At 37.7% G+C, this 65,768-nt stretch overlaps 2 protein-coding genes and 2 pseudogenes across 4 annotated transcripts; all 4 read right to left on the bottom strand.

The window, feature by feature from the left end:
• Positions 1-4,587: 4,587 nt before the first annotated feature.
• Positions 4,588-6,439, bottom strand: LOC117030468 (heat shock cognate 71 kDa protein-like; annotated as a pseudogene).
• Positions 6,440-10,120: 3,681 nt separating this feature from the next.
• LOC117029841 (caspase-13-like) lies at positions 10,121-28,612 on the bottom strand. Of its 2 annotated transcripts, none has more exons than XM_033119088.1 (9): positions 28,532-28,612; positions 23,163-23,417; positions 19,259-19,368; positions 18,253-18,426; positions 16,826-17,060; positions 15,834-15,977; positions 14,492-14,601; positions 11,893-12,015; positions 10,121-10,228 (listed from the first exon to the last, which is right to left on the bottom strand). In XM_033119088.1, exons 1-8 carry the CDS (start codon positions 28,608-28,610, stop codon positions 11,917-11,919), a joined length of 1,206 nt encoding a protein of 401 aa, XP_032974979.1. In that variant the 5' UTR covers positions 28,611-28,612; the 3' UTR covers positions 10,121-10,228; positions 11,893-11,916. The 2 variants fall into 2 exon arrangements, with proteins under 2 accessions (XP_032974979.1, XP_032974981.1); XM_033119090.1 differs by having other exon boundaries at positions 23,163-23,414; positions 28,532-28,576.
• On the bottom strand, positions 12,867-13,363 carry LOC117029842 (transcription factor BTF3-like; annotated as a pseudogene).
• A 1,306-nt stretch (positions 28,613-29,918) lies between the features above and the next one.
• CASP1 (caspase 1) lies at positions 29,919-42,405 on the bottom strand. Of its 2 annotated transcripts, none has more exons than XM_033118821.1 (10): positions 42,334-42,405; positions 41,444-41,710; positions 38,972-39,025; positions 35,781-35,896; positions 34,957-35,130; positions 34,327-34,561; positions 33,754-33,900; positions 31,348-31,457; positions 30,789-30,892; positions 29,919-30,017 (listed from the first exon to the last, which is right to left on the bottom strand). In XM_033118821.1, the coding sequence occupies exons 1-9, from the start codon at positions 42,338-42,340 to the stop codon at positions 30,794-30,796; spliced, it is 1,209 nt and encodes a 402-aa protein (XP_032974712.1). In that variant the 5' UTR covers positions 42,341-42,405; the 3' UTR covers positions 29,919-30,017; positions 30,789-30,793. The 2 variants fall into 2 exon arrangements, with proteins under 2 accessions (XP_032974712.1, XP_032974713.1); XM_033118822.1 differs by having other exon boundaries at positions 41,444-41,524; positions 42,334-42,386.
• Between the last annotated feature and the right edge of the window lie 23,363 nt (positions 42,406-65,768).

Genomic DNA, 65,768 nt, shown 5'->3' on the forward strand with positions numbered 1-65,768 from the left:
CCTTCTGTCCTCCTGGCAGGCAGTACTGTCGCACTGTAACCACACGCCGGGGTTGGTGTGGCAACACTTGAGGAGGGTGGTAAGCATGCCCGTGTGTCACCACTTTAACATCCCAGATCCGGAGATGGAACTCTCCAACCGACGTCTGTAAACTGAGGCCACATAGCACGTGTACTCCTAGAATATATTCCAAAACAGGGGAGACATACACCTTGTAGGTACGGGGGGAAGCCTTCCTACACCCAGTGGTAAGGAAACAACCTTTATAGTCACAGTCTTTCCCTCATAGCCATCAATGCAGATTGCTGGTCTGGGGAACAGTTCTGGGTTCCCATAAACATGACTGCAGTCTGCGCCAGGGTCAACTAGGGCCAAAACCCTCTGCACATTAGAAGGAGACCAATGCATGGACAGGTCCCCGATCGTCCCTTCTGACCACGTACCTTGGCCCCACCCCTAATCAAGCTGAAAGGAGTCGGCCGCAAGTGGCCGCATGAAGTCCTGGAGGGACACGGGTCACGTTTTCTCGGACTTCTCCTTTACATTTTGGCCGGAATTGCTATTCTGGATACAACTGTTTCCAGAGTTCCAACAAGAGTGCATTGGGTTGTCAGTCTATTTTTTCCCGATCAACCCCTGCTGCCACAAGATCATGCCACATCTGTGTGTGTGTTACTCTCTGAGGCCTACAACCTCGCCCCCTTACTTTTGACTTGGGCTTCCAGGTCTTAACTTCTTGGACCTCCTGTCTTACTTAACTTCCTTTCCCACCAGCTTTCAACATCACCTAGGGTAGTCATGGCAATGGGAACTTCATGGATCCGCCACCCCACATAAGGTGTAAGAATGACAACCAAGGATCCAAAAGCACTTGCAGGGGCAGTATTCAAAACCAGATCTCTCATGCTGGTTGTAAAACACTCGTCATCTGGGCCCCGCATATTAGGGTTGAACATAGCATGTTTCATACCCATTTCATGGATGATTTGAGTAAGGTCAGTATCCGATTGCCATTTACTCACAGTGTCTGGCAGCTCGCCAACCTCTCCCCATGCTGTGCATACCGCAGCAGTGAGCTACTCCATTAGAGTGTGGTTGCCCTGGTCTTGGGCCAACCTATGGCAGTTCTGTAACCTTTGTCTCAGGGACTGATGCATTGTCAGGAGGGCTAGCTTTTCCATTTCGCCTGGGGAGCAGAGAATGCTGTCTGCCCCCTCACCCCATAAACGTAGTAGCCAAGCCAAGATTGATTCTCCAGGGCACCTCCCCAGCTCCTGCAACTCAGTGGGAGTGTAAGGGGTGTAGGTTGTGAACTCAGTCACAGCTGGGTTACCGGTAGCAATGCCCCTGGGGCCCAACGGTTGCTCAGGTTTTACCTTTTGCTTCAAGATGGGCCAGACTTGAGGGTTGGGAGCTACATTGTCTCCACTCGCGTTGTTTTCCTCTGCCTCAGAGTCTCCACTGTGGGATTCCTCCTTTAACAGGTGAACCCGAGCTTCCAAGGACTCCCACTGGGACACCAGGTCCAGCACCTGGGTTATTCCAGCAAGCGCTTCCTCCGAGTTATGATGCACTGCTGTGAGAACCTCCTCCAACTGATGGTCCTGAACTTCCAGTGCTTCCCCCTGGGGCTGCTGGTCCTGCACCTGAGCTATTTCATTAAACGCGTCGTCCATGTTATGACACAACACGGTGAGGAACATCCATCCCACACAATTGGCTGTACCTTTTGCCTCCTCCGGCAACCACTCAGCTAGAACTTGCAGGCCCTCTCCACGCTGGCAGGAGAGCCATCCATGTCCTCCCACCCCTCCTTCTGAAAACAGTGACTACCAGGTACCACCCACTGTGTGGGGGCCACATGTCCTCCTGCCCAGAGTCAGACGCCATTTCTAGCTGGCCGGAATCCTGCTCACTGTGCCAGGCACCTGATTCGGTGGACGCCTCAGTGCAAGATGTCCACAACCCTTGGAGCCTACAGCAGCAGTAGATTACCAAAAGGAAGGCAAAGCCTTCTATAGCCAAGAGAGTGTTGTGCCATCTGGAGCCTGAGTTTCCCAGGCAGACCATCCTTCCTATTCCCAGAGCAGCTCCTCACAGGCCTTCTGAAACTGAGCTTTCATACTTATAAACTGCTCTATTACCTTATGGAGATTTTCGGCCGATACAAAACCCTGCTCACTGTGCCATGTATCATGCAGGGTGTCATGTGGAGTGTCAGCTCCCTCTCCCTACATGCGAACGCAGGACATGGTGAGGCCAAAAAGGAAAATCAGTGGAGCCATAGATAGGAGAGTCATACCACTATATTCTCTCTGGCAGCCCGGCGAGACACATGAAGTAGGATCCACATGATCTGGAAGCCGCTGTTCACTTTTCCTGCCTGTCAGCCAGCCAACCAACCAGTGCAGTCACAGCAGTTACATCAGCAGCCAATTGGCCAGCTGGCTGCAGCCAATGGCCATTCACCACCTGAGCCAGCACCCCACCACGCAAGGCTGAGAGCCTGGAAACTGCCCTCTGGGACTCTGTCCCCACAATCTCATAACCACAATCAAGGTCTACATGGTATATGGCACTCAAATTCTGTTAAATTTATTAATATTTTTTCTATGAAATATGCTTTCTGAATAGTGTTGAAAAATCCCCCAATCTGAATCTCATAAAGATATTTTCCTATGTTTTTTTCCTCCTAATAACTTCACTACATCTGGTATATTCTTTTGTGTATGGCTTGAGGTAGAAAAGTGTGTGTGTGTGTGTTAGAAAAAGTGTGTGTGTTTTTTAAAATAATTTCTTGAATCACTTATTATTTTACCTCTGCAACTTGCCATATTCTATATTGTTCATTTCTAGCTTTTGTATGCTTTTCTGTGTGTCTATTTGTCTACCTATGTATCAACTGATAGAGCTTTATTTTATGTCAGGATTTCATGAGATGTATTTAGGCAATCTCCCAATCCCTTTTAATTTTTTTTTCTTAGCTATTTTTACTACTTTATCTTCCAAACAAAGAGTATAAACAACCTGTCAACTTCAAGAAAATACCCTGTTAGGTTTTCTTTGGTATTCTGCTGTGTTTATAGATTAATTTGCATAGAAAATTAAAATCTTTACATTTATTTGTCTTCTCATCAATGATGGTGGCATATCCCTCATGCTACTTAAATCTTCTATGTCACTCATTAATTACTAAAAAAAAGTTTTCCGTGTATATACTGCAAATATTTGTTTAGAATTTTCTTTAAATATCTTATATCTGTTGCTATGCCAAGAGAGGATTAATAAAGCAAAAACATTTCCTACTTGGTTGTCTTTTGAATAGAAAATTCTATTAAATTTTGTATATTTATCTGAATTCTTGCAAATGTGGGGATTTTATTATTAATTCTAAGAGATTTTCAATGAGTAAAATCATATTTTCCAGGATAAGTGATAATTTTGTTTCTCATGCTTCAAACTTTTTTACTTTTTGTTTCATTTTGATAGAAATATGTTTGACTAGTATTTTATTTGAAGATAACACTTTAATATTTCTGCATAAAAAAGCTATAGATTTTCTCATATTAAGTGTTTTTACTCTATTTCTATTTTGCTGGTAGACTTTTATTAGATACACGTTGTTGGATTTAGTAATTGTTTTTCTTTCTGTTTTTTTCTAATCACAAATGAATTCTGATAATTATTAAATGCCTTTCTAAACCTCTTTAAAATATCACAGTTTCTTCTTTAATCTCTTATTTTGAGAAATGCTACCATAAATATTTCTATTATTAAAACTCTGACTGCATTCCCAGAGTAAATATCAGCTGGCTGAAAAATATTAATATTATATCATATGTGGTTAGATTTGCTTTGCTAACATCTTATTTAGAATGTTTATATCAATGTTTCTGAGAAATCAGTCTGTATTTTTCTAACTTTGCCTCTACTCTAGTTTTGTATCAGTTTTGTGTAGCCTCATGAAAGAATTTTAGGAGTTTGTTTCTCTTATTATCTGAAAGAGTTTAAATAAAGTTAAACTCATCAATTTCATAAAAGTTTTGTAAGACATCTCTTTGCAACCATTTGTGTCTATTGACTGTTTTGCAGGTAGGTATGATAAAGAAAATTAATCTGTTTAATGCTTATTAATACACTTAGCTTTTTATTTCTTCGTGTATTAATTTTGTTATTTTACTTTTCTAGAATTCCATCTATTTCATGTATGATAGTCTATCTTTCTTTTTTCTGTATTTATATTTATTTGTATTTATGGTACCTTTTTATCTTCAGTATTGTCTTTGTGCTCATTCTAATTTTTCATACTCATTTTATTAAATACCTGCCATTTAATGAGTCTTTTTTTTTTGGTGCCAATTTTAAATAATTTCATTTAAGACATTGTACTGTGCACTTAACAATATAGTGCTTATAAAGTGCATTGTTATTTCCTTTCCCTGTGCACATATTCCATATTCAAGTATCCAGAATGCCCAGATCTTTACTATTTAGCAACTCAACTTTAAAACTGCCATGGAATTACTACAAATTTGGGTTCTTCCACATTTTGTGTGGAAGAAGGCTAAATTTCTACTCAAGTTTGGCTCAATCAATCTCTTTGATGAGGGGTGCAGAAGAGGCACCACCGGAAGGAGGGGCTCTACAACAAGGGGAGGCTCCAGGCGTTCATCCTGGCATGCCTCCTGCAATCTGGTACAGCTTGGTAATGATGGGATTGCAGACTTTTTTCCAGCTCTTTCTGCTAATGTTCAAATTCTTCCTTCTCTGCAGTCTGATTCTTATCAAGCCAGATGATGATTTCATTGCACTTATCAAGAATCTTCTGTTTGTCCTCATCATTGATCTTGCCTTGGAGTTTTTCATCTTCAACAGTTGCTTTCATGTTTCATAGGGTTCAAGAGAATTCTTGGGAGACACCTTGTCTCTCTGCTTCTCGTCTTCAGCTTTGTACCTCTCAGCTTCCTGGACCTCAATGTCTTCCTTGCTGGGACCACTCTTATGATTAGTGATGGTAGTCTTGTTCTCTTTTCCTGCTCTCTTATCCACAGTAGAGACATTGAGGATGCCATTGGCATCAATATCAAGAGGGAATTTAATCTGCGGAATACGACGAGGTGCCTGTGACTTCAAACTTGTCAAGCAAATTGTTGTCCTTGGTCATGGCCTGCTCACCTGAATGAGCACACCAGACTGATGGTCAGAGTAGGTAGTGAAAGTCTGTGTCTGCTTGGTAAGAATGGTAGTATTGAGCTTGATGAGGATGTCATGGCTCCACCAGCAGCTTCATTGTCAAGGGAAAGAAGATTGACATCCAACAGCAACAAATCTTGAACATTTTCAAATTTGTCTCCAGATAGAATGGCTGCCTGGACAGCAGCACAATAAACAACAGCCTCATCAGGGTTGATGCTCTTATTCAATTCTTTTCCACTGAAGAAATCCTGTAGGAGTTTCTAAATCTTGAGGATATGGGTGGGGCCACCCACCAGGACAATATCATGGATCTGGGACTTGGCATCCTGAAGGGTTTTCTTTACAGCATCTAGGGTGCCACGGAAAAGGTCATCATTCAGTTCTTTGATTCAGGCATGGGTGATAAAACTATAGAAGTTTATTCCTTCATAGAGTGAATCAATCTCAATACTGGCCTGGGTGCTGGAAAAGAGAGTATGCTTAGCATGTAACTCTTGTTCTCACTGATGTCCTTCTTACGCTTGCACTTGAATTCTGCAATACAATGGTTGACCATTCGGTTGTCAAAATCTTCTCCACGTAAGTGGGTGTCTGTAGCTGTAGATTTGACCTCAGAGATATCATCTTCAATTGTGAGAATTGACACTTCAAAAATGTCACTTCCCAAGTCAAAGATCAGCTCCAATCTTTTCGTCTAAGCCACAAGCAGTAGCAGCAGCAGTTGGCTCATTGATGATTCTAAGTACATTGAGACAAGCAATTGTTCCAGGATCTTTGGTAGCCTGATCCTGAGACTCACTGAAGTAAGCAGGTACTGTGACGACAACATTGGTAACAGTCTTGCCACGGTAGGCTTCTGCAATTTCCTTCATCTTTGTCAAAACTATAGGTGACACTTCTTCTGGATACAAATTTTTTGACTCTTCTTTGTATTCTACTTGGACTTTGGGCCTGCCAGCATCATTCACCACCTGAAGGGCCAAGGCTTCATATCAGATTAAACAACAGCATCATCAAATCTATGTCCAATGAGGCATTTGACATCGAAAACTGTGTTAGTGGGGTTCATTGAAAATTGATTCTTTGTGGCATCATCCATCAATCGTTTGGTATCAGTAAAGGTGACATAACTTGGCATGGTTCAATTTCCCTGATCATTGGCAATTATTTCCACTCTTCCACGCTGGAAGATACCCACACACAAATAGGTGGTGCCAAGATCAATGCCAACTGCAGGTCCCTTAGATATGGTTGTTTAAGTGTAGGAACAGCTTGCGAAGCAGGGAGATCCCGACAGCTGCTCCTGCATTCAATCGATTAGTCTTTTCAAAGGACCAGTTTTTGCTTTTCATGATCTACTTAAATTTTTATTACCATCTCACTAAGTTTTTCTTTTAATATTTATTACTTGCTTTCTTCTGTTTTCTTATTGATTTAGTACTTTTTCCAACTGCTCAGAATGAATGCTTTGTTGATACTTTTCTTTCTTTCTTGTTTTTACATATGACTATGTGTATACTTACATGTTTGTATATATATATGTGAAATATGTGTGTGTGTGTGTGTGTGTGTGTGTATTTCCATCTATGTGGTGATGTGTGACAGTCTTGATATCATTGGGTTTATAATATCACCATAATTATATGATATGTAATAGAATGAGGTCTCTATAATATGTATTTTTGGATCTTTGTGATGTGTCTCATGTTTCCACTTGGACAAGCTAAGTCCAGAAATATAAACATCATGAATTTTTGTAGTGTTAGTTAACACTTACAATTCACAATTCAGCTAAACCTTACAATTCGGAACCCTTAGAGTTTTAGTCTCTCATTACTTTGGAGAGGCAATGCAGTACAGTGGTTAATAACTCAGATTCTAGATTAAATCAAATTGCATTCAAATCCTCGTGTGTCCACCTACTAACTGTATGATTTTGAGCAAGTTGTTTAAGCTCTATGTTCTTTTGTTTATTACCTATAAAATGGGGATATTGGTAATAAGTACTTTACAGATCTCCTATAAATTTTAGTTACTGATATATAAAAATTCCTTATAATAATCAAAATACTTACAATAATCCTTACATACAATTAATATACATAACTATTAACAATTATGGTTATATTTGACACCTAGAGCATCCTTTTATTTTATTTAATACAGTTCAGCTATGTACCAAAATATTTATTTGGCATTATATATGTATGTAACAGAAGTGATACATCTTACTAAGTAGCTCAGATGGCCATGTTGCCAAAATTCCTCTACCGATATTCACCCTTCCAGAAATGTTGACAATCTTTCTTCCGTTGCTGACACTCCTCATTCTCTTTGATGTCCTTGATTTGTTGACATTTCTATTTCGATACAAAAACACTAAGGTTATACTATCTTGAACTAAAAGCTTCATTTATTTTAGACAAGATCCAAGTACTTGTTAAAGAATAAAATTTTCCTGAAGTTTGGAAATATACACACATCTGGAAAGAAAAATAATCAATAAGAAAATGAATTAACGTATAGTAGGAATAAAGAAAAATCCATGGGAATAATTTGCTAAAATAATGGTTTACTGAAGAAAAAAAATATCTGAACCTATGATGTTGGTTAAGAAATAAATTAGAAACGGGGAGGAGCTGAATGGTCTGGCTTCAGGGCATAGACTGGCAGGGCGGCTCTGCCTGGGCAGATGCCACTTTGTTCCTTTGTTAAGCCCTGCCCCCACCCAGCCTGCACACACAGGCACAGGAGGACACCAAGTCTGAGTCTCCATCAACCTGGCTAAAACTGTTTGACCCACCCACATGATTCCCTGAGACTCCGCCCCACCCACTTTTGGCACGCTGTAGTCACTTTCAGCAGATTTTCCATACAAATGGCTTGTTTTGGCTCATGCTGCGGACTTTCCTAAAATCTCTCAAAGGTTCACAAACCTCAAACAAGCAGTGGTAGGCCTCAACATGCTCCGTACCTCTTGTTAAGCAGCCCCAAGCCAGGCACTAGTGGCAGCTGGCTTCAGTTTGCAGCTTAGTATCTTCCAGGTGTGTCCGAGCAAGTGGCAACCGTGTGCAGATCACTTTGTAGCTCCTACCAGGTGTTTCTAAGCTAGGCACAGGCAGCAGCTGATCTTGGCCTGCACCACAGCCCCTCCTAAATGGCTCCAGAACCAACACACCCAGTGGCCAGCTACAGACCACAACAGAGTAACACCCAACCACCACATCTTCACAAACAACACACCAAAGGGTGGATTTGGCAGGCACCAGAGCTCTACTAAAGCAAATCCTGCACCATGGGGTCAGCCCCTGCTCAACAGCTCCTCCACTGTAGTCATGGCTATTCCTCTTTGTTGGAGACAAAAAGAGAATCTTAAAAGCATTAAGGAAAAGCAGTTACTTACCTATAAGGGAGCCCCCATAAGACTACCAGCTGATTTCTCAACAGAAACTTTGCAGGGCAGAAAGGATTGGCAGAAAATATTCAGTGATGAAAAGAAAGGACGTATATCCAAGACTACTCTACCTACTAAAGCTGTCATTTAGAATTGAAGGACAGTAAAGAGCTTCCAAGAGAAGAGGAAGCTAAAGCAGTTCGTCACCACCAAACCAGTATTAAATGTTAAAGGGACATTTTTAAGAAGAATATGAGAAAAAAAATCAAAACTATGAATAAGAAAATGACAATAACTACATACCTATCAATAATTTAAATGTAAATGGATTAAATGTTCCTATCAAAAGACAGGGTGGCTGAGTAGATAAGAAAACAAGATCCTTACATGTGTTGCCTACAAGAGACCCATTTCAGTTCAAAAGACACACACACTGAATATAAGATGATGGAAAAGGATATTTCACAAAAATGAAAATGAAAAAAGAAGCTGGAGTAACAACAGTCATACCAGACAAAATAGACTTTAAAACAAAGACTATAATGAGAGACAAAGAAGGACTTAGCAATTGTACATCTGAGTATTTATCCAAAGAAATCCAAAACGCTCATTTGAAAAAAATATATGCATCCATATGTTCATTGCAGAATTATTTACAACAGCCAAGATATGGAGGCAACCTAAGTGTCCATAGATAGACCAATGGATAAAGAAGAGGTGGTACATATATAATATACAATAGAATATTAGTCAACCATAAAAAAGAATGAAAACTTGCAACTTGTGACATCATAGATGGGTCTAGAGAGTACTGTGCTAAGTGAAATAAGAAAGACAGAGCAAGATAAATACCATATGATTTCGCTTATATGTGGAATTTCAAAAACAAAATAAATGAACAAACAAAACAGAAACATATTCATAGATACAGAGAACATTTTGATGGTTGCCATATGGGAGGGACATTGGGGGATGGGTGAAAAAGGGAAGGAATTAAGAAGTAGAAATTGTCAGTTATAAAAACAGTCACAGGGATGTAAAATACAGTACAGGAATGCCGTCAATAATATTATGATAACTATGTAAGGTGTCAGTTGGGTACTAGTCTTATCAGGGTCATTACTTTGTAAGTTATATAAATGTTGACTCACTATGTTGTACACCTGAAACTAATATAATATTGTATGCCAACTAGAATTGAAAAATAAAAAAAAAATTTAAAAATAAATAAATAAATAAATAAATAAATAAATAAATAAATAAATAAGAAAACATCTCTGGACCATTCTAGATGCTGGGTTTGATGAGTATACAAATGAGGAGCTGACCATTTTACAGTTCTTCTCTTCCAGATAGGAGCCATCTTCTTGCATCCTATTGCTAGGGCAAGTCATGGCCAGTTCTCATCATTCAGTGAAGTGTAGATATTATATGAGTCATAAAACAAGAACATTCAGTTAGTTTCCTCCCTTCATTTCCATTCACCCACTATTTGAATTCAAATTCTATTCTTTATTAGGTGACCCGAAAGACACTTTGTTTTTATTTTTATTCAGATACAAAAGGTTAAATATACATGCTGTACTGGTAAAGGTGCTTTTCGAAGTTGGTAAAGAATGGCTGGATGCCTGTAATTTCCTGAAGGAGAGAAGAAGAACAGAAAGTCAAAATAGTAATTCCTAGAAGCCTTCAATCTATCCCTTATCATGATTCTTTTTTCATTCTCTTCCATGTGCTTTTGCCATGGCTTCTAACTGTGACTGTGACTCTTATAGTTTATTCATCAAAAAGTACTCAGGATCATCTTTGGGAAATCTGATTAGATTATCTCATTTCTCTGTTGAAAAACACTAGAAGGATTTCCTATCTCAGTCAGGACAAAAATTGTAAAGCATTTTTTATGTGATCACCAAGGCCCATGTGATGAGGCTTCTCATCACTTTTCTGAATTTGTCCCTGCCATTTTCCCCACTCTCATTCTCCAATCTACTGCCTTCCTGAAGTTCTTTAAACTCATTAAGCATATTTCTGCCTCAGGACATTTGTACTTGCTAGTCCTTGTGCTGGGACACTTTTACTGCAAAGAATCACAAGGTTCATTGCCCGACTCTTTCCATTCTCCATTATAATTTCATCACTTCTATGAAGCCTTTCCTAAATAATCTATAACAGCTCAACACCCATCTCTTTGAGTCTCTTTAGCCTCCTTTATTTTTCTTCTTAGCCCTCATCACTCTCTGATATATATTTTCTTGTTTGTGTATTTAGTCTGTCTCCACTCACTAGAGTTTGAACTTTTGGGGAGAGCAAGGGCTCCATTTATTTTGTTCACTGATATATTCCAAGATTCTAGAACAGAACTTGGAACATAGTAAGTGCTTGATAAATATTAGTCAAATAAACAGCTCAATCCCCAAATGTGGTTCTATTGGACCAGTAAGATAATAAAAGCTATTCTGATGAAGTACTTATGCAATTATGCAACCAGGGAGTCAGAAACCAGGGGTAGGAGATGGTGAGTGTATATTTAAAGTATGGACATAAATTTTAGTCTAAAATATAATTTTACTTATGCTTTTGAGAGGGAGATTAATGATATAATACAGTGTGATATATAGCTGTTGTGAGTGAGTAAAATAATTATTGGGTGTAAACTTGAAGGGCCCATTCTAAAATATTTTGACCAAAAATTTGTGTAAGCGTTAACATGGGTGCTGGAAGGTGGTTCTGAGCAGATTAAGGATCTGAGAGCAGACTCTGAGTGTTCTGTGATCTACACTATGAGAAAAGTCAGGGAACCAGAGTCTGCATCCACACAAACATTACAGTCCAGGATGTGTTTTATACTGTCTGGTAATGGGAGCTCAATGGTAGTAATGTGATACCTACACTCAAAGGAGCAATGCCCTGTTTTCCCCATAGTCAGCTTCTATGTTTTCTGTTTTATTTTAGGATCTGAGTCAATGTTTGGTAACTCATTGTGTGTGGGGAGGAGGGAGGATAACTAATAAAGGAAGCATGAGGAGCACATTTCTATTTTATTAATTGTCACCCTTCATTGTTTGTTACTTCCAGTCTTGGTCTGGTTTATCTCCTCGATTCACTGATTGATTGATTGATTGATTGATTGATTGATTGATTTACTGTGGAGATGGAGGGGGATCGAGATGCATATAAGTAGAGTGAAAAATAGCATCTAAGCACCAAACTACATCAACAAGGAACACAATCTGACCACCCAAACGACCGCTGTCATTGGTCATTGGCCTTCACCACTAATATTACTCTCCCATTTACTTCACCTGCCAACAATTCTTGATATTATTTTAATTGCCGGGAAAGAGGTAGAAATATCTTGTCATGGATTGTCGTTCAATGGTGGGCATCTGGGCTTTAACATCTGGTTTATCAAATGATCGTTGTACCTAAAAACAAAAAGAGGCTCTAAGTGAGACATAACTCTTATGCACTCTCAAAAACATTTTGTACAATGAGTCAGAAAATTCTGGGATTGAAAGTTTCTGCTCCCAAAGTTGATGGGATCAAGTTCACAGATATTCTAATTCCCTGCCACTGCCACCCTATCTCTTAGAAGTAACACCCCACATCAGAATATACTCTTTATCTCAAAATAAACACCTCATGCATAATCCAAAGCCTTTCAAACTGCATTTCCTCTATTTTCCATATCTGATCTACAGATCTGATGATCAATTTTCCCTTGGGGTCTGTTCATGTGAACTAGATCTCAAAGACCCTCCACCTTCAGCTTCCACCGAGTTAGCCCTTAAGTCAATTAAGGCCCCAAGCCAGGGTTTTGTCCTTAAGAGCTGAACACTGAACAACTTTCACATCCCCACCACCAAGCTGACCTCTGAAGTTTTTTGCCATGGACTGATCAATGAAATCCTATTTCTAGACTTTTTCCTAGCAATGCCCTTGAAAGTATAGTATCTAATTCCTATTAATCCAACAAGACTTAACTTTCTTTCCTTTTTCTATCTTTCTTTCTTTTTTAACTAGGCAAAGAACTTTATTAACCTTTGTTTCAGACTTTATTCCCTGGATTCTTCACCTTAATTAGCTGCAAAGAATGATTTGTGTATAAGCAAAAACTGAAAAGAGCTGCAGTGTCCAAGGGGCTTAAGCTTAAAAATATTAGAGATTGAGATTTTATCAGATCCATGAACAAAATTTTAAAAAAAGCACTCATAAAATAAAATAGAGGCTTCCAGCAACTTCTTCAAGTTTTATCTACTTCAGAAACTGACTCAATTCAGTTTGCTTCATTCTTGGAAGCCTCATCAACATTCTCCACCAGATCTGGAAGTTCAATATCATCATCCTCTCTGGTAGCAAGTGGTGCTTTTCCATCCCCAGATGCTTTGGGCAGAGCTTCAGCCAGTCTCCTTGAACTAGTCAGACTGTGTCCCACGCTGGTTTAAGATGCCGGGTGGCATTTCTGTCAGCTGCTTGGTCTCCGCGTGGCCTGTGATGGTGAAAGTGTTCGTTGCCAGAGAGGCTTGAACTTCAGGGTTGTTAAAGTGGATCACTGTTCCTTGGTTTATGAACATAGTCACCTCTTCAATACCAGAGATATTGTTTACCCCTAACTTCTTTAAGGATAACTGATTTTATTATTATTATTATTATTATTATTATTATTATTATCTGCTGTAGCTGTTCTGTGAACTACCTTCTTCTTTCTGCAAGCAGTTCCTTTCCCACCAATATGCACTGTGCCTGCAGTTTGGCAAGTTTCTCCTGGTTCATGATAGTTTCTTTTGTCTTGTTGGAGAGGAAAAGGGACCACACAGGGGACTAGGGTTGGAGCTCAGGAACTCTTGGGCAGACCAGCTGAGAATAAACGCACACACGGGGACACAAAATGACAGCGAGAGGCAGGACTTAACTTTCTAAGTTCCATTCACAGAGACCCTAATTCACTTTACAATGCAATCTTCTCCAACTTACTATGTGTGTATCCCTTTTTTCTCACAGGAGTGCTACTATTCTCTACAGTTTTGAATTAAACACACACAGACACACACACACACACACTCACACACACATATTTTCCTATGTTTTTAATACCAATCCCTTTCTCCCTAAACAAGGGGACAAGAGGAGTATTTTTCATTCACTCATGCATTTATCTATTGAATGAATACTAATTCCTATGTGCCAGCATGTTGAGGTTTTCAGGAAATCCCTGCCTTTATGAAGTTGGCATTTGAGTGAGTAAATACAGGTAAAAAGCAAACAAAATATATACTGAGTGATTAGAGATAGGAACTATGGAGGATAACAAATTAGGAAGGAGGGCAGAATGAGAAATATCCTGAATTGGGGAAGGAATATCGACTCTTCTATTTTGGACCACTCCATTCAAAGAATGTCTTCTCCTGTATTTTCTTTCACGTGTCTTAGATCTTTTTCTTTATGGATCCTATCACTATGTGTAATCACACATTTGTTTGTTAGCTTACTTGTTTAGTATCCATCTCTCTCACAAAAATGTAGGTCCTAGGTAGCCTATGCCACACATGTGTCATCTACTCCAAGATAGAAACATTACCAAGTAGACCACCCAATATATATTTATTTAATAAATTAAGCAATGGAAATTAATTTAAAATACTTTTCACTCTTTGAATTGTAAGACCTTATAGTGAATAACATGCAAGCTTATAGTTTATATTATTTTGTTCTATTTTAATCTCCTTCTGTGGGGCATCAACACCTTTTTCTAAAACAAATTTTAAACCGCAGGATAACAGAAACTAGGTACAGCTCTACTTTTGTTTTTCTGACAAAGTCTGTCACTGTCACTTGAAAGAAGAATAATAGTAAAGTCTTCTTGAACAATTAAATGATTAAAAAAGAAAAAAAGAAGCTTACCATCCGAAATACTTCCTCTAGGTGATAGCGCCAAGAATATTTTTGGAAGCATGCGATGAGTTGTGTAATGAAAAGAGAACCCTTTGTGATATCTCTCCAGGACACATTATCTATGAAGATAGAGAGTGGTAAGTCTTGGGCTGTGGCCTTAGGTATTTTTTTTGTTTACTTTTTTGTTATTGTTGTTATTCATGCATCACTTGGACATTAGCTTGACATGTTTAGGGGAAGCACTTATATCCCTACACTAACTCATTTTCCACCAAGAGGAAACAAACAAACAAAAAACAAAAGAACTAGCAGAGGTTGAATTAAGTGGATAGCTCACTAGAATTGACAGAGATTGCATAATGATTGCATTGTATTCTTGGGACTGACATTCTACTATATGTGTCATGTTCATCCACGTGGCTTTGGAAAGAGACTGAAGGGATAACTGGAGTTATCCCATTTTACAGAAAAAAGAACAAAAAGTCAGAAACATTAAAGGATTTTCCCATGTTCACACAGTAAGCAACAAAAATGGCCACCCGGTTCCAAGTTTGTTTACAGATTATATATCATACTGTCTTTCACGAAGTAATAAAAGAGATGAACAGATCCAAAGGAAACTTTTTGAGGGGAGGAACAGGTTTATGGCATAGATCGTGGCAATCATTTCACAAGGGTATACTTATATCCAAACCCATGTTATATACATTAAATATATACAGCTTTTTGTACGTCAAGTATACCTCCATGAAGTGCTTAAAATTTGCAAATTAGAAACACTCAAATGTTAGACTTCTTAAGATGGTTACCTAGAGGTCAAGGGTTAAATACTTTCCCCCTACTATTAGTCCTAATAAGCCCCATAGTGCCATTTTCTATCCCTTTTAAAAGGGCATCCACATTCCTGCTGACTATGCACTGCAATGGCGCCACTCCACATAGCATCAGATGGGAATATGGAGAGTGGAGCTTGGAGATGATAATTTGAGAAAAGGCAGCCAGTACCAGGTTCCATAAAAACTCTATTTAAAATGTTAAATCGATTTAATAGGAAAGTGAATCATTTGTTTTAAAGAGTGTATGGTGAAGGGGGTTCCTTGTAGTAGGTTGTTTTCATGTTTGGTATAATTTTGACTGTAAGTGCAGCACTTATCACGTAATTACAATTTTAAAAAGTGGAAAAACTAAAGAATCTGTCTCCATAGAATAGATCAGACAAATGTAAAATATTTTGACAGCTTTCAAAATGTGTTTCAGATCATTGCTGCATAAGGTCTGTCTTAATTTTCTGGAATCATTCAGAGGTGACTTCAGGTCCACAAATCCTTATCCGCCACGGAAAGACACATACGTGGGGTGGAGGAGCAGAAAGCAATGAAGTCCTTCTCCACGTGTGTCTTGTAAACGGCATCCTCCTCCAGGTTCACGGATGGCTGTGAAGAGCTGTCTGCCGTGGCCTCTGGAGAGTCACTGACCCACAATTCCCCACGATTATCTGTAGAGACATCAACTTTCTACACACTGTGTACCTCCATCAGCATGACTATTACAACTGCCCTTCTTTCTTTTTAAATGTTTCTTCTCACCGGTTTCATACGTGTGACTATGCACGCCCGCAGGCACTCAACTCCTCCCCACCCACCCACACAACACTTTGCTTCTCTTTGGTGTGTTTAAGCAATTTGCCAATTAAGTGACAGCATCTTGTTAGTAAATAGTGACAGCTATGGTAAAACTAGAAGAAGCCATTTGCTAAGAAGAGCAAAGGAGTTAACGCTTTATCTGCATAATTTCAGAGCATAGTTACCATTTTTTAGCTGTTATTTCTGCTTTCCCCACAAACACTGCTCCAAAAAGCTAAGAGGCAATTGGAAGTCAGAAAAGAAAGAAAGAAAGAAAATTTTGACTGCAATCCCATATAACCTCATCTCCCTACTCATTTCCCTTTCAATAATGTATGGTGGGGGGGTACTGCTATCACATAGCCCCATTTTCAAATGAAACTCTTCTCATGCCAGAGAATGTCAAAATGCCTGGAAAACATTTACAAGTAAAGCTGTCACTAAATGATTTCATTCCAAGGTTTAAATATTTTTGTTTAACTTGATTCAGGGATTCTGGCCATCTCCTTCACCACTTACTTTGGATTAAATTGAATAGATATTTCTCAGCTGACAAGACAAATTCTCATCATACCATCCCCCTAACTGGCGTTTCCTAATAATTCAATTCAATTCGTTTGCACTGAATGGGGTCTAAGATTGTTTCCCCTAAAAACAAAACATACATCACAATCCTTGGTGAACACCTCATGACCTTTTGATTTTCCCGTTCAGAACTCACCACCTCTGCAGGCCTGGATAATGATGACCTTAGGTTTGTCCTTGAGACTGAGGCAGTTGCGGTTGTTGAATATCCGGAAGATGGTGTCATAAGGGAGCACATCTGGTGTTTCACTACTGTGCAGAGTTCCACAGATTCCATCCAGGATGCCATGAGACATGAACACTAAGAATGTGCTGTCTGAAGACCTGTGCTCTGGGCGGGCAGCAAATGCCCACAGCACTGACTCCATATCCTGAAAAAGACCACAAAGTCTTACTTTCATAGGACAAGCATTAAAATTAATCTGACCTCCTATTTATCATGAGCGGTAGAAGAAACACCTGTGATGTTCCAGTCACACAGTGGTTGCTCAGTGATAGTTTTATTTTTCTTTCTATAATGGAAGAGTTGGTTCAACTTCCTGTTCCTCCTGACATTATATAAACCGTCCTCTCGACTCATTTTATATTTGCTTGTTGTCACTTATATACTTTTTTCTTCCTATCTCTGACTTTTTTCTTATTACTTAATAAGAGTCTTGTGTCATAAAGGTATCATACCACTTCCCTTCTAAAACTCTTCTTACTGTACTTAGAATAAAATCAAACTTGTGACATACACATACTGCCTCCTGCCATGCTTCCTTCTCCTCTAGGCTCTAATCATACTGGTCCTTCTGTCCTTCTCACGTGTCCTTCTCATGTGCCAGTTTCATACTCAGTTCAGACTTTTCATTTGTAGTCATCTCTCTAGGAATGTATTTCATTCACATCTTTGCAGAGCTATCTTGTTCCTGGTAGTCCTCTGTCACCTTCTTTATTGTCTCCTAACTGAGGCTTTTCTTGACTATTTCATCAAAACTATTACTCCCCACTTACCAATTTGCTTTTATGTTTTCTTTTTCCATTTCATTTACTTTTAACTTTATTTCCACTCTTATAGAGATACATACATACACCAAATCCCTGAAATCTTCTGTTTTGCTTTTAGTTTGATTGCCCCCCAATAAGTGAACCAAAATCAATTCCAGCTGGGAACTTCCTGTCTCCTTCATAGTCCTACCCTAGTGCCGGGAATAGCCCCTGGAACAAAGTTGGGACTCACAATTTATATGGTGAATAAACTCCAGCTAAACTTTCATTACTTTAGAATTTTCTGGGAATATTGGGTCTGAACCCCAATCATCCCGCTTTGGAATGAAGAATAGTGTGGGTACACACGCCAATCACTTTTTGTCCAGTTTTATGGAATTGAGGATATTTAGAGCTCAAAAGAGACAGAGATAAATGTAATGATATATCTAATACTTTCATTTTATAAACACGCATACACACAAGTATGCAGTCCAAGGTTGTTACGGTATTTGGCTAACATTATAAAGTTATTGTTGGTAGGAGGATGGGTGTTGAATATACACGTGTTTGGGATGGGTGAGGGGTCTTTACCCTGGCAGTGAGTTTCTCTCTCACGTCCACGCTGTAGCCAAGGCCCTCAAGCAGTCCCCTCATTCCTGTGATGTCAAGCTCAGCTCCTGTCCTGAGAGGAAGACGATCAAATTCTGTATTGCATATGATGAGAGCAAGACGAGTGCGGTCGTTTTTTTCTTTGATTGGATAGATCTGCAGGAAATGGATATGCAGTGACTTTGATTTGCCTAAACCTCTTTTAAAGCCTCATATATTATTCATTATTACTTTGTTAAGGGCTCATAGAGCTGCCCTCTCCCCTCTCTGGTACCAGAAAACACTGCCTTCCTTCCTTCTCTTTTATAATGGATTGAGTTGACAATTGAAAGAAGTGAGTGATTCATTTTTCAAGAGCCCAGAATGGGACCCAGAACATATTTGGGATAGTTACTCAAAAATCTTGAGGAAACTAGAACAATTCACATGCTACCCTTCTCTCTTCTCCACCTAGTCAAATCTTTCCAAGTAGTCAAGGTTCAGATCAAATTTGATAAAAACCACGAGACGTTTGCTATTGGCTCCAGCCAAAAAGAAAGATCCTTTGCCTTTAGTAACATCATTATTTTGGTACAATTTTTAACATATCAATTTATAATGCGTGTCAGGCATTATAAATTTTAAAATGTGCTTTATGTCTAGGCTTTTCAACTAGTATGCAAACAGTTAATATTCAGCTGTTATTGCATAAATATCTTATGCATATTTTGATTCTATGACTACAACTAAAATTATAATAAGTCTCAAACAGACATGAGAACAACTATCTGACTAAAGTGAGAGATTTATATTTTGTAATGGAGTTGAAAGAAAATTGGAATGTGTTTGAGTCTACATGATTTTCTCCTTGCTCAAAGCATCTATGTAAAAGATTACCACTGTCCCCACCTCACTACTCTGCAATTAGTACTTTAAAAAATTGTGTATTTAGTGGAAGCAATGGTTTCTCTCTCTTTCTCTATTTCATGTATAGAGCACAGTAAAGTACCTCTCCAGCCCTTTCTTTACTCATTGTCAGGAATTCTTCATGAGGACAAAGCTTGAGGGTATCTGTAGATTCTGCAGACTCAGCTGGTCCAGCCGCTATATTCGAAAGAGCTGTAGAACACATGACATGACATCATATGATATAAATTGTGATATCTGCCTCTATGACCCAATTATCACCTGAGAATACCGACGGAAAAGGGAAATTCTGAGAAGATTTTTTAACATTAGTTAATTTAGGAATTATAATTGTATCTAACTTCTAGTATAAAGAGATGTATTACTACTGGGAAAGAAGGGAGAAACCCTTGGTACAAAAAGAAGACGTGCCCCCCAAATAGATTCTGATTATTCGAGGAAAACATCTCCATGATTTGGGGTCAAATTTAGCCTTTTTATATTTAGCAAAAACAGTTTGATTTTTGCAAAGTTTTTACTCTGGGGTAATTATCTATGTGCATTTCTCTTTTCTCTGAGCAAGAGCATATTGAGTAAATATTTATTAGAGTGCTGTTCATTAGAAATATTATTGCGATCACATATGAAATTTAAAATTTCCTAATATCCACATTAAAAAGGTAAAATAAATGGACAGAATTAATTTTAATAATATATTTTATTTAACATAATATATCCAATATATTATCATTTCACATTTGTTATTAGCCACAATTCAAGCACTTAATAGTCACACGTGGCTGGTGGCTATCATATTGCATGGTGTAACATTCCAAGTCCACTCCTAATTCACACAACACACAGACACATTCACACACCAAACACTTAATAGAATCCTGAATCCTGTACTATCCAGGTATTATTTTTTCAGCAACCTCAGTCTGAATTCTGAACTTTTCCAGAGGGGATGGGCTTTAGTTGCTTCCTCACCAAGTTTCAAAGTCAGCTATTTAAAGGAGAACCAGTATCTAGTAATGAGAGTGCTGTATCCAGGGTCAAAGGGACAATTTTTTGGTCAGAGATTCTAACATATTCTGAATGTCCTTGCCTCCAAAGTGCTGAACAACCAGCACTAAATTTTCAACCCATGATTTAAAATGTGAGGAAACAACTCATCCCTGTTGGGAAGTTTATTTCTGACTCATCCTTACCTAATCCCTAGAGAAATGTAATATTATCCCACACCACTTGGTCTATTTGACTGAGATTGTGCAAGAGTCTGGAAAAGTCCAAAGGCCTCCTGGAGGGGGAAGGAAGAGGAATTCATAAACAGAAATTAGAAGAGAGGTTTCCCAAGCAAGATCTAATGTAACAAGGTTTTAATCCATACCAGGAGTAAACCTTTGTTTTTAGTTACATGAACCAAGACACTCTCTGATTTTATTTAATTTAAATGAAAAAAGCAATCTCATCCTGTACAAAATTTTTAGTTCTTATATTTTATATATTTTTTCTATTTCACTTATTTATTTCCATTGGTTCTTACATAATATTTTTTGATAAACATCTTTCTAATAAATCTACTAAAAACCTAAGCTCTGGAGATGCAGCAAATGTAAGTCTTTAAGGAAACTAAACTTTCTGAATATTTATTTTTATAGATTAAATAGTGACTCATGCTCTCCCTTTCCATTCCAGAAGATTCTGGCAAGGTAAAGACACTCAGGGCCCTGGGATATTCCCTTGTCAGAGGGTATGTTTCTCATCAAAAGTCTCCTCTGTTTCCAGTTTACTTACAGGTTTGGTGAACTCTTTAATTTAAGAAAAATTATCTCTTAATGACCATTATGTGTCTATACATAGATAAACTGTTCATAGATAGAATTGGGAATTAGACAGTGTTTCTATCTGACATCTAATAATGCAGTTAACATGAAAACAAGTCCTTTCATTACAACATAACAAATATTAGAGTGCAGCCTGCTGCCCAAAAGAAGCTTCTGTTAGCCTGGCAGTGCAGAAAAAAAAAAAAAAAAAGAGAGAGAGAAAATGAGGGGCTTAGATAAAACTTTTAATATCTGAGTCTTATCTGTTACTTAATGAAATACTCAGAAAACATCTTCAATTGATACTAAAAGGAAGAGACTGGTAGAAGATAAGACAAAGCCATCTCTTTTAATGGGTAGGAATTTTGAGTACTTGTCTCTCTGGCTAAACAACAGTGCTTGGCACATGATATATATGTGTGTGTGTGTGTGTGTGTGTGTGTGTGTGTGTGTGTGTGTATACATATATATATATATATATATATATATTATTATATATATGTATATATATATGAGTTTGTTAAATAAAATAAACTAACAAATAGCTTGGATTCTTCCCATCCCCGCATTCCATTCCTTCAGTGCTATGCTTGGCACCCTCAGAATTACATCCATGTCCAAAAGGCCTGGCCAGGGCCATTACATACTCTAACAGCCCAGCTTGCCCTGCTTCCTGGACCACTGGGCCAATGTATTGTAGGTGTCCTAGAATGATGCTGGAGGCACCATGTGCAGATAGAACCCAGGGAACCACTGAACACATCATGACGGGTTCTGTACCTGCCTCCTGACTGCCAGCCTCTGCTGATGCAATAGGTTATCTCAATTTATTTTAATGCTCACTGTGATTCCTGGGTTGCTAAAATTATTTTGAAACTCCCATTATTTTAGTTTTGATTCTTCTTTGCTGAATTATCTCTGATTTTTTTTAAAAAAATGCAAATTGTTCCTGCCCCATCCCAACCTTAAGAGAACATAATAAATCTGCACAGGACCAGTTTAAATATTAATGAGAACATAGCCTAGGCCACAATTTTGGGCATCTATGTGATGAGCATATGCTTCCTGCTGGTGGGAATGTGCCTTCTCCCTAGAGAAGGGCTTACGGAAAAAGTATATTTTTATAGTGAGGGCTATACAATTGATGTTGCCTTTTGTTTATTATTGCTTATTATTTTGATAAACTCTAAGTATTCAGGGTTGGGATTTCAGGTTAAACTCAGCAAATAGAGCCTGCCACTGATGAACTTGGGCCTATGAATATTTAGGCTTTAGTAATATTGAAAATTCAATCTAGGTCAAAAGTTTTGAAAGATTTTAATATATTAGATACTTTAAAGGTGTTCTGATCATATTTTCTAACTTACAGAAATAAGTAAGCACTCAAAAGTTCTAAATGTTACAAGCCAAATAATAATTATGGTAACTAATATTTTTTACATACATGTTCTTCATTTGTCTTTTCATCCTATGTTTATTCTGTGCCTCTTTTGTGCCTGGCACTCTGCTAAAAGCTATTGCTCATTGGTGAAAAATCCAGTTGTATTCTGGCTTGAGCAGCTTGGTGAATTATAGCTTTGTCTAATGAGATAGAAAGGGGATAGAAGTGGAATAGATGCAATAAAGGGAATCAGTGTTTAATTTTAGGTATTTTAGTTTTGTGAAGCCTTGGAATATTCAAGTGAAATGCTGACTATGCAGATAGAGCTAAATATATCTGGAGCTCAGAGGAGCGTGATAGGTGAGAGCTAAAATCTTAGTTGTCAGCATGTGCCTGCCATTATGTTCCTAGCTTTACAAAGACTATGATGTTACTGAAATTGTCCCCATTTCATAGATGCTGAGACTGATGCCTAAGAAGGTTGAGAAAACTGAATAAAGTCAGATAGTGTCCAAAGTGAAAGAACCTGGTCAGGATCAGATATCCCTAGCTGCAAAGTCTCTGCATTGGCTATTTCTATGAGTAACCTAAACACAAAGAATCAGCTTCTTAGCTAATTGGAAATCAAATCACCTGTCACCAAAGATAAGGTAGCCCCTAAAAGGACAATGATAGGTTTAGTGAAAAATGCTTTTAGTACTTTAAGAATGGAGGGCATTATAGAGGACACTGGAGGGGCTTTGGAGCTAAACAGATACTGAAAATTTTGAGATATTCATTGTAAATGATTCCATTCTTACCTTTCATATGGGTGGAATTTTTGTCTATGTTAAGGAAGGTTTGCACAAGGACTTGACCTGCCTCATGGCGTTTCTGTCGTACAGAGTCCACCAAGATCCGGGCCTTGTCTTCAGGTTGGGCATCATGAAATTTTTTCTTTTCAGTTTCTTCCAATTTCAGAACATTTTTTTCCACCAAGTCATCCAAAATGCCAGTCAAGAGTTCTTTACCGACAGATTCCAAAACCTTAAGTGGGTTTTTCTTGCGCTTATCTTCTGTCAGAAAATACAAAGTATCCTTCAACTGAGGGCACAACGTAAAGAGTTTTGCTCTGTCTTCAGAGAGCTCCCTATCACGTGAAATACTATTTAAATGCCTTCTATTTCACCACATCTGCAATAAAGTACGTACCTCTTTCATTATACCTGTGGAGTTCACTCACCTCATCAAATTCATACTACGCTGTGTTCAATGATTCAATGCCACTTAAGATTGTTTTGACAGCTTCTCATCTCCCTTCTAGCCATTGGACCTAATGCCTTCCACTGTTCTTATATGGCCCTTTCTATTTTTCTCCTTCTCATAGTGATGATGATCCACCTGGAATGTATGAGGTCAGACAATTAAGTTCACGAACTCATCCTAAAAAAAGTGCTACATACCTCATTGCTGAATATCACTACAGTCACCTGTGAAGCACTCCCCTTGGGAATCTATGCACCAATGCCAGGGCCTAGTCCCCCTTTCATAGCAATTTTGGAACTCTTTTTCTGGAATGGCCATCAGAGCTGTCATTGTATTACCCTTGATGTCCTGAATGTCATCAAAATGTCTTCCTTTCAATAGGTTCCTTTATCTTTGGGTAAAGAAAGAAGTCATTGGGGTCCAGACCAGGTGAGTAGGGAGGGTGTTCCAATACAGTTTGTTTACTGGCTAAAAACTCCCTCACAGACAGTGCCGTGTGAGCTGGTGCATTGTTGTAATGCAAGGGCCATGAATTGGTGAAAATTTCAGGCTGTCTAACTTTTTCACGCAGCCTTTTCAGCACTTCCAAATAGTAAACTTGTTTAACTGTTTGCCCAGTTGGTTCAAAAATCATAATGAATAATGCCTCTCATATCAAAAAATGTTAGCAAATTGTCACAACAAGTTCTCAAACTTAATTGTCAGACCTCGTATGCTCCAGGGAAAATCCATGCTCTTGTCTGGACTGTAAATTTCTCCCACTAGACCATAGAATCTTTTTTCTCCTCTACATTTAGTTTCCTTGATGAAAGCACTGTGCTTCTAATCCACATTTTTCATACTCACATCCCCTACCCACATCTTTGTGCTTAAAATCTCAAAAGTATGCATATGCTTGAGGAATACATGAATTAATAAATAAGTGAATGAATGCATCCAGAGTCCTAATACATTAATATCTTGACTCAATCAAAATTCAGAGTCGAAAACAATCTGATGACTAATCTTTCACTATGGTAGATTAATTTGATACCAGGTTAATTTATTACTGTCTGGGATAATTTGAAATTTTATAAGGCAATATAGAAGTCAAAGTAATAAATCTTTTATTTTAATAGCACAGATATAGTTTGGACATATATATGGGAAGACAGGATATCTCATCAATTCTGAATTAATTTAAGGTAATTATCCAGTCCATCTAGATATAAGGATAGCCTTGACACAAAATGACACTTTCTAAAGAAAATGTGCCAGGACATTGAACACGAATTTTGGCCCAGAAACACCAGCCTCATTTTCCATGTTATCTTTAATTACTCTTTCAATAAATGTTTATTGGGCAATGATTATGAAAAAGCAACATGGAAATTATAGACGTGAATTAAAAGTGACCTATATTGATTAACTTAATAACAGCTAACATCTCTTGCCCACTTATTATGATTGAAAAGGAATACGTATAGAGCAATGTAAATCATCATTATCATTTCTTTATTTTTATTATTTACAAGTCTGTGTACTAATGGAAATATTAATATTCCATACTCACAATAATCCAATGAGATAGTCATCATTTTCTCTATTTTACACATACTTTGCCCCAACTCACACAAATTAGGATTCAAATTCTGTTCTTACAACACGGCTTCAGTAATAATAGTTAATATTCACTGATCCCCTGCCAGTGCCAAGTGGTATACATGAATCTTCTCACTTAAATTTCAACCAAACTCCATATAACAGATACATTAATAACAAAAAGGAGGCAGACACAGAGAGTTAAGTAATTGACCCAAATAATATGTATAGTACACAATGTGTGTAGTAAGTTGGAAGAAGGGATTCAAATACAGTGGTTCAGAGCCCCCACTCTTAAGTCATCAAACTATATTAAATGATACTTGGTAAAGAGTTACTTAAAATAATACAAAGTATTTCAGGGACTCAAAGAAGACTGGGTTCATTTCTGCAGGTGAGGTCGTAAAGACTTCTTAGAAGAGGTAGCAGAAACACTGCGATGAAACATAGTATACTAATGTTAGAACTGAGAGTTTAAAGAAATAGCAAACAGCATACAGGATACTATACGGAATATAGAGTGAGCCTGAATCCTGGGTTTCTATTTCATTTACCTGTACGCGCAGCAAGGTGGTATAGCGTGGACTGAATGAATGGTATGGGAGAAGTATGGTAAACAATACAACCAAGAAGTTTGGCCTTAGGTCCCCTTCTCATCATCTACACATACTCATGGCTTTATTATTAGCTTTAAATAATAAATAAATTACTCCCAAATTTATAGATTCAGCCCAGATGTATATACCAAAATTGAGACTCATATATCCATCTCTTTTCAATATCTTACAGATTCATTAAACTCATCTTTATAAAGCTGATCTGCTCATTTTTATTCACCTGCTTTGTTCCCTATATTAGTAAATGATATCTAACCACCAAGTACACTCAGCCAGTAAAATATGGTGATAGTGAATCTCTTCTGCCTTCGTAACAACTTATTTTCCATCTCACATCAAGTAGTATTGATTTTATCTGCTAAATATTTGCAAGAATCTGACTACTTCTCTCATTTCTAATTGTTCATTATTCCATTTCAGGCCAACATCCTTCCAATTTTAATTACTCCAATAAATCTACTCTCGCCCCTTCCAATCTGTTCTTCACTACGAAGCAGAGTGAGGGTTCTAAAATCTACATTTGATAATGGAACCTCTCAGCTTAATTTAATCTAGGCCTTCTCATTCATCCTCATCCTCTGCTGTTCTGCCCACCATTTTCATTACATTTTAAACACTCTGACCTCCTTTTGGTTTCTAGAAAGCCCTTACTTAGGAATCTCTACGTGGGCAGTTTCCCACCCTATTTCTTACTGTTTCCCCCACTGCTCTGTTTATCCTTTAAATCTCAGGTTAGATGTCACTTCTTTCAGGGACTTCTCTCTGATCTTCCCAGACCAGACCAAGTGTCAGATGCATAAGCTCTTAGGATTCCTTTTTTCTCTCTAGGCTAGCAATTTCTTCCCCTGCAGTTGTTACTTAGTTAACAATGACCAACCAAACTTGGTTCTTTGTATTTATTGGGCAACTTTACTTTTTTTTTTTTTTTTTTTTTTTTGGCTAGTGCCTTTCAGTTTCTCACATCTATTATCTAATGATGTCTTGATTCCAATCCAATAGCTAGTGAGCCCATCCTACCTGGCCACAGAAGCAGCCATGAGTGTGGATTTAACTTACTACTCCCCAAATGCTGTATTAGTGTCATGAAAAAGACAAAAAAAGAATCAATTCTTTCATTTTAGTAACTTAAGTTAAATGTCATGAGAAAAGACATAAATTCTGGAAAGAATTATATCACAGAGAGAATCAAAGAAAACATCACAAAAACAAGGAAGTACGAGTAGGGTGAATACCGTAAAAAATTTTGGGGGAATAAGAATGAGGTCATATTTTAGAAGAATTAATGGAAAAAAATGGGTAAATATATTTTGAAAGGTAGGAAAACCTATCTGAAAAGTTCAGACAGTTTTAAAAAGGCAATAGGGAGCCACTGTATGTTCCTGAGTAACAAAATTACATTAAGAGATACCCAGAATGTGAGAACTGAAAGATAACTAACTGATCATTTCTCCTAATAATTCTAATCTGCAGACAAACCTGTGCCAGGTTAGCTATATAAGGATTATCTGTGTATCTTTAAAAATTATAAATGCTTGCTGTCTATTTAAGATTGACCAATTCAGGCCAGTTCCTTCCCAGTTGGAGCCTCTGCATTTCAGGCTCCTCCTCCGTCTTCCCATCCCCGCAGCCTGCCATGGCTGGGTACAAGTGTGTTATCCCAACAAGGGAGCCATGGGTCCCGTGAGCTCCCAGGACAGCCGTGGTGCAGGGCAGTAGCCAGGGCAATGACGACTGAACATTCTGTGCAGGCTGCTGAGGAAAGTGGTGGCACTCGGGATGAACCCCAGCTCCACCCAACCCTGTATGCTGGAAGCTTTCCAGGTAATTGGACTCTGGTGCCCCGCACCTACCCCGCGACCCTCTCCCAACCCAGCCATCCTGGTGCAGTACATAAAATTAATAAAAAAAAAAAAGTTTGATCAAATCAGGATCAAGATAACTGAATAATCTGAATTTTGAAAAATGACAAAGATTATTACGATTTGTTATAAAGTTTAGAAACTACTGATCTTCTTAAAACACTTCCCTTTCAAATGAGAATGAAACCAAAAAAGTGATATACTAGCTGTATAAATAGTGAATCTCAAGCTTTTTCAGTTTCCGAGTGTCAGAAACATGACCTGAAAGTAGGGTGCAGGATGGACTGGAGGGTTAAATCCTGGAGAGAGGGAGACCAGTTAAAAAAACTGTGACAGCAATCCAAGGAAAACTACTCTGGAGTCCTTAGCACCGAGACTAGAGAGAAAAGGGGAAAAAATGGAGTCACCTTAAAAAGACCAACAGTATAATACAATATAGAGGATGGCAAAGGGGGCGGTAATTCACAGGCTCCCTTATGTGATTCTGGGAACAAAGCTTATGAGTCAGATGACTAATATCGAATGAACAGGAAGCTGAGAATATTTCAGAGCGCACTTTGAAACCGAGAGTTTTCTCACACACAAATAACTTACTCTATTTGTCTTTACCCTCTCTTTCATCACCAGAAGCTGACAGAAAGGAATTAACTTTTCCTGGGTCTAAGATATCTGGAGACCTTACTATCCTGCAGCCTCTGGAAGGCAGTGTCCCCTGATTGAACTTACATAGAGCTAATAAAGGGAAGACTTGAGTTTGCACATTGTTGGCTTGTTTCTGTTTTATTTCTCTTTGTCACAGAGCAATGAATAAAGGGTTTCCGAAAACCCAAGTCCCTGACCCCTAGTCAGAAAAGGACCCCTACTCACCAGCCATACGTAACAGCCTCAGTCCCTTCCTGCTGCCTTGAAGAGAGTCACTGGCTTGAAAATGAAAGTAACAGTGCATTTCCTTAGTGCAGAGGGTGGGACATGTAATCATAGATTGGGAAACTGCTACTTAAAACTTAGAACTTCTGGGTTCACTGTCGGGAAGTCCCCTGTAGTCAATAAACGGATTTCCCAGTTTTGAGAAGTAAAGTTTCTTCCTTTGGCAAGAAAAAAGGTGGAAATGCTAAAACGTTGTCCCATGAGTTGGCACTCATGACTGCTTTTTTCCTCCTTTTCCCTCTTCTCACTTCATTGCCCCCCACAACGCCTTCTCTCTGTCTTTCTTCTTCTGATCTCAGTATTTCTTCTCTGCTTCCTTAAAAATTATGAAGGAATTAAAACTAACAGGTAAGTCTCCTTCCATTTCTAAATAAGAATTACTCATAAGAGGCTCTTTCAACTGTGCTGGTATCATCCCCTACCTGTCTCCCTGTCATTTTAATCTTTTATGGAAGATACGTTCTGAAGGAGCCCTCATCTCCACTCCCCTTCTGCTTTTCTGCCTTCATGTTTAATTTTTATAGAGGACGACTTCTCACTTCTCTCTCTTGATATTCTCTGAACAATGAGTGATCATAGACGCAGTCTCAGGCTATAGTAGAACAAATTCATGGTGGTACAAAAGACATGTCCAGAGGAAGAGTTAGTGGGTGAGGGAGGGGGAGACTGTAATATGTTCAACTTGGAAGGTCTTCCAAAGGTCAGAAATTCACCTTCACTTCTAATGGGTTAGGATTAGAAAGTGTTCATACTTGGAAGTGAAAGGTAGTACTTCCAGTCCTTCCTAAGTCTTACCATTGCTGAGTGGAAGATTCCACCCCAAATTCATTAGCACTGCACCACACAGGACATTACATTGTGTATAATAAGTCCTAGCATTTATTCACAGGCTGTCATGTATTGTCAGCTAATTGTTTCATGTTTGTTGACTACCTTGTCTTCTCAATAAGACTGTAAACTACTAGTTGCCTGGGGTTAAATCAAAATTGACTTTGCATCCCTGAAATACCATAAGGAATGATAGAAATATGTAATTTCTGGCCAAAGCTTTGTTAGTAGTAAACTCTGGGATGTTGGATAAGTCATATATTACAGTCTGCCTTCTCCGCATCTCTCCTGCTGAGTTTCAAATTCTTTGAAGTCAGGTACCTACTGTGATTTGCATCTATATCCCTAAAGCAGAAAGCCCAGAAAAAGTTTTCTTGAAAGAAAGACTGGTGCTATTAGGCAGTTCAGCTTTCATGAATCGAGTCTAAAGATTCTAAATCCATTGCCCACTCCACATTCCACCCCGTCTTCTCGTAGTGGAAAAACACCTATGACAACCTTTCATTTTCATTTCAGATTTATTGGAATGGTTCAAGAAATGTGTGTCCCGCAGACATGATTCCAAAAACAGGTGCAGAACGGCAAAACTCCTGGTTTCCTACAGGAAAAGGAAATACAACAAACATAAAACAGAGTTCTGCCAAAAGAAATGCAAGTTAAAAAATTACTCTATTTATGGGGACATAGTCATAAAAAGAAAGAGCCCATGCTATGTCTAAATGTTACCCTGCTGAGTGAAAGGGAGGAATATCTAAAACCAGACTTGCATCATCTTATGGCCACATCTCAGTCTGAATCAGCAGACCCTGAAAAAGGGCCGTCTAACTCTGCTGAACTTTGAGAGAAGAGCAATCTGCTCTACACTGAACCAGCACAAAGGCATGCTTTTAGTACCCCGTTTATTACACTAGTGTGGGGACAGAGCCCCAGAAAGCAGTTTCCAGGCTCTCAGCCTCATGTGGAAAGGTGTTGGCTCAGGTAGTAGATGGCCATCAGCTGTGGCTGGTTGGCCGTCAGCTGTAACCATTGAGCCATTGGCCACTAATTTAACTGCCGCGGCTACAGAGGGAAGTCGAGGAGAGAGGAGGAGAGAGGAGGAGACTGCAGGAGAGTGGAGGAGAGTGGAGGAGAGTCGGTCGGTTGGCAGCAAAGCGGACAGCAGGTCGCACATCGTGTAAACCCAGCGAGACCATAGTGGTATGACTCCCCTACCTATGGCTCCGTGGGTGTTCCTTTTTGGCCTAGCCATATCCTGCGTTCTTGTGTGGGGAGCGGGACCAGAGACCCCGCCTGACACCCCGCACGACAACTAGATTGAAACCTTGACCAGGATGAAGTTTCAGCATTCTTGCCCACACACACAACTTACTTATTTTAATGTCCCGGAAAGAGGTAGAAACATCTTGTTAATGTCACTCTTTCAGCGGTGGGCATCTGTGCCTTACCATCTGGTAGGTCAAATGAAAATCGGACCTAAAAAGAAAAGAAAGTCTGTATTTTTTTTCTGAGTGGAAGAATCTTCACTTAAGTTGGAAAACTCCAAAAAAAAGTACAGCAAAATATAACATAAACACAAAAAGCTTATGCATCTGTAAGAATCATAGCAATATATCGAAGTATGGAATAACCATACTTTTAAAATCTGATGCTGGATCTAGTAGCTAGGGACACAAGCATGTCCACTTGCTTGTCTCCTTAGGGATGTAGGGGAGTTAAAATAAATCGCTATTTTCTCGGGGTTGATTTCTAGATTATAGCAGGTTGGATCTGTCTTTCAAGTTTGCTGACTCACCAAAGAACCTCAAAGATCATTTGGAAAGAAGGGCATTTCTAGAAGGTAAGCATGACCAGAGCTGCTCACTAGGTTTCCAACTGGAATAGTCAAATATCCAGGGGAAGTAGAGTGTGAGAAACATTTAGTGCCCTACCTTTCGGAAAATGTCCTCCAGGTCACAACACCAGGCGTATTCTTGCACATGTTTGATGAGTTTCATAATAAAAAGAGAGCCCTGTGTGGGATGTCTCCAAGAAACATTATCTGTGAATAAAGCACACTCAAATCTCATGCAAAACTTTTGCCTGTCCAGAGAGATTGAGTGCTAGGATTTCCACTCCGACTGAGGAAGCCTATTGAGGTTATGCTGTTTTCTATACACTGTACGCCATTATTTAGTGAATATATCCAACACTCAGTGTGTATATTTTTACTGATACTCGACAATTGTTAATTTCATATGAAGGATACCACATATATGGTATAGATGTTAGGGTGGCATCGTCTCTGAGTCCAAGAAGCTGCAAATCTAATAGAGAGGGAGGGAAAGGCAGAGTGGAGTAGTGAGCAGGGATTGGGCCTTGGGGAAGAAATATCTGAGTGTGGATCCCAAGAGTGCTTTTTACTGACTGTGATTTAAGTTAATTATACACTTTGAAATGCAATGGCCTTGACTACAAAGGGTAGAGTAATAATTTCCGCCATAAAAAGATATCTGGACTAGATATAACATTATAAGTGTCTGGGAGAATATAGGCTATGCAATACCCAGGCTACACAGGGTAATCCTGTCAATAACATTTCAAATGTCTACTTTATAAATAATTTAACTAAAATCAAATAATATTGATCATAAGGTATTTGGACAAAGAAAACTAAATATGAAAATGGCACCAATATAAATAAAATACAAACCTAGGTTTAGGTTTAAGAGAGAAAGATCATATTCTACTGGAGGACAAAATAGTCTTACAGAAGATAATTACTGAAAAATGATATTAATTATATATAATAGTAGGGACATAGAAATCATGAAGCCATTTTAAAATAATGTAAAGAAACATACAAAAGTGGTGTGTAACTATGTATATAACCACAGACACATGCTTTAACCAAACCTTTTAGCCAGTAATAATGGTAATAAAATATATAATAAAAATAGATTAAAGTTCTATTTAAGACCACAGCTGTTTTATGAGGCTGGTTCCAGTTAAAGAAAGGGGATGGGAGAGAGGGTGGAGGCAGGTATCTCTGAAAGGTCTTTGTGAATTTAAGTGAGTGAATGGACATGTGTTTTCAGGAGAATACTACAAGGTAGTTAGGATTAATACCAGAGAATGTGGACCTAGGTTTAGTGGAAGATAACTAGCTAAAGATAATTGAATTGGAATTTTTGAGTCATCTGAAAAGTCGGGGTGAGGAAAGTGAAAAAAAGGAGAAAGAAATCAGCAAGATGGATGTTGAGAAGCTAGGGGACTCTAAAGGGCTATATAGCCGTAGGTAAATCTTTTGTGGAATGCTGGGATCCAAGGATTTTAAAAAATAGTGATGTCTAATACTAAAGTCTACTAAATACCTTCAAGCTGTGTGTGTGAGTGTGTGTGTGTGCGTGTGTGTGTGTGTGTGTGTGTGTTCTATTGCCTAGAGAAAAAAAAATCATTGATGTCTACATTAAGACATGGTCAAGATAATGCAGAACCAGACTATCTCCTTAGAGATGATACTTCATTATAGAAAATAATCTAATCTGTAAATTGAACTATTTGAGCAGAGGCAAGGCCTTAAGGCCATAAGTAATCATAAGAACGTGAATGCCCAAGAAATTTTAAAACATAATAGATAAAAGAATTGAAATGACTTTTATTTAAACCTTAAGAAAGAAAGACACTTAAGGTAAAACCTGAGTTAAGTTGCAAATAGAAACCTGTTTAATAATAACAGTTATTTAATGTGTGCTTTACTCTGTGCCATGCTCAATATTTCATGCATATTATCTTATTTAATCCTAAGAACAATGATATTTGTATTCATGTATGTTAGTGAATAATTCAAAAGAAAACCCAGAGAGGCTAAATAACTGGAACTAGTTTACAAAGCACTAAGTGCCAGGGTCATAATATAATTGGCAGTGTTCTTAATCCATAGCCTAGATTTTGAAATCATTAAAGTTTCTTCCTTTTTATCCATGCCATACTTCTAGTTGAAACCAATGTAACTTAGAGACTCAATATGCTTTGTCTGCTTTTCTGCTTCTCCCTACCCCTTTTCTATGTGGAATCAGTTTCTAATTTACTTCAGCATAGATACACTTCTCTTCATCCCTCACAGTTACAGGAAAATATTTTGCACCACAGAAGTTCATTAGTTACTAATTTAGTGAAAATATATGCGTATTTTCTCTCTGTGTATGAGGGGAATTGAAGGTGTAACTGGGAGGAATGCTTGAGTTGTTCTTCAGAAGTCTCATGGAAAGTTCAACAGATATCCATCCTCTAGGGGATGTGTGTGAATTTCTGCATTGGTGATGCCCACACAGTTGTCCTACACAGGCACTCATTACCTGGCGTTGAAGAACAGAAAGCAATAAAATCCTTCTCTAAATGGGCTTTCTTAATAGCATCACACTCAAAATCTTCTTCTGGAGCCTGTGAGCCGCTGTCTTCAAAAGCTCTTACTGAATCTTTTAACCACACAACCCCTTGGTTCTCTGAAAAGACAAGATTTGATTTCTTGTTACTACCTACAGGCAAGAGAACTACTTTCTCCCCTAAAGCTCTGTTTAACCATAGTCACTCATTTATCTGTTGCTATTTTTCATTCACATGCATATACACACATACATCCAAGGAACTATCTTTTCAACAACTCTTAACTCTACTGACCTTCAGATGAATTTGAACAGCATCAAAATATCAAAGTCTTAAGATTAAAAATGGTATTCCTTTAGTTGAAAATGGGACAAATATCTACCAATCATTCATGCAGCTCACAGAAACTAAAATCTTGTTTGGTGACAGTACGTGCCCATTGACGTTAAGGAGCAGACACAGAAAAAAATGAAAAACACTGGATGCATATAAATGATGAGGTCAATGCTTATATATCATGTGTTCTAACAGACATTAACACTCACCACCACGGCAGGCCTGGATAATGATCACCTTGGGTTTGTCCTTCAAACTTGGACAGTTCAAGGTGTTCAAAGTTTGAAAGATGGTGTTGATGTGTAATACACCTGAGCCATTCCCAGAGTATTCCTTCCCACAAATGGCATCCCGAATACCATGAGACATGAACACCACAAAAGTACTGTCAGAAGTCTTGTGCTCCTTGCGGGCAGCAAATGCCTTCAGCTCTTCAACCATTTCCTGGAAGAGACCATACCATTGATTTTGGATTATGAGAATCATTATTATGATACCTTGGGAATTCAATAAAGAAACACTTGGAATCCCTGGGTGGGTACAAAAGAAAATTTAAGTTTCAATTCAAAGAAATATTATATAGGGTAATAGGATGCCGTCCAGGGACTTCTAGTAGGGAGAAAAGGGTGTTACTGAACTAATAGAACTCTTCCCAAAAAAGTTGCACCAGATTCTTGCTAAAAGACTCTGTTTGAAGGAATCATTTTAGCATTAAGCACTCTCCAAGAGCAAATTTAAACTTTAGACTACCAAGAGATTAAGTTTCTGGTGCTACAACCAAACATTCTTTAGGAATATGAAGGGTGTGACTGTTATCTCTACACTGTGATAGACCTTACCAGAGAAGTGAGATTTTCTTTTACAATCACGGTGTATCCCAGACCTTCTAATAGCATCTTCATACCTCTGATATCAGCATCAGCTCCATCTCTCCTGGAAATAATGTCAAATTCTGTGTTGCAGATAATGAGGGCAAGACGTGTGCGAGTTGATCTTTCCATTATTGGGTAAATCTGTAGGAAATGCAGATTGGATAAACAGTCTTGTTCTCTTTAATTAAATATTCTTCTTGAGGTTATAGGACCCCTTCTCCTCCCTTAATCCTATTCAGAAACCAAATCTCTGAATAGATACCAGAGATAAAAACAGGGAGGATGAATGCATCTTTCTATGGGAGTTGGAATAGAGTTTGCAAATGCCTAGATGATAGCTGCACCCTTGATTGATTGATTTTTGAGAGGTAAGATTGTGGGAGATGAACAATCTTTGAAGCCAAACCGACAGAATTTTAAAACTGAATCCTCAACTTTGCCAAAATATTTAACAATCCATGCTTCAATTTCCTGATCTCTAAAATTGGTTATTTTGAAGGTTCAAGGTGCTCTTATATGCAATATACTTAGAATAGTATCTGATTCATATTAAGCATTCAATGGATGCCATTGTTGTTTTTATTATAGTTATTTACTCAGGGAATTGTACCAAACTTTGAACTCTATACATAAGCTGGGATTCTAACAGATAGGAATTCTTTATGTAAGGGAAGCAGCAGGATGATTTTCCAAAATGTCTCAAGGAAATTGGCTAGAAGAAAGTGCCAGTGCACTTGAGAATGGTCTACATTGTATCTTTCACCCAGATCCTTGGGTTTTGAGCACAGCACCTCTGCTGATTTTTCTTTCCATATCCTCTGGGCTGTTTCCAGGGGGCAAAGCTTGAGGATCCCTTCTGGTCCTTGGAATTCAGGCTTAGCTGGGTTATTTTGCATTGCTTGAAGAGCTGAAACAGACAAGAAACATTATGAATAATGAGTGACATCCCTGAGCGTCATCGCACTTGGTGCTTCTCACAGTGTCATGTGTGTATGAAGCCATAAAGGAGGAAATGAATCCTTAGGAGAAAAACCCTGGGCTAGTTAACACTGTTGAGTGAATCATTGCGATTGGAACACATCCCAAACCAGAGGAGATTTCCAGTGGTGTGATATAAGGATCCACCTTTATCTTTTAGGATCAGCATTTTTACAAATACTTTAGCTTAAAAAACTGAAGGGGAATTTTTCAAGGCCATGCGTGATGGAACTCTCAGAAAACAATCAATATATTAGGTAAAATAATTAAGATATAAATTTATTTCAAATGATTTAAAGCTGAGGATAAAATTTAATGGAGGAAGGTTGTAATTACTCTATTTCAATTTTTTAAATTATATATATATACATATATATTAAGTAAATATATATATATATATATATATATATATATATATATATGTTTACTTAATATGCATGATAGTAGGTCTAGAGATGGAAGGAAGGAAGGAAGGGAGGAAGGAAAGAAGGGAGGGCTTTTGTCCTGTTCTTCAGGATCTCTTTACTGTGTGTACATATGGGGAAGAGGATGAGGAATATTCAGTATATTAACTAGAATGAAAATGAAATAGGATGATAAATGCTAAAATCAAGATGTACACTTGAAGGATTCATAGCACTAAACATTGATTGCACAGATATATGAGGAAGAATTTTCCCAGTTGTTTATGTGAGTAAAACATTTAGAGTTTATGTGATTACAAATTTGACACCATCCAATAGTGTGATTTACTTGCTAGAGAAATAATCTGTTTCAAAATGTAAATTTTTCTCAATATTTGGAAGATCTTTCAGAAACTAAACTATTCAAACAAGAAAGTTATATTCAATTCTGAAGGGAAAGTTGAAGAAATTATAGTATATTCAGTTAGGTAAACCAAGGCAGTATGTTTAGTGTGGGTAAAGTAAGCAATAGAATGAAGATGTTGGAGAAAACTATAGAAATCATTAGGTGGAAGAAATGTTCTATTTCTTCATACAGAAGTCTGGAGAACAATAGAAAAAGTTAAAGAGAAATAGTTGGATTACATTAGAGCAAATTTTTTTTTTAGTAAAGGAATAGGGAACTTGGTTATATATTGAGTGTCCTATCCCATGAAATATCTAAGAAAACATGAATAGGATAACCACCCTTCATAGATTCACTACAGTAATTTCTGAATTCGGTAAAATATTTGCTTCCATGGCCTCTAAATATCTTCCAAATGTAAAATATTTTTATTTTAAGAGAAAAAAATCACTTTGGAATGAAATAATTCTAGAATTGTGGGTGAAATACTATTTCAGGACAAATAAAACACTGGTTATTTAGTGAGCAAGAGGCTAGCCTCATACAAAAATAAGATTTGCTATAAAAGAACCTAGTACACATTGGCCTTGTCAAAACTCAATAAAGCTAAGACCATTTTTTCAGAGTAGAGGACAAAAACATTTTTAAGATCTTTCTCATCTGAGATCTAGGACTTCCCTGTGCTGCCTCCAATACTGTATGGAATGAAAAGTTTTGCATTAAAGTTTTTGTGGCAGAAATGGGTTAGCTATTCAAAAGACACTGTTTTCTTCCTGGGCACACAGTCTATGTTGCCAACCAGTTGAGCAGTTAGATGGGGCCATGTAATTGAATTCTAGACCATTTAATGCAAGTAGAAGTACAGTGTGACACATCCAGGCCAAGGCTAGCAAAATTTCTCACAAAGGATCCTCCATATTTCTTCCAGGGCGGTTAACTGGATGGTTATCACCACAGTTGTTTTGTTAGCTGCATTGTATATTGCAGCTATCAGAGCCGTAGAATGGAAGAGGCCTAGGTATCTGTGTTAGTACTTGAAGGAGAACTGTCTGCTGATGAAGAAAGTCCATTTATGAATGAAATATAAGTTTCTATCATATCAGATCCATTAAAAATGTTTGATTTTGTTGCTGCATTCCATATCATCTCAACTAGGGGTGGATAGTGTCATATCCACCCCTACATTTTTGGCTAGCTTTAATTTATTGGTGGGGATTCTTAAATACCTACTCTTTCATAATTTGTGTATTCATGTAATCAATAAAAGCAAGAATCTTGTTTGTTTTGTTTATTACTCTCTAAATAATCCATAGAAAGTTTGTAACACAGATGGAATGTGCTAACTATTTTTCTAATGGCCTAGTAAATAGTAGAAATTTTGATGAGATTATTTAGTAAAATAGTATTTTAACAAATGTTTATTGCATGCACACTGTGTGTCAACTACAGTTAGATGGGTTCATGCCTATGAATAAGTCCGACATGTCCTATTTCCTCAGAAAGCTTAAATCCAGTGGCAGAAAATGATGAATTTATTTTGAAAAATACAAGAAAAATATAGTGAGAGTTAGGGCTGAGGCATCATAGAGCACTGTAGGAATAAGAGTTCTGAAATATAGTAATAAAAAGAAGTGTCACCCCAGTCAACTTTAATTAAAAAAAAAAAAAAAAGAAGAAGAAGAAGAAGAAGTGGAGAGAGAGATCTGGATTTGAGAGAGAAATTAATAAAGCTTGGCCACTGCTTGAATGTTGGAAGTGAAGGAGAAGAAAGAGCTAAAGATAATTTCAGTTTTCTGGTTTGAATAACTGGGTGATGTTGGTACCATTAACCAAGATAGAGAAAACTGGAGGAGAAGCAAGGTAGGGGGAAGAATGGATGGTAAGGTCAGCTCTGGGTATGTATAAAGGTGTCTGTGGGAGATGTGAGTGCATATGTTCAGTAGGCACTAGAATAGTGAAGTGTGGCATGCAAATTGGTAGTCAGGATTTGAGACACAGGTTAGAATTTGTTAGTATAAACATGGTAGTGAAGCTACAAGAATGGCTCCTCCTAAGGCAGAATAGATTAAAAGAAAAGAAAAAAGGCATAGGATCAATCCATGAGAATTACCCATAGCTTCCTAATCCCAGTTTTATCCCATGAATCTGTAGTTAATGTCAAGGAAGATGGGGTTCAAAAATGTTCAAACATTACCTAGGAAGGAAGGAATCACTGCTTGGGTGTCTGGAATATTTTCAGATTGTAGACCTGAAGAAAGATAAAGAACAGTAAATAGTCACTTATCATCTCTGAAGTATCTTATGCCAATATGTCAAACACTCCCTATTGAAAATAACTTCCACAGGCCTTGGTCCTGTTCAAAATGTGATTTACCTGGAACCACACTCATCACTGGCAAACAAAAGCCTCTACACGTGAATTACTATTAGACTTTAACATGTGAGGCATAACAAAAGAATGTCTGGAAGTGTCTGCCTTGATTTCTGCTTTCTATGATGAAAGTAGAATTGAGACAACATCAGCTATAGAATCAAGAATTGCCTTAATATGTTTGTTTTGATATGGTTTCTGAGGTGGCCACTACTGCATAACAGGTGTATGCAGAGTGAGGTTGTCTAACTCAGAGCTGACCTGTACTTTGGAGAAAACTGAGAAGGAACGGCCTCCTAAGCTTGGGCACTTAGCCTTACCAAGATTTATCGCAGCAGAAAATGATGATGGGTGACCCCCTGGAATCCCTTAACCGGCTCGTTAAGTAAATTTCCTCAGTGCCATAGAATAGGAAAATGGTGCATCTAGGTATGAACACAAATTTATCTTGCCAATTAGTTCTGTGCTTAATCACTAAATGAATAATTCTCAATCACTAACCTACTTTGCCAGGCCATGAAGGATCCTATACAATTATGCACGTGGCAGAAGCCAGGCCACAATCTCTGCAATCTGCACTGGCCCTACTCACTGGCACACACTGACGGAAAAACAAAAACAAAAACAAACACTGGAAAGTCTCAGTGACACTGCTAGGTTGCATAAAATCACTCAAACCTATTACATATCCTCTGAGATCACTATTCATTATGATTATCAATTTCAAGGACAAAAACTGAATTTAAATTTATTGAAGTTTTTATAAGGATCTCATATAACAATAACAACCTGAGAAGCTTGTTCTGGAGACTTTAAGAACTGGTGTGAGCTAACAAATGTGAAATACTCTGAATCTTCATACCATAGTACCTGCTGAAGACAAGATTTCCATAGACAAAATATGGTGTATTCCCTGCTCTGAATGATGGAGAGCCAGAGGCTGCCCCACAAAATATCAAGCCCAACACTACATGCTGCAGCTTGTTCCATTCTTCCTATCTGGACTGCTGGACTAAATTAACCATCAGTAAATTCAAAAACATTTTCTGGAGGAGGCCTTGTTATGGCAGTAGTGTACATGCCAACTTTCCTAAAGATCTCTCCCCTGAGAGTCATTCAAATATTACATCCAATTACCATATTCTGTGGCCCTGAAAAGAAACTGTCAAGTAGAAGAGGGAGAGACAAAGGCATAACAACACTGACTGAGGAGGCATCACGCGCCATGTAGAGAGGCAGACTCCAGATGTTAGAGTTATCATAGTAGATTGTAAAAGCACCTCTAGGATTCAAGGACTATGGATTGAAAGGAATGCAGCAACAAGAAGAAACTCTGGCTATTACACAATGATTCTGGACCCTTATTGTTATTTATTGATTGTCTATTTTTTTTGGGAGGGGCGTGTTAAATGCAAAAGAGGTATTCAAAGAAAAACAAGAAATTCATGACCCATAGAGAGCATTTGCTATGTCACTTAGACAGGTGTAGGCTTCCCCCAAACCCTATGAAAAAGGCTTCTTGCTTTTAAAGAATAACTTCTCCTTAATGGCTTTAAGTAGCATAAAAGAGACCAGTGTCTGGGAGTTCACCAGAGCTCCCATCTTTGCTGTGTGGAGGGACTAAGGGACCACGAAAGGCACAGGTCAGATTCCTAAGCCCTGTATCAGGCCCTCAGGAGGACAGGAGTTGGGGGGAGGGGGCTTACAGAATGGCCCATAGCATAGTTCCATGCTAGTGGACACTTGCTCAAAATAAAATGCAAGGGGACAACTAGAAGAGTCTCCTTGCTTTTCTGTAAGCATTGAATTTATTCTCTGAATGCTTCACCATCATTGAAATATATTTTATTCCTTCTGGAAAACAAAATTTGAGAGAGAAGTTATAAAAAGTTTTTGATTACAGACTTTAAGTCTTTATGTCAGATAACTACATAAGTTCCTAGGGAAAACTATATTTAACTAACTAACTAACTAACTAATTAACTAACTACTAAATTATGTGCTGTGCCAGGAGGACTAGAGAATACAGTATGAAGCTTTTCAGATTGTTCTCATGAACTTCACCAAATGAGCTACCACATAGTCAGGATGGGAGATGAGTTTTAATCAAAAGATGGCTAGTGAGGCCAAAGAACCAGGAAGAAAAGAGGAAACGAGACAAGCAATGGAGCCACTGACACAGAAGTGGGGTCCTGATACCAGATGCAAGGAAGTTGTCTGCAAACTGAAATAACCAATGAAGATATAAGACACAGGGCCTCGTGAACTTGATTGAGTCTGAGTTGTTGATCTTACCTGAGGAGAGACCCAGCATCTTTGCAAGGTAGGAGTCGTCTTCACAAATCTGACTGACAAGTATTTGGCTTGCCTCGGGCCCTTTCCAAACGACAGAGTCAATCAAAAGTCGAGCCTTATCCATAACTGTAGCATTTCCATCTCTTATTCTCTGCATCTCCTCCTGGTTCAGCACTTTCTTCTCTAATAGTTCATCCAGCAAGCCATTTATTGTGCCCGCGCCCACTGAACGGACAAACTGCTTCCTCTTCTCCTTCAGGACCTTGTCTGTTTGAAGCATAAGGATCCCTCAAGTCATGAAAACAGCCTCATTTCCCTCCCAGCAACATGAGAGGAAATAGCCTTCTTTAGATTTAATCCGTAAAATGTCCCTCTCCACAAAGTTCAGTCATCCTGAACTACATCTCTCATCTTCCCTCAGTATTACCCGTGTATGTTCACTGACTGGTCTGAAGCCTGAGATTTACGGTACGTTAAGTGTCTGAAAACCAGGAGTGATTCTGACGTGGCCCATGTTTATTCAATTCTGCATAATAAAATAACAAAATAGATAACCCATTTCCTCTGGGAACAACAGTTGCTGATACCCATCTTATGCCAATTCTGCACCCTCTGTCACATAGTGACATTTAAGAATTCAGTTAAGATTGCAAAATGACAGCAGAATACCACTAAAACCCCAGTTCCTTTCCAGCCCTTGCCATCCTGTCTAAAAGCAGTGAAAGTCTTCTGGGTCGCTTCTCTCCTTCCCTCCTTCTCTTCTCACTCCCTGGGTTCTGCTCACCCAAACACTCACAGAACCTAATGATGGCTTCTGAAAAAGCCAGACCCAAAATTTCTTCCCCAAGACATGCCCTTTTACAGTAAAGGAAAAAAAAAAAAAATCTCACCGGCCATGGCTTTTCACTCTTGGTCTTCCTGTGTGATAAGAAACTGAAAGCATGTTCCACCTTCCTTTTCAGCAGGGCATGTATATTGAGAAACACCCACTGCTCATACATATGCATGCCTTTATGTTTTTATTAACATATGTAATAACCTAGATGAAACATTACACTTATATAAGTGAAAGAAGCCATATACTATAGAATACATGATTCCAATTATATGAAGTTCTAGAATAGGAAAAACTCATGTGTTCTGATAGAAATCAGATCACTAATTGCCTGAGGAGGAGGTGGAGGTGGAGGACTTTTTGGGGTGATGGAAATGTTCTGCATCGTGATAGTGTTAATTCTACATCATACATTTCTCAGAAATAATCAGATTGCATCCTTTAAAGGGATGCACTTTATGCTACGTAAATTATATCACAATAACATTGAATTTCAAAAACTAAATTAAATGGTTGTAATGATATACTGGATTGGAGAGGATTTTCTTTTCTTGTTTTTCTGGACATACTCAATAAATCAATTGAAACTCTGGTAAGAGAAAGAGCTTCCTGTAGTGACTGAAATAGAATAACCTACAGTTGGTGGAGATTTGTAAGCAAAATGGAAATAAATTATAGAAATGATCAGTTTATCAACTAACAGATGTATCTAGAAAATAATATCACATAGATAGACTATTACATAGAAAAAATCATCATAAAATAAATTAATGGAGCAGTCCAAAGTAGTGTTTTAAAGGAAGCATACTCATTTAAAAATCCTCATGTCACAATTGCCTGTGATAGCCAGTCTGTGCAACTATCCCATTTTTAATAACAGTAGGTAGTATGAAAAGCTCTTACATAGAAGGCAGAAGATCCTGTGCTTGTTTTATAGTTGTGCTATTTTCAACTCTTAGAAAGCCACTTACCCTCTCAGTTTATTTTTCTCTTAAGCTTCTTTATAATTTTAGGGCTGTTAGAACATGGTGATAATACATCTTAGTGAGAGCGTTAACTAAATATAGCATGTTATTTTATTTTTCCTTTGTCTAAAACCTTTTCTTCTCTACAGTTTATCAGCATGGACTTTGAGCTGCAATAGCCCTGGGATAAGATTCCATTCATTATCTGTACGTCTTAGACGGTGTATTTAGCGTCTCAAAGCTTTTTTTCCTCAGTCAGTGTGTGTGTGGGGTGGATGGGGGTGGGTCATAATTGGTCTTACTTTCTAGGATGGAATGGGATGGGCAAAGACCAGGCCCCAGTGCTTTCTATCATGAGCTGTATTCCAGAAGCAAGACAGTGTCAAAATATACTTCTTTGTAAAGTGCTTCTGAAATTTTATCATGCTGTATTTCACGGCCTGTCACGACAAGTATGTAAGTTAAACAGGGTAAGTAAACATTGATCCCATTTTATGAGTAAGAATAAATACCAGGTAAACGGTTGATTCAGAGACTTGGCAAACACACAGTACAGACCTTACATAAGAAGCCAGCTCTCCTCCACATTCATGTGCCACATAATGACATTTACATCAACGATAGGTCACATAGATGGCAGTGGTTCCATAAGATTTTAATGGAGCTGAATGTCCTGTAAAAAATGGAAGTCTGTGTGGTACAGGAGGAACTTTGTTTTCTCTGACAGAAGCCATATCGGTGGAACTTGGCAGTGGAATCCATCTCATTCACAGCACCTGAATTTTGGGTGCACAGATTACATCCTAGTAAGTCAGTCACTGACCTGTTTCGGCACAGAGAAGCCCAGTCACTACACGTTCAGGTCCTCAATGTACACTGCTATAAATACTTTGGTAAGGACCTAAGATCTTGCACAAAGGACACAAATCCACAGGAGCTACCTTTCCAGATATTAAGTGCCACTGCCACTTTAATAAAAGCATTATGTGGTGGTGTGGAGCCAGCCTGTCCCTGAACTTTGGAAATATTTTCAGGTTGTAATGATGTAAAACAGAGATAAGTTTTATTTCTTTCATCAATTCAATGCCAGAGAGAGCCCTTTGAGCCAAATACGGTCCGTGAAACCAAATCAAATTTCCAAAGTCAATATACTGAGTCCTCCCTTCTATACCCTCTCCATGTTAATCATCTTTTTTTTTCTTTTTCTTTCTTTTTTTTTTTTTTATGAATACCACCAATTTGCTTAATCTAACCACTGTTCCAACATGCAGTAGCCAAAACCACACCGCCATGACAATCCCCTATGCTTCTTTATCTCTCCATCTCGATTTCTTATTCCTACTGATTCTTAGGGCACCTTTCACTCCCTCCTGACAGTCACGGTTATGGTGATCTTTGCCTTACCCAGCCAGTTTCCCCTCCATATTTCCAATTAATCCAGTCCACATTTCTGTTCATGGAGCAGCACTGACAGCTTCAATGTTCTATTTCTGACCCTGTTGAAAGGAAGCAGGGGAGGGCTTGATAGACAGTGTGTATAAAGCCTACAGTAGTGTACAGTAATGTCCTTGGCCTTCATATGAAATGAGAAGTTCTAAGATATAGCTGACTTAAATTCAAGAAAGATAACTGAGAAAGGAGGAGAGAACAGTATTAAAGAAAATTACCCAAAACTTAGAAAAATATGAGTCCACTGAATTAAGAAATACCTGTACTTCAAACAAGATAAATCCAAAAAATAACTGCTTTAAAACAGCCCTGTGAGTGAGGCATTGTTATGAGTTGAATTGTTACACAACATATGTATGTTGAAGTCTTAACTGACAACAACTCAGAATGTGCCCTTATTTGGAAAAGAGTTCCTTGCAAATGTAATTAGTTAATATGCGGTTATATGGGAGTAGTGGACCCTTCTCCCGTTATGACTGACGTTCTTATAAAAACAAAAAGATGCTCTGTAACAGAGACAGACAGAGAGTATAACATAAAAAGCATAGATACAGAGAGAGAAGGCAGCAATTTGATGATGAAAGCAAAGATTGGAGTTATGCAAGTGTAAACCGAGGAATGTCGTGGAATGCCAAGAACAACTAGAAGCTGGCAGCGAGAGCATAGCCCTGCTGACACCTTGATGTCAAACTTCTAAACTCCAGAAATGCAAAAGAATACATTTCTGTTTTGAGCCTCCCAGTTTGTGATATTTTAGTACAGCAGCCCTAGAAAGGGAATATGGGCATTTTTGGTTTCATTTTGCAGATTAGAACATAGTCACAAAGAGATGAACTACTTGGTCAAGAGACTGAGGAACACTCTCAGTCTCCTGTATTTGTAATCAAATGGTAGGACAGAAACCATATGGGTTAGAACAAAAGTCAAAAACTGATGACATGCAGACTCCATCATGTGTTTTCTTTGACCCTCACACTTATAATTTCTTTTGGCATTGATTGTTTTTCAGAAGTTAAAAATTGTAAGATTTCAAATGAAATTTTTGATCACAGGTCTCTCTTGCCTCAATTTCCCTTAGATAATAATTACCTGAGTCCATAATTCTACGTTCATGCGTTCATATGCTCTCCCATTTTCCCTGTCCCCACATAACCTGATTAACTTAATTGATGTTTTTTTTTTTGTCAAGCCTATATGGTATTTACATTTGTAACCTTTGCTGGGGAGATTAAAAGCCAGACTTTGAACTCAGTCATTCTTAATAATATCAACACTTTACACTGGTGTAATTATTGATCTGATAGGTATCTGACTGAACAGTCAATTTCCTTATCTGTAAACTACCTGCCTTGGCGAAGTTGTTGGGTCAAATTTAATGCTTGAAAACCAGTATCACCTGTTGAACAGTCGGCATCCAGTAACGTTAATAATTACCTTAACATAATTATTCAAGTAGCTATAATACTAGGAGAATATGAGACATGTCATAAGAGAAAGATTTCATAAGAGAAAAACAGCATATTTCCTCAAGGAGTTTAAAAGAGTGAAAAATTACATCCATTTCAAGGGTGGAGGGAGAGTGGAGTGACGTGCGGAATATACTGATTCAAAAAGAAAAGTAATTTAAGGCATAAATGAGCTTAATAAGCAGGGTAGTGTGCGATGATAATTTGCACTATGAATCTGAGAAATCATTATCATCCCTCCACAGCCCTTTAGCCCACCTGATTTAAATGCTGCCATGGTGGAGAGTTTCCTGCATGTGGCCAGTGTCCCACATCAAGCCATTGCGTCTCAGGTTCTTTCCGCTTTACTGCCTGGAGATGTTCACCAAGGTAGTGAGGGCTGCTCAGCTGTGAGTGTGCACATGCAGAAATTTGGGCACAGGTAAGGGCCTGCCCCAGGGGGCAAGCTTTAACCAATGAAGGGCAGGAGTCGGTTGATAAGTGCCCCTCAATTCCCCATCTCATACTAAATCACATAGATTCTATGTGATTTCAGAGGATCCCCCAGGAAGATTGAAATCTGGTGGCTAAGAACAGGAATGAATTCATTAATGAAATTTGGGGGAGTGATTTCGTCCCTTTCAGTTCCCTTTCCAACTCCCTCACTACTGCTTCCTGGGAACCTCTTCCAAATAAACCACCTGCATGCAAGTCCGAGACTCTTTCTCTACTTTCGGGAGCGTCTACACTGAGACAATTGAGATTATCATTCTCATCATTGTCGTCAGCATCATGATCACCACCACCATCTTTTCTGAGCACTCTGTTTGCAGAAAGCACTATTAATTTCCTACATATATCATCTCATATAATGCTCATTGCACAATAAGATTTGTAGTATTGACTCTCCTAACAGATAAAAATCTGTAGCTAAGATTAATTACGTATATAATCACACATCTAATAAAAAGGATGAGGCAAAAATTGATCTGAATACATGTCCAGATAAGCTTAATTCCCAAAGTCAAATCTCATACTAGAATACAGAATACCAGATTCATTTAATGAATTAATTAATTTATTTATTTATTTTACTAGTTTCAGGTGTACAAAACAGTGAAATAGACATTTATAACCCTCACAAAGTGATAAGCCCCCTCCCCCAATCTACTACCCATCTGACATCTCATACAGCCATTACATTTCCACTGTCTCTATTCCTTATACTGCACACCACTTCTTGTGACTATATATATGAAATTATAGTTGACATTCATTATTATTCAGCTTCAGCTTCAGGTGTACAGCACAGCGATCAGGCATCTATACAGTCCCTGAAGTGGTCTCCCTAATAAAACAAGCGTCCATCTCATACCCTACAAAATCTTTACAACATTATTCATTATATTCCCCAAACTGTCTTCGGTGTCCTCATGGCAATCCGTTTATTTTTAATAGCCTATGGATCTCAGTACAACCTTTTAACCTTAGTTTTTGAAGCTGAAACTATGTTCCTAATAGATTTTATCAGTCTTATTCCCCATTGCTCTCCACAATATTCGTTTGCTAACTTTAGGCTAATCAACCTGCTAAATAATCCCTAAAGTAGTTGTCTTGTCTGACTATAAGATTTTTGTTGTTTGTGTTTTGTCTTGTTTTTGTCTGAGGGATCTCTATATATTTCTCTGTGATTCTTCTACTACTCCTTGAAGAGATCATTAAATGACAGATAAACTGTACATGGTAGGCTTATTTTCTGTAGATAAATAGAATCTGATATAGCACAGAGTGGAATACACAAAAAAATATGCAAAAATTACTGTAAAAACTAAGACACTCATTTTAGCTATCTAAACTTCTTTATTTAGATTTACATATTGCATGGCCTGTTGCTCCTTCCAATTTGGGATTTTTTGAAATCCAGGTATTGGTGATATCAACTCATAAAAATCTGTCTAGAAAATTGTTTGCATGAGACTAAAAGAAAGAGGGGAAAAAAGAAAGAGAGAGAGAGAGAGAGAGAGAGAGAGAGAGAGAGAGAGAGAGAGAGAGAGAAAGAAAAAAGAAAGAAAAGAAAGAAACTTCCACCCATGGGCTTTGTTAATGAAGTCATCTGAACCCCATAAGGAAGTAATCCCAAGTTTTCTAGAGACTTCTTCATCCACACATGTTTTCTCACAGAGCAGATTGTTTTTATTGCTTACTAGCCACTGAAAAGAATCAGTTTCTTTTTTTTCTATATCTCTCATAGTCTCCTTTCTTCTCCATTATTATCCTCCTACTGTTTCTACCACCTCCCATCTCCTCTCTCTCTCTCTCTGTCTCTCTTTCTCTCTCTATCTATCTCAGGGGATGATCAGGGTCTGATAATTCTCATTGATAACAGTGTTGTGTGGTTTTGTCTCATAGGTAGGTATGGATAAATAACTATTTGCAAATATTGCCCTTTTCATTACAGAAAATATCCTTGCTTTATTTTTTTCACTGATATCAGGAGAACACAAGAAAAAAAAAAAGAGCATTTAAATGCATCGTCACCATATTACTAGAAAATGTCTTGAGACAAAGGGAAGTGAAAATACAACGTACTAAAACTTATTGGATACAGTAAAAGCAGAACTGAGAGGGAAGTGCATAACAGTAAATACCTACATGGGGCTGTAGCTGCAAATAAGGCAGACATGTTTATTGTCCTCAATAGAACTTAAGAGTCTAGTGAAGAAGAATAATGGATTTAAAAATAAAACTGAATGAATGTTATGGCAGAGGAAATGCATGATACTGTAGGAACGTGGACTCTAAAATAGGGTGATGGTAGGAAGGATGGAAAAGATGGGATACATATGATTAAAGAATCAAAAAATTACCACTGCTTGAATGCTAGGAACGCAGTAGAAAGAAAAATCCAGGGTGAATCTAAAGTTTCTATTTGAAAGGCTTGTGCATTTGTAGATAGGATAAATTACAAAAGGAACAGCTTTGAGGGAAGATAATGACTTTAGCTTTGGGCATGTTTAGCTCAAGGTGATTAAAGATGTCTAGCTAAAGAGAGATGTTGGGAAATTTGAAATGTGGTCTGGGCTTGAAAATTTGACGTAGGAAAAGGTAATATATTGATGAAAACTTAAGCCGTGGGAATGGATGAGATAGTTCAGAGAGAGCACCTCAGAGTAAGGCTTAGAATCAATACCTGAAAAATCTCCATTGTCTTCTCACCATGGATTAACTTCATGGATCAATGGTTAATACAAAAGGAGATGAGCTTCAAAAGATGTAATTGCTTTGGAAACACTATTTACTGCTGACAAGGGAGGACCACTGCTGGAGACCCTTTATATTATGGTCACATCCAGAATGGGATTCTGAGGAAAGATGAAAGCCATTTAAATAGTCACTTGTCAATTCTGAAGATTATTTTCCCAAATACACTGGATATTCCTCGCTGATAGTTCTTTTCATAGGTTGGCTGATAATACATCTTAGTGTATGACTATCTGGAAATAATGGGACTTGTTGATGTCTTAAAATAAGATGCATCTCTTGAAATGGGTATTTCTTGGTGGCTCCAGAAATGACCACCAATGCATGACAATTATCTTCAACATGAAGCTGTCCAGCTCAGAGATGATTAGGCTATGGGAAAGAAATATGAATAAAAGGCATCTTCACTGGGAACCCAGCCTTACAAAGATTTATTGCAGAAGCACTTAGTTAAGTGATCCTCTTGCCTTTACCCAATTGTAGGGTACAAAGCTCAACACCAAGACAGAGATCAATGTGTGAAATTACTCAAAGTAACCTATTTAAAAATTAGGTAGATCAGGAATTATAGAAATGGTGCAACTCAAAAAGTCTTTCACTTTGCTTTTGGGTAGAGATGTTTAAGAGAAATACCTCTTTCATTCCAGAATCACAAATATTTGTGCAAATCAATAAAATTTACCACAAAGATGTAAAAAATTATTCAAACATCTTTTTTAGTAATTATTTACTAAGGTGTCTATGATATGCCAGATACTGTGCTTGTCAATGAAGTTAAAATAGTGAATACAAATGGACATAGTGTCCAATTTGTCCCCTAAACTATCATGTTTCCCTGAAAATAAGACCTAGCCAGACGATCAGCTCTAATGTGTCTTGTGAAGCAAAAATTAATATAAGACCCAGTCTTATTTTACTATATAATATAAGATCAGGTCTTATCTAACATAATATAATATAAGACTGGGTCTTATATTAATTTTTTCTTTCCAAAGATGCATTATAGGTGATTGTCCAGCTAGGTCTTATTTTCGGGGAAACACAGTATATGTATAGTTTAGGAGAGAAATATACAAATAATCACATTAAATTTTTAAAAAACTTTATCTAACTTAAATAAGTGTTATGATAATGAGGTAAGTTTATGAACTTAATTGTCTGACTATTTGTATTGCTGGGTTTGAGAACACAGGCGTGTCTCTTCTTTCTCATTTATTAACCTTGTGGGATTGGGCTAGTTTCTTCTCAAAATGGGATAATTATTGTAGTAACTTCTTAAGGTTTATGTGAAGATTGAATGAGAGGATATTTAATTCTGGGACATATTAAGCCATCTTTTTGCTCTGCAGTTTGCTGGGCCATGCTGTGCCATCAGGCTATGGTGACTCCACAAATCCTCATTCCTCAGGCAGCAAGCCATGTCTTGTTTGCCCTTATCCATTTGGACTTGAAAGGCTATATTTACTATCAGTACTTTCATGAACATTTTTTGAGGAAGCGTGGTTTCTGGCAATGGAATATCTGCCCGTGGGCTTTCTGTAGTGTTCTCCCAGTGAGGAAGTTTCATTTTTACACATACATTGGGTAACTATCATAGATCTGGCTCTGAAAAACTAGCAGAAAGCAGAGTGCATTGCAAAGAAGCAATGCTACTGAACACTCTGACTGAGGGCGTCATTTGTTTCCCAGCAGAGCAGAAACCAGGTGTTAAAAGCACCAAAGTGGGCAGTATGTATGTCTTCACAAGGATTGCAAGGGAACTGCACAAACAGTAAAGGGAGGTGGAGGGCCATTCTCGATTAGATTGCAATCATCCCTGGCCTTCACTGCTATTGATGGATTATCTTGGTTGAGATAGGGAAGGGAGAGAATAAGAAACAAGCATTGTAACAGAGTGAGAGATTTATTAAAAATAGGTGACCACTAAAGGGATCAAGTATATGGTGATGGAAGGAGAACTGAATCAGGGTGGTGAGCACACAATGTGATATCTATAGATGATGTATTACAGAATTGTACACCTGAGATGTATGTAACTTTACTAACAATTGTCACCCCAATAAACATAAATTAAAAGAAAAATAGATGACCACTGGAGACATTAATCAGCTTCAACAGCAGCAGATTCTTTTTCTCCCACAATAAGTAACATCTTGTCCCTCTGAAGTGGCTTTGGGAAGTGCAAGTATTTTAGCACCGGTAGTCCTCCTGAGATTCCATCTTCATACTGTAGAGGGAGCAAAGGGTTATAAGAATGGACTTGTTCAGATACTAGAACCTGCAACTGTGTTCTTAGGGGGACTGGTGGTGGAGATGGTAGCCCTCAGAGAACCATCTGTGGACTGGCACATGCAAGTGAACACAAAATAAGAAACAAAGGAGTTGACTAGAAAGCAGAATCCATGTGAAATTTGATGCAAATATAATTATTCCGTGCACATTTAATTTTATACTCAGTGCGCTCTCTTACAATTCCCCCATCGCTATATATTCTGAAGTGTACACTCATAGAAAGATAAGGTGACAGCTGGCTTGTAGGTAGAGATAGAGCTTAAGTCTTCTCTTTCAAAAATACATGAGTTCCTAGGGCTCTAGGAGGAGTGACATTGTTCATTGCATCAAAGGATTCAGGATGAAGATATCTAGACTCTTTGAATGAGCTACAACAAATGAACTACTACCTACACAGGATTGAGATGAGCTATAATCAGCAGAAGGAACAGAGAAAAGACACAGACATAGGTACAAGAGAACATGCATTCGGGCCACACAGATAGGAACGGGGTGTGAGGCTGAGATGATAGGAAGCTTATTCTAAAATGACAAGACAAATGAAGATAATAGGTACTGGGCTCAACACACAGGGACTACTTGAATTTTAGGGTGAATTATTGGACCTTACCTTAGCCTCAATTTATGAGCAAGTTCAGGGTCTTCTTCACAGAGATGCTGAATAATTTTCTGACAGGCCGGGCATCCTTTCCCAATGACAAGGTCAATCAAGACTCGAGCCTCATCCATGACTGTGTCATTTTCATCTCTCACTTTGCTCATCTCCTCCTGGTTAATAACTTTGTCCTCTAATAGGTCATCCGGCAAGCCATTTATTGTACCCTCGCCACTGAATGGATGAACAGCCTCCTCTGCTGAATCAGGATTTTTTCTATCAGGAGAACAAATATTCCTTAAGTAATGAACACAGCCCAATTTTCCTCTCAATTCACCAACAAGGAACCAATCATTTTAATCTTTCTCAACCAAACTTTTCTCTCCATGGGGTTGAGTAGTCTTGAGGAAGGACCTAATACCTTTGAGTCTTGAGGCATCTACTCCATATAATTCTTTCTGATTCCAGCATGACCCACATGTGATCACTGAGTGACCTGGGAGACTTGATTTCATGGTTTTTCTGTTAGCCTCCTGAAAAGCAGAGGGCATTCTGCTCTGTCACACTCCAATTTCTTAAACTCGGAAAAGGTTTGACAGGCTAATTCCTTTGAGAACAGCTGCTAATATCCAACCTGTGCCCATTATCATCCTCAGGTAATTCATAGATTCAGATAAGGCTAGCAAGATAATAGCAGGATAGCAACAGAGTCCCCGATTGTCTCTGGCCTTCACCTTTTATTCCAAACAATGCTGTAATGTACTGGCTGAGCTCCTTCCTGTCCTCCCATTCCACCTCTACCTCAACATTGTTCACATAAATCTTCACCAAGCATAATTAGGAAGGCAACCCTTTCCCAAACGATTTCTTCCCCACAACCTCTCCTCTTAGACTAGAAAAGACTCATCAGCCATGGCTCCTCACACTCGCTCTGGATGTGCAGTTGAAACGGCAAGTAAGGTGGTCCTGTCTATTTATTCAGGCATTTGCAGAGATTGAGAAACAATAATTACACCTACCTATGTTGTTTATAATTATTATTTCCTAATACATTTTTAATTATTGTCACTCTATGTGTTGAGGTCACTGAATTGTGCCCATAAGATATATGCTTCTCTATTCCTTGGGGAGTGAGAAGTGAGAATATAAAAGAAATGAGACAGCACATACAGATTTAAATATATGCAATTAAAAATCTGTATGTGTCCATGTAACAAACCCTATTCATCCCAACAATTAATTCAACATAAATATGTACCATTAATACTTACTGAAGGCCAATTCTATGTACCAGACATTATTATAGATGCTAGGGATGTAGTAATGACCAAAACAGACAAAAATCCCTACCCTAATAGAATTAAATTATAATGACAGAGACATAAATATGTATTAAATGTATACAAAATACTTTGTGTAAAGAGTAACACATGCAAGGAAAAGGGACAAAAATCTTCGGGGGCATTGATTTATAGATTGAGGGTCCAGAGAAGGCTGCAAGGAGAAACTCACTGGTTCATCAGCATATTATTGAACATTGGAGTAAAATCTAGACACAACATGCAGATATGAATCCTTAATATTAACAAATGTTTCAGCAATTAAAAAAAAATTCTCAGAAGATGTAAGGAACCACATTTTTCACTAATAGCTTACATATTTGGCATAATTTGATATATACTTAGAATCTGGGCCAATTGCCACAGTTCAAACATAAGTGTACCACTTGAGTGAGTCAGGTTGGAATGTAGATGTGTTTGCCCATCTAGTGAGGCTAGTCTTCTCGGAAGGGCTCCAGGGCTCCTCAGACCCAAATGCTTCTGCCCAAGGAAATGAAGATCCAGTTTACTCTGCCTTACATTTTTATGTACTATATCTCTCGTTTAAAAGAATTTTGTTTTCTACTGGTTTACTATTGTTTTAAAAAACTGTACAGATTAAAGAAAGCCTGCCTGTGGTTAACCTGTGGTTTGACCTGCAGGCCACATATTTGTCTTCTGTGCTCTTGGCAAAGCATCATATTTATTTTCTTCGGAATAGGACCCTCTGTCTTGGCAATGTGTTGTATAAAATTTTGTACATTTTAATCTATGGTTTTCTTAAAGTATTTTTTACTTTCCCTTCTTATTTCCCCAACTAAGCTTGTAGCAGACTGTGTGTCCTGTTGTCATAGGGAATGATTATGGCAAGGCAGAAATTAGAAATGTCCATAAAGACACCAGGATCTAGAAACACAGAAAGACAAAGCACAAAAAGAATAGAAATGTCACTGTGGAAATGCAGAGAATATTTTCCTCATAATAACAGTTTTCTTCTCATGGACTGGAAAAAGAGGCAAAGGTGTTAGAGTTTCCCAGACAGCTAGTCATGACGCACACCACTCTGTGGCACCACCCTAAGGTGGTGTCCTGAACACAATCAATGGCCAAATCATACTTCTAGGAAACAAAACTGCAGAAACCAGGACTCCAAGATTCCCAAACTCAGACTTGATTGTCAGTTTTCTATAATCCCAGTAGAAAGCTACTCTATCTGATTCCATTGCTCACTTTAAAAATAAAAATGTCAGCAATTATGTTTGAATGGAAAAGATAGGATATTTTTTTCTCATGTTTCTGGAGACCAGTCTAGCACTTAAAAATCTGGTAAGACTCCAAAAAGAGGATGAAGCTCTTATCATGGCTAAAATTGTAATTATTCACCACTTTGCCTGGATAGAGACTTGGATTCATTATATAATTTGGATTCAGTTAATAATCATAAAATAAATGAATGATGGACTAAATGATAACTAGTGTTTTAAATGACAAGCAATGACTTGAAAATTTAGGTCATGCCTGTGTCAGATTTCTGGAATGTGATTTCCTACTGACAATTGAGATTTGTGATGATGATAATGGTGTGGGTATAAGAATAGATGTGACATAGAGGCAGAAGGTTCCCTAGGTGCAAACTCTACCTATGTCATTTATAACTCTCTCAGAGACCCAATTGTTTAATGTATCATTCTTCTGTCTATTCTTAGATAAAGACATTCTAAAATAGATCTAATGAATACATCATAGAAAGAACACTAATAGAATATAAGATTTTTTTCCTTTTTCGTCTTTCCATTTTGGAGTCAAACAATCCTTGATTCAAGTACACTTTTTAAGTATACAATGTTGAATGAGTTAGTTAACATAAGCCTCAGTTTCCTTGCCTGTACAATTATCTCAACTCTATTATTTTATTACCTAGATTTGTTTGGACAATTTAATATAGTATGTATAAAACAGTTGCCTGGTCATTAACATAAGTGGTAGTTATTATCGTAGCAATAATCTTGAAGGAAAGTACCCTCATACCTTACATTTCTTCCTAAAGTATTTACAGTTCTTCATATCCCTTATTTCATTCTCTTTTTAAAATGCCTCTACGTTAAGACAAAATGTGTCTCTGCTCTGTGAAAAAGAATACTGAGCATCAGTGGTTCCGTCACTTGCCCAGCACAAGGGCCACTCACTCAGTGCTGGGCTCTGCATGATGTGCTGCCCACTCCCCATCCTAGCACTGTGATGGGAACTATGGAGAATGTGAGCAGGTAAGGTAGGACTCAGATCCACCATTAAAGAGTTTTCAGTCATTTGGGGATAAAAAGGTATAAACATAAGAAAAGATTACATGGCAATACAAGAGCACATAGACTACAGGTGCTATAAAATCTCAGAAAAGGGGGGATTAAATAGTTCTGGAGCAAACAGAAAGGTTTCAGGAAGTAGGACACTATCCTAGAACCTGTAGTGTGAATGTTGCTGGATAAGTACTGGGAGGAGAGAGAAGCTTAATGGTTTGTTAATAGCTTGAGTTTTAAAACCTAGGTACTCTAACAGGTTTTTGACCTGCCCAAAAACACTTGTCAAATAACATTTGTACCCCGCCTTTGCCAATGATGAAATTTAGGCTTCTGGAAACAAGCCTCTTGCCCAACCTCATAGAGCCGGTGAATGTGACTCTGCAGATTTGATATATACTTTCTGTTGAAAATCACTGTTTGGGCATCTGCTTCTGTATTGGGAATGAGAAGATAACTCTAGGACGTCTTCATGCTCCACAAAACCTAGCTGTTACTACTTCACAATCTAATAGGACTTGCTGGTAACAAAGCGTAGAAGCTGCGTCTGACTGGTTGGGGCACTGGAGCGAGGAAATGGGGAAAAAGCACCTGGGATTTGGAGTTACTGGAAAGGAAGGAGGCAGAGTGGGGAGACAGGGAGTTTACCTCAATTGTCAGACAGCCAGGAGACCTTTCTGAGGCCAGTTGCTATAGTGCATTGCTGGGGCATGCCAAACATGAAAGTTCAGCAGTGACTTGCTCTAAGCCAAAGCCCTAGATTTGTTTGGACAATTTAGTATAATATGTATAATGAATAGTGAATCTGAATGATCATAAATCTGAAGTGTTACTTGGCTATTGGCAGAAATATAAACAAACACACTCTGAACGAAAGTTTCCTTAGACACACTGAACTATCAAGAAATATAATCACATTAAATGGACATTAAATATATGAACATTAAAAATACGCTAGAAAACCACCCCTATGAGTGGAAGTCAGCAGAAACAAGAAACCGGAAATTTAGACACATAAGAATTCATAGATGTTGAATTATTCAGAAGAAAAAAAAATACAGATGATCTATGGAGGACGTGCTCAGATAAATCCATGAAGAGAGAGATGCATAAATATGATGAAGCAATCACTTTTGAAAAGACATATTTTTAAAATGAAATTTCTGCAAATATTAACTACAATTATTGAAATAAAAAATAAATAAAAAACCTCAAAGAACAGGTTAAATACATAGTTGATGAGAGAATTTGTGTGTTGAAAGATAAATATGATACTCTCTCCAGAATGTAGCAAAGAGAGGTGAGGAAATGGAAAATATCAAAGTTAAGAGATAAGTGGATAAGAATAAGAAAGTCTAAGATACCAGCAATATTAGTTTTCTATTGCTGACATAACAAATTACCACAAACTTAGTGTCTTAATACAACACAAATTTATTATCTCACAGTTGTACACAGTAGCATTCTGACACAGGTCTTACTGGACTAAAACAAAGATCTCAGCAGTGCTGTGTTCCTTACTGGAGGATGTGGAAAATACTTCCAAGTTCTTTCAGGTTGTTGGCTGAATCCAGTTTCTTGTGGTTGTAGGACTGAGGTTATGTTTCTTTCCCAGCCGTCAGATGGGAGCTGCTCCTAGCTCCTCGAGTTCCTGTCTGTTTCTTACATGTGGTCCTGTATCTAAAACCATAAAGAGTATGTCCAAATCTCCTAGAATCTCTATGCTACATCCCTTATGCTTTCAACTAGAGAGGTTTTTCTGCTTTTAAGGACTCACGTGATTACATTGAGTCCACTCAGATGATCTCCCTATATTATGGTCAATTGAGCAGTAACATTTATTACATCCGCCCTGACTTGTTTTAACCATGTAACATTACATATTCACAATTGTGAGACAAAGGGGTATAGACCACAGGGGACAAAATTCAGTGTTTCTCATGTCAGATGGACATAATAGAAACATTGAGGAAAAGACAATATTTAAAGAGAAGTTTTCTGAATCATGTCAGAATATCAGAGTTTTGAAATATACAAACTCACAGTTAAAGGAAGTAACCTTTATTAAGCATGACAAATGCCAAGAAAGTCAATGCCTTACAGCAACCATATGAGATATACATTATTGTTCCCATTTCAAAGATGAGAAAAAAGAGTGCAGAGAGCTATTTGTCAAAGGTCACCCATGCCAGTCTAATTCAGGTCATGAATAAGGTGTTGAAAACAGATTCCTTTCTGCCTCTCTACTCATGAAATTAATTGTGAATGAAGACAATGATAAAATTCCAAGCTGGCTTTCATGGTGTCAGAGAGCTTGCAGAATATAGCCCCATAATGCATTGTGAGTGCTTTGGTTATGGTTCATTTGTAGACAACAGAAACCACTTTAGCTAGCTTAACAAGAAAACAAATTATTACTAAATCATATAGCTAGCAGCTATTAATATGACCACCTCCTGCTTTGTATGCCCTTGTGTAATACTTTCTTCTTGAATACAAGTTGAACCTCGTATTTCATTCTAATAAATAGAATATGGCAAGTGTGATGAGATATTTTTCCCCAAAAAATTAGGTAACAAAAATGCTAGTTTCCATCTTGCTCACTTCTCCTCTTTCTCACTTGCTCACTCTTAGGGAAACTAGCTGCCATATTGTGAGCAGCCCTGTGGAGAAACACACATTAAGGAACTGAGTAAAATTTCTAGCCAACAACCAGTGATGAGAAGAATCCTGTCCACAATTAGGCTTCAGTTCACCATGTGCATGAGTCTGAAAGCAGATTGAACCTTCAGATGAGACCACAGCCATGAGTGACATCTTGATTGTCATATAAAGAGGGTGGCAAAACAATGAATACACATTTTAAGAAAGGAAAATCTATTAAAATTGTAATACTCAATATACATTGAGTATTAATATATATATAATTAATATATATATATATTTCATCTTTCATAACAAAAGATGAAAACGAGTCACGTTTGACTTCTGCAATTACAAGAAGTGCTCAAAGTGGTTACCATCAGCTTCCAGACACTTATGGTTATGGCGAACTACTGCTCGAGCAATGGTGACCAAAGTGTCCACTTGCATACCTTTTTTTGGTACCCCCAGTATTGCCCAGATTCCTATCACATATCAATAGTGAGATAATTGATTGTTGCTTATGCCATCGAATTTTGGGCAATTTTTACACAACAATGGAACCTAATACATGATGTAGTGTGTGGCAGACAAAAATTTGCTTTTAGAGCTTAACAGCAGGATCTAGAATGATCTCATAAAGACAGTTGCTACTCTCAGAACCACATATCCTCTGAAATGATCAGGAAAGCTACTATCAGAGACTGCTGAATCAGGAAGTTAGTGAATATGTGAGTTCCTCATCCATATGTGTTCTTTCACAGAGAAAATTCTATTTAAATTCTATTTATTGCTTACTTCTTACAGGAAATACTCAATCATGAATAAGATCATCCTCATATCCTTTCTTAATAATTTTGTCATTTATTCTTTTTCCACCACCCATATGCCCTTATATTTGTCTGTTTTTCTATCTCTTTTGGGTCTCTGTCTTATACATACACACACACACAAAACAACTACAAACAAACAAACAAAAACAAACAAACAAAAAACAACCCATCACAAACACCTTTGATTTTTTTTTAACAAACATCTAAAATATTTTATCCAATTCTAAACAGAATGCTGATTTAGCATAGTAGGTTTTGAAAAAGTGGTATACGTATACCACGTAGTAAAATGTGAGAGCAATTTCTCCACATTGAATATTCACAGGAAAAAGAGAGAGCATGGCATAAAGGGAAGGTCCCACGAGTTATCTCCCCCAAGGCACAGGGACCAGGTCATTACAAAACACTATGTAAAGAGAAACTTGCAGATTATTTTATACTTCCTACACTAAGACAACACTAAACTTTTTATTCCATCATCTGATTGGATAATAATCTTCAGTTTATCCTTAAAAACTCGTGTTGTTCTCAGTGATCAGTGTTGAGAATGTGGTGTGGCTGCTTGACCAGGAATGCCCAGGGGATGATCCATGTCATGACTAATCTCTAAGATACCATGATATTAAAACAATAAGAAAGCAACCAACAGAAGTTTAAAGTTTGAGCAAGGATATGAATTACTTCTCTACTAACATGTCTTAATGGAACTCCAGAGTCACAAACTTTGGACCATATGAAATACTATAGTGTCTTCAGCAGAAATGCAATTTATTCAATTAAATTCATTTAGCAACTCCTCCTCTCCTGTAGTCTCCAGATTACTCTAACTCTATTCCTATGGGAAACTGTTTTTCACAATAAGTAACACAATAGATACCCAGTTACCTATATTTTTTCCTTTTATTGAAATACAAAATGATTTTTAAAATCATGTTGAGCTGGCAAATTTCCTTGAGGAAGTAGATTTACTCGTACAAGGATTGGACTCCTGTGATTTCCCATAAAAGACAGAGAGAAATAGGGATGAGTAGGTGTGACAATAGTTGCTCAGGGATAATTCCTGTAACAATGAATAGTTTCAACATAATTATGTCTCAGCTATGTCTCTATTAGTCCCAAATGTGTATCTATTAGTCCAAGAAAATAAAGACTGCAAGGAGATGTTTGTAGTGGTTTCCAACCCCAACCATGGACTTACACAACTCGGAGCTTGGAAGGTCTACACATTTTGTCTGGAAAAGTGAGGTTTATCATGCTGGATTGATTGAATCTCTTTTAAGATAACTGATAGAATAGTTATGAGGAGGAATAATTTCTGTGGGTTACTAATTGACGTAATAATTGAAACTTGTTTTAGAATAAAAATTTGAAGTGAGTTGTTACATGTAAACAAAAACTAAAATGTCTCTATTTCTCAATATAACAAACTTATTCATTGATATAAAAATTTATTTTCTTAGTTTTTATTTATGGCATATATTTAGAAGGGTTTTGACCAGAGAAAATCCCATGTTAGCTTAAGTACTTGCAAGAGTGACTCATCCAAAATTCTATGCATGCAGTTTAATAGCCTGTGAGCTGCATTGTGATAATATTTGAATGTGGTACAATGAAAGCACCGTCAACACAAGTAAATTCTGTATGCTAGTGTGCCTCATGCTAGTAGCAGATCAATCATGGTTATTGATATCTGCACACTCTGTCAACCAAACAGCTGGTTTCACTATAGTTAATCCAATCTTCTAAATTCGGGTCATCCTTAATAATGGATACCCAATGCGTGTGTTTTCTTGGGTTAATATGTGTGAATTAATACTTACTTAAAGTTGACATATAATCCATAGTTAAACCTTTGCTTCTTGCATTATAGAAAATATCCTTTGACTTGTTCATTTTTAATTAACTTTATTGTGGTATTATTTGCACTCAAATAAAATTTGCCCATTTTTGGTGTAAAGTTCAGTGTGATTTGCCATACTACCAGTCTACTTAAAGAAATTTCCATTATCCTAACTAGTCAAATTGCAGTCAATTGTACCAACCCCAAGCTCGAGGAAATCACTGATCTGATTTCTCTCACCATGGATTACTTTGTCAGTTTTTTTTTTTTTTAATATATAAATGGAACAATATGGTATGTACTATTTATGTAAATTTTCTTTTGATGCATAAAATGTTTTGAATAGTTTTCTATTTTGATTTATGTAGAAGCAGTTCATATCTTTTTATTGCTGAGAAACATTATGCTGTATGAATATGTAACAATTTGTTGTCCATTGATGTTGTGGCTATTTGGGTAACTTGCAGGTTTTTGTTACCATAGTAATATCTTACTGTGTCTTCAATTTACATATTCCTGATGATTAAAGTTGTTGAATATCACTTCATGTACCTCTTGGCCATGTGTGTATCTTTTTTTTAGTGTTCAAATCACTTGCCCATTTTTATTGAGGAATTTGTTGTTTTACTGAGTTGTAAGTATTCTTTAAATAGTCTTGATACAAGACCTTTGTCAGATATATATATTATGAGTATTTTTCCCAAGCTATATCTTGCTTGCTAATTTTCTGAATGGTATCTTGAGGAGTAAAAGATTTTAGTTTTACAAAGTTCAATTTATCTTTTTTTTTTTTTTTAATTTATTTATGTGGTCTGTGATTTTTGTGTTCTGTGCTATGGGTTTGAATTATCTCATTTTTTCTGTCCTTTATCATACTTATATCTTTACATCTATAGTATGTTCATTGTAGACAGCATAGAATTGTGTTTTACTTTTTTTATTTTGTCTAACAGGGAAGGCTACAGATGAGTTTGGTAAATGACTAAATCTTACTGCACAAATATGCAAACAGTTCAATAAAGGGCTAAATCTTACTACGAGATTCAGTCCTTTACCAAACTTGTCTGTAAACTTCCCATCAGTGTGTCCATTTTAGGAATGCCAGGAGCTGCACGTGTGTGACATTCAACGATCACCACAGCAAAGCCAATATCACAGCCAAATGTCAACCTGAGCAGTTGTCCTCTAGAACAAGCCCAGGAATCTGACGTGTCCCTAAGGGCCTGTGGCCACCTCCTGGGAACCTAGCAGCATTTGGAGATTTTAAATGTGTATTAAGCATCTAATGACCTCTATGCTGAGTCATGTGTCACAAATCTGTTGGCATTTGTGCTTTAAAGTTTGTTTTCTCATCATTAAAAAGTACGGGATTTGTCATTCTGCAGATTTAAATCTCCTCCTGAAGCCATTTTTCTTGCACCTGAAGAACTTCCTTTGTTTTCAATTTCTTTTTTAAAAAAAGATTTTTATTAAAAATATAGCTACCATACAATATAACATTAGTTTCAGGGGTACCCCGTAGGTATTCAACATTTACATAAGTAAAGAAGTGATCACCATGATAAGTCCACCAACCACTTCACATTATCACTATATTATTGACTATACTGCCTATGCTGTACATTACATCCCATGACTTATTTATTTTCTACCTGGAAATGTTGACCTCTTATTCCCTTTCACCTTTCCCCCTTTTAAAATTTTTCAGTTACAGTTGACATTCAGTATTATATTACTTTCAGGTGTACAGCATAGTGGTTAGACATTTATATAGTTTAAAAGTGATACCCCGACAAGTCTAGTACCCGGCACTATACATAGTTATTACCATACCATTGACTATATTCTCTATGCTTTACATTCCCATGATTATTTTATAACTACCAATTTGTACTTCTTAATCCCTTCCCCTTTTTCATCCTGCTCCCCAATCCCCATCCCATCTATCACCTCAATAAATATAGTACCCATCAGACATCATACATAGCCATTGCAATATTATTGACTATATTCTTTATACTATACTGTACACCCCATAACTACTTTGTAAGAACCAATTTGTACTTCTTAATCCCTTCCCATTTTTTACCCACACTCCCAAACCCCCTTCCTTCTGGCAACCATCAAAATGTTCTCTATATACATGAGTTTCTGTTTTGTTTGTTTTTCTTCTTTAGATTTCACGTATAAGCAAAACCACATTGCATTTGTCTTTCTCTGTCTGACATTCTTCACTCTGCATAACACCCTCCAGGTCCATCTATGCCACAGCAGATGGCAAGAACTCATTCCCTTCCAAGACTGAGCAATATTCCGTTGTATGTATGTACCACCTCCTCTTTATCCATTCTTCCATTGACAGACACCCAGGCTGCCTCTAGATCTTAGCTATTGTAAATAATGCTGCAATAAACATATGGGTGCACACATCCCCTCAAAGTCGTGTTTTGGGTTACTTCATATAAATACCCAGAAGTGGGATTACTGGGTCCTGCTTTATCTCTTGTTACAGCCTTTGTTTTAAAACCTTTTTTATCTGGTATAAGTATTGCTACCCAGCAATACTGTTTGTATTGTTTCCATTTTCTGTTTGTTTGTTTCCATTGTCATTAAATATCTTTTTCTATCCATTTACTTTCTGTCTGTGTGCATCTTTCAATCTGAAGTGAGTCTCTTGTAAACAGCATATTTAAGAGTTATCTTTTCCTGTCCATTTAACCCCCCCCCTATGTCTTTTGATTGAAGTGTTTAATCCATTTACATTGAAAGTGATTTTTGATAGATATGTAGCTATTGCCATTTTATTATTCATCTTTTTTATCTTTTTTTCCCCACATCTTAAAGAAATCCCTCTAACATTCCTTGTAATAATGCTTTGGTGGTAATGAACTCCTTTAGCTTTTTGTTTGTCTGGGAAGTTCTTTGACTGCCCTTTGATTTTAAATAATAGACTTGCTAGGTAGAATAACCTTGGTTGTAGGTCCTTTTTATTTCATCACATTGAATATTTTGTGCCAAGGCCTTCTGGCCTGCAGAATTTCTGTTGAGAAATCTGCTGACAATCTTAAGGGGGCTCCCTTTTAAGTTACTAGTTGCCTTTTTCTTGCTGCTTTTAGGATTCTGTCTGTCTTTAAATTTGACATTTTAATTATAATGTGTCTTGGTGTGGGCTTGTTTGAATTCATCTTGTTAGGGACTCTCTGCCCTTTCTCGGCTTGTATGTCTATTCCTTTCACCAGGTTAAGAAACTTTTCTGTCATTTCTTCAAATAGGTTCTCAATCCCTTGTTTTCTCCCTTCTCCTTCTTATACCCATATGATGCGAATGTTGGTACACTTGATGTTTTCCCAGACGACTCTTAAAAAAATTCTCATTTTTTTGGATTCTTTTTTCTTTTTCCTGTTCTGCGTGGGTGTTTTCTGCTACCTTGTCTTCTAAATTGCTGATTTGATCCCATGCCTCATCTAGTTTACTGGTTATTGTATTCCTCACCTCTAACTGGTTTGTTTTTATGGTTTCTATTATTTCTATAGTTTCAATTTTAATGCTTGCTATCTCTTTGTTGAAGTTTTCATTAAGTTCCTTAAGCATTGTTATAATCATTGTTTTCAACTGTGTTACTGGTAGGTTGCTTGCTTCCATTTTGCTTAGTTATTTTTCTGGAATTTTCTCCTGTCCTTTCATTTGGGACATATTTTTTTGTTTCCTCTTTTTGGCTGCTTCTCTGTGTTTATTTCTATGTATTATGTAGATCTGTTACTCTCCCTGTCTTGAACTGGTGGTCTTATATAGTAGGTGCCCTCTGGGAATCACTGGCACAGTCTCCCTGGTCATGTGCATCAGGTGCTCCAGGAGTGTCCCTTGTGTGCGTTGTATGTGCCCTCCTGTTATGTAGTTGAGACTTGATTGTTACTGGCACATCAGTGAGGGGATTGAACCTCAGGCTAACTGGCAGTAGGGTTTGACCATATATACAGCTTATGGGCTGCTGGGAGGAGGGTGGGGGTTATCTCACTAAGTGGAATTCTCCCCAGTGGCTCTGGTGCCTATTGAGACTGCCCTTTGTGTACGTGCTTGTGGGGCTAATTAGGTGGTGCTCTGCTGTGGCCTCCAGTCAACCTGCAAATATTTTTGTTCTGGGGCCTCTTGTGAGGGGCTCTGGTGCAAGCTCAGGTCACCCATGGCCTGTGTTTTCATTTTCTTTTAAGTTACTTACTGTGGTTGTGGTTTATTAGTTCTCTTCTTTTGTTCGGCTTTATAAGTTTATTTCACCTTCATTTTGAAATGCTATTTTAGCTGGAAATAGTTGTCTAAGCTGTCATTTTGTTTTCCTTTAGCATTTAAAAAATTGTCATTTCATTGTATTCTGTGTTGCAATATTTCTGATGTAAGTTTGCAGTCATTTATTATTTTTGTTCCTGTACATGTAATTTGTCCTTTTCCTGTGGTTTAAAAAAATCTTATGGGATATTTGGATTAGGATTCCTTGAATTGTTTTGTTTTGTGAGTTCGTAATTTTTACCAATTTTGAAAATATGCTGTCCATTTTTTTAA

The sequence above is a fragment of the Rhinolophus ferrumequinum genome, chromosome 11, assembly GCF_004115265.2.
Source record: "Rhinolophus ferrumequinum isolate MPI-CBG mRhiFer1 chromosome 11, mRhiFer1_v1.p, whole genome shotgun sequence".
Classification (NCBI taxonomy): domain Eukaryota; kingdom Metazoa; phylum Chordata; class Mammalia; order Chiroptera; family Rhinolophidae; genus Rhinolophus; species Rhinolophus ferrumequinum.

What these genes read in the sequence shown, in the direction of transcription:
- CASP1 (XM_033118821.1), bottom strand. An exon ending in GATGCTGGGTCTCTCCTCAG is followed by an intron (nt 39,026 to 41,443) that starts GTAAGATCAACA and finishes ATCTTTCTTCAG; the next exon opens with GTCTACAATCTGAAAATATT. An exon ending in TATCCAGGCCTGCCGTGGTG is followed by an intron (nt 33,901 to 34,326) that starts GTGAGTGTTAAT and finishes TTGTCTTTTCAG; the next exon opens with AGAACCAAGGGGTTGTGTGG.
- LOC117029841 (XM_033119088.1), bottom strand. Translation starts at nt 28,610, where the DNA reads ATGCACTGTTACTTTCATTTTCAAGCCAGTGACTCTCTTCAAGGCAGC. An exon ending in GAGGCTGTTACGTATGGCTG is followed by an intron (nt 23,418 to 28,531) that starts GTGAGTAGGGGT and finishes ATTTTCTGACAG; the next exon opens with AAGATAAGCGCAAGAAAAAC. An exon ending in TTTCTGCTCCTCCACCCCAC is followed by an intron (nt 14,602 to 15,833) that starts GTATGTGTCTTT and finishes CTATCTTCATAG; the next exon opens with ATAATGTGTCCTGGAGAGAT.